The 62,869-nt window shown below is 55.7% G+C and overlaps 1 protein-coding gene across 7 annotated transcripts; it reads right to left on the bottom strand.

Moving 5' to 3' along the window:
* Positions 1-2,400: 2,400 nt before the first annotated feature.
* On the bottom strand, positions 2,401-53,084 carry CACNA1S (calcium voltage-gated channel subunit alpha1 S). 7 transcript variants are annotated; one of them, XM_068164699.1, is made up of 44 exons: positions 52,801-53,083; positions 49,874-49,979; positions 41,690-41,829; positions 40,872-41,005; positions 40,217-40,369; positions 39,739-39,944; positions 39,052-39,155; positions 33,792-33,940; positions 33,207-33,288; positions 32,548-32,708; positions 31,539-31,764; positions 30,855-31,062; positions 30,427-30,547; positions 29,824-29,938; positions 29,636-29,729; positions 28,325-28,394; positions 27,981-28,113; positions 27,606-27,735; positions 26,958-27,017; positions 26,296-26,402; positions 25,786-25,873; positions 25,435-25,542; positions 24,627-24,679; positions 24,236-24,382; positions 23,764-23,965; positions 22,409-22,567; positions 21,962-22,072; positions 21,399-21,482; positions 16,711-16,767; positions 14,857-14,985; positions 14,182-14,247; positions 13,652-13,743; positions 13,023-13,182; positions 12,401-12,528; positions 11,881-11,977; positions 10,629-10,731; positions 9,749-9,850; positions 9,519-9,643; positions 5,912-6,040; positions 5,091-5,290; positions 4,289-4,371; positions 3,715-3,818; positions 3,091-3,207; positions 2,401-2,849 (listed from the first exon to the last, which is right to left on the bottom strand). In XM_068164699.1, the coding sequence occupies exons 1-44, from the start codon at positions 52,959-52,961 to the stop codon at positions 2,673-2,675; spliced, it is 5,481 nt and encodes a 1,826-aa protein (XP_068020800.1). In that variant the 5' UTR covers positions 52,962-53,083; the 3' UTR covers positions 2,401-2,672. The 7 variants fall into 7 exon arrangements, with proteins under 7 accessions (XP_068020800.1, XP_068020801.1, XP_068020805.1 ...); XM_068164700.1 differs by having other exon boundaries at positions 4,289-4,353; XM_068164704.1 differs by lacking the exon at positions 3,715-3,818 and having other exon boundaries at positions 52,801-53,084.
* Between the last annotated feature and the right edge of the window lie 9,785 nt (positions 53,085-62,869).

Genomic DNA, 62,869 nt, shown 5'->3' with positions numbered 1-62,869 from the left:
GAGGAGCCCAGGCTGTGCTGCTTTAGGACAGTCAGGACATGCCAGCACTGGTAGCTGACAGCTGTTGAAGTCAGAGCCGTGCCCAGCATGGGGCATGGCACCTGTGCTCTGCTAGGGGCTCTTCCCTTCATCCTGCCTGCTTATGCTCCTCCTGAGGTTCCCAAGGGGCACATGAGGTTCTGTACCCTGTGGGAGCCAGCTTGGCATCTTCTGGCATAAGTTCCAGGCACCTCATGATGGTACAGCATCATGGCCATGAGCAGCAGATAGTCTGTGTCCTGGGCTGTCTCTCATTTTGTCTCCCAAGTACAACTGTGACCTCCCACCCTGAGCTGCTGTTATACCTGGGGCTGGACCCTTCCTCTCCAGAGCTCCAGATGGAAAGGGGCAGGGAGGTGTTGCTGACCTTAGTGTATGAGAACCAGGGTGGGCAGCAGGGACAGGAGGTGACCATCCTCCTGTGCCCAGCACTGGGGAGGCCACACCTCGAGTGCTGTGCTCAGCTCTGGGCCCTCCCTGCAGGAAGGACACTGAGGGGCTGGAGCCTGTCCAGAGCAGGGCAGCCAGGCTGGAGAGGGGCCTGGAGCCCCTGGGCTGTGAGGAGGGGCTGAGGGAGCTGGGGGTGTTCAGGCTGGAGAAGAGGAGGCTGAGGGAGACCTCCTTGCTCTCTACAGCTCCCTGAGGGGAGGTTGGAGTGAGGAGGGGGCAGCCTCTGCTCCTTGGTGGCAAGGGACAGGAGCAGAGGCAATGGTTCCAGGCTGCTCCAGGGGAGGCTCAGGCTGGATTTGAGGAGATATTTCTGCCCTGGAAGGGATCTCAGGCACTGGCAGAGGCTGCCCAGGGCAGTGCTGCAGTCACCAGCCCTGGGGGTGTTCAAGCAGCTGTGGTGCTTAGGGCCATGGTTTGGTGCTGAGCCTGCAGTGCTGGGTGGAGGGTTGGGCTGGGGGAGCTTGGAGGCCTCTTCCAACCAGGTGTTTTCTGTGATTCTATCTTCCTGCTCCCACTCTTCTGCTAGCAGTGTCACAAGACATATTTGCCACCCAGTTCAGCTAGGATTCAACCCAAGAAGGAGCCCTCAGATGCTAATTTGGGGCAAATCAGCCCCTGTTCAGCCCCAGACCCCAGCAGAGGGTGCAGAGGCACTGCCCCACTGCAGTACATCCCCACCCTAGTGCCACCCTTTGTGTTTGGAGTCCCTGGTGAGCCCTCACCTGCCCTGCAAAGTGCCTCATACAGTCTCACACCACACTGAAGGGACCAGGAAACATTCACCTCAGAGGGCATCCTACACATACCCCTGGCAGACCCTTCTTGCCAAGCACCCTGTGCCCCTTCCTCAGGAGCAGGGAGGTGTGTAAGGGGGGTGGGGCATGTCTATGCCCTGTCTCAGCAGAGCAGGAGTGAGGGAAGCAGCAGCTGCCCCCACACCATCCCTGCCAAGTGCTTGCATCCCCTCGGGGCAAAGCTGTCTGCAGCTCCTGCACAGGAGAGGCTGCCCAGTGCTCAGGCTGCAGCTGGGGCTCAGCAGCAGCCATTGCCTGTATCAAGTTAACAAATCAAAGCTCTGCTGGAGAGCAGACAAGCTCCATTGATTCAGCACCTCCCCTGGGCCCCATCACTTTGCTGTGTTTTAATACAGATTAGGTGAGGAAGAGCCCAGCCTAGCCCAGCTCACTGCATTGGAGGCCCTGTGGGGCAAGATCCAAGCATAGCCTGGGGAGATGTGGCTGCCTCAGCTCTCCTCTGGCACCCAGACCCTGCCTGTGGCACTGAACTCTCAAGTGAAACCCTTGGGTGGGCTCCTTCCAGGAGAGGAAAAGTCTCAGCAGCCACTTGATGCCAGGCAGCACTGGGCAGTACTGGCATGGGCCTGCAGCAAGTGCCGTGCTCTCTGCGCTCTCCTGGCTGTGGCACCTCTGGCTTGTTGCCTGCAGAGCAGAGGAGATGTCTGTGGGCTGGATGTGACCCTCCTGCAGGCCAGGCTGACCAATGGACACCCAAGAGAGGTAACAGCCATCACACCGCAGTGCCCAGCTCTCCCCTGGCACAGTGAGCCTGTGCCTGCCTCCTGCCCAGGCCAAAGCAGATCTGGTCTCCTCCCCACAGATGAGTCTTGGCTCCAAGGAGGAGGAATAGGCTCTAGCAAATACTGGGTCCAGCTGCTGGGATGCCAGGAGGTTCCTAGAGCTTGGCACCTCAGGATGGTTGGTCAAGGTGCGAGCACTTAGGAGCAAGGACAGAGCTCCCTCAGCACAGGGGCTGGAAGCTGCCACATGAATCACTGCCAGCTCTGGGTAAATGTGGTCTCACTTTCACAGCCTACTCCCTGGGCTGGGCTCCACAGCAAGCAGCCATGGGCACAGACTGTGCAGGCAGGAAGGCACAGGGGCATCCACAGGGTCACATAGCAGGAACGCTTTAATGACCTGTCCAGTGCTTGCAAGACTCTGCTGTCACAGCATTGTCCTGTCCTGCACCTGGAGACCAGCCCAAAGATCCTTCTGTAGCTGGACAGAGCCCACCAGGACCCCAGCAGAGAGGGGTAGCAGTGTAGCATTGCTCCAGCAACCCCTGCCAGCTCCTGAAGGGACAGTGCCCACTGGGCTGCCTCAGCAGGAGGCTCACAGGTGAGTGGCAGTGGTGGTCTTCTGGCAGGGGGCTGCTGAGGTGTCCTAGAGGGCAGAGCCAGTTTTTGTATCCTGCAGTGTTCTTCTTCCCTTCAGCAGCTCCAGGGCAGCTTTCTCCATCTCATGCACTTCCAGCTGGCTGCTGGCTGCCATCTCCTCCCTGGTCACCGTGACGAAGGATGGGTCGCGGGCCAGGACCGCAAGGCCCCCGGAGATCAGAGCCTGCAGCAGGGAGGAAGGGGTCAGAGCCCAGGCTCTGCCCAGCCTGCAGAGCTGTCCCTAACTGCAGGCAGCCCACCCCTGTCCCTGCAGCTCCCTGCACAGCACACACCTGCTGCTCGCTCTCATAGCTAAGCTTTTTCCTCCAACCTCACAGCTTGGCATGCACGTGGCATCTCTGCCAGCCCCTTTCACTCCAGGGCAGCCCTGCCTTTCCCTCTGCCAGGCTGTGCCCCCTCCTTACCTCCTGAATGAGGAAGGTGATGGCTGGGGTGGAGGATGTGCTCAGGTTGCCACTTTCGCCTTGCTGGTGCCCTGAGCTGGATGCTGTTCCCATCACAGTGCCATCCACTCCAGGCAGCTGGGCAAGAGGAGCAAAGGCTTAGGCAATGCTCATGGAAGATCTCTCCCATGTCAGTGTGGGGGCTGCAGGTACTCTCCCCAGGCTGGACAGGCAATTCCATCTTGCTGCAGCTACTGGGTCCAGGGCACCACTCACAATGGGACAAGCAGGACCACATGGGCAGGGAGCTAGGAACCAGCCCTTATCTCCTGCCCTGGCACTTGCCAGGTGATGAGGCACTGTGGCAAGCCAAGGGCAGCCAGGGGAGCCCTTCTGTCTGCCCTGTCCCTGGAGACAGCCAGGGAGACAAAGAGATGCTGCTTGAAGCCATCCCATGCCTGCTGCAGCAGAGCCAGGGCTGGGTTCTGAGCTGATCAGACAGGAAAGCTCCAGCAAAGCTGCATGCTGGGGAGCCTTGGAGGCTACCTCCTTCTCAGCATGGCTGTAACAGCCTTACCCAGGAGGGAGGGATGTTCACCCCTGTCCCCTGCACTGCTGTTTGTGGACACACACTGTCCCCTTTACCTCCTGGGATGGAAGCTGTGGCCCTGGCGTTGGGTGCCCCTTTGCCCCTCGCCTCCTGCCTGGCCTTGCTGGCAGCCTGTCCATGGGTAGAGGGTGGCTGTGCTCTGGGAGAGGGAGAGGTGGGAACATCAGATGGGCACAAGAGCAAAGACACCACTGCCACCCAGAGCTGGAAATGGGTTGGTTAGGGTGAGGGAAGCAAAGGGTTCTTAGGACTAACCAAAGTCCCAGCAGCTGCCCACTGCCCCATGCTGGCTTCTCACTTGTGGCTGGGAATTGCCTGCTCATGGAAATGAACAGGGTCTGGTGGCCCTGAAGGCCAGGGTTGGCCAATCCTCCCCCACCCCCAGGCACTAGCTCCATACTCTGTCACCCTGGAGGGTGGGAAAATGGGAAGAGGCTCTCCTGGAGCTCCCCAGACAGGTTCTGCTGTGCTCAGGGCTCTCAGCTAAACTCCAAGTTGTTGGGGTCTGCATGTCCTTTCCCCTGCCTGCCCCAATATCAGTTCCTTGCCTGTACCTTAGTCTGTAGGCTGGTCCTGATCCCCCAGAAGAGGAATAATGCTGAGACTCACCCTCTGGTGGATGCCTGCATGCTGCTGGCACTGTCTTCCTCATCACCTCATCTTCATATTCCATCCTGGCAAGGGCAGGCAACCTGGGTCAGCCCAAGCAGGGACCACACCAAGGTCAGCTCCACCCAGGGGTGCAGCCTTCCTCACCTCCTCTACCCTGGGGAATGCAGCTCAAAGGGGGTGCAGACCAGGAGGGGCACCTGGGATGGATGAGCAGGGTGGAGACCTCAAGGAGTAGGATTAAGTAGATCCTCTTCCATTGCTAAACCTTGTCCCTTGTACCTGGTACTGGACAGCTGCTGGTGGCCCCTACCTGGGCCTTGAAACTCAGAGATTGGCAGGGAGGGGTAACCCCTGCAATCCTTGGAGCCCTGCTGTCCACCTTGATCCTCACAGCACCAAGCTGAAGGATTGATGGGAAGGATAAGAAGCCGGGGGGGAAACCACAAGTGTAGCTGTGTGGAGCCACAGAGTAGCCCTGGATCTGCCCTGCATGTCCTGGGGACATCTCTGTGTCTGGGTTCCAGTGAGGGGTGTCTGTCCCCCCTGGCCCACACCCCAGGGGCTGAATTTCTGCAGGAAGCTCCTGTGTGCAGGGAGCCATCTGCACAGGCAGCACTCAACCTCCCCCTGGGTCTGCAGGGACCTCACTGCTGCAGCTTAGCCTCCAGACCTTACCCATCCAGGAAGAGTCTCTCGGCAAGAGTGAGGCACAGCCAGCCACCAGCACAGCCCTGCTGGGAGCTGCCAAGCACAGCCCAGCTCTGCCTTGCCAGCCCACACAGGGCTCCCCAACCCTTACCCCTCCAGCCAGCCTCTGCTGTTGGCATTGTTGACGTTGGTGTTGCCTTCCGGGGGGAAGTCATCAAGGAAGACAGGAGAGTCGAAGTCCTCACTGCCCACCTCTGTGAACTGCAGGGGTCTCTGGCTGGCCACCTGGGGCTGCAAGGGGCTGCCAGGCTCCAGGAAGCTGTCCACCTGGCCAAACAAGCCACCTGTCCTCTGCAACCAAGAGGGAGGGCATCAGGGGAGGCCTGGGGCTCTGGGCTGCTCTGGGACTGTTCCCATGGGAGACTTGGGGGGGTGCCCATGGGAACAGGGCGCTCTCTGCTTAGGCCTGGCAGACTACATGGCTTCAAAAGCCTCACTCTCCAGATGGGGAAACTGAGGCACTCAGGGGTAATGGTCATGCAGCAGCACTGGGATGGGAGTTAACCTTGTGACCTCTGTGGGATCACCTGAACCAGTGGCACCTTTGGACACAGCAGAAGGTGCAGGCCTGCAGCATCACAGCTGCCCAGGGCATCACAAAGGCTCCCAGGGAGCAGGACATGAATCTGTTCCTGCTCTGGCGATGATGAGACCTGAGCTGCCTTGCCTTAGCCTGGCAGAAGGTGTGAATGGAGCTCTCCCTAAGCACACCCCTCCCAGGGTGACTCCAGTGGGATATCCTCAGGGAGAGGACAGAAGTGCTGATCCAGACTTTTGCTTTGCACCACCCTCCATGCCCGAGCTCACCTCCATGAACTGCCCTCCAGCTGCTGGCAGTCATGCTGCCCCACCACCACCACATCAAACTGTGGAGACCAGCATCTCCTGGGGTGCCCTGAGGGCTGCACTCACTCTATATATCCCTTCCTCCATGGCTGCCTCTACCATTGCTCTTTCCAGCTCCTCCTCAGCAGTTAGGTCCCCAGAAATGGCTCGATGGATCTCAGGAGCAGCTTCTTCTTCAATGCTCCTCAGCCCAGCCTGGTGGAGACAAGAAGGCATGGCTGGATTAGTCTGGCCCCATGTGGTGAAGGCACATTATGCCCAAATATTGAATCTTGTCCCAGCATGTGAACAAGCCCCCCTCCTTCAGGAGGAAGACAAAAGCCAAGGCATTAGCCAGGCCAGCACATACCCAGCACATGCAGTGCTCGTGCGGACACCAAGTATGGCATAATTCTAGCTTCATGTTTTCTATAGGCTGAAGCCAGTTGTTTGTGAGAGTGCCCATTGGTCAAGCCCAGCCTCGAGGAATCTGTAAGTATCACCCCAGTTGGTAAACAAGTTGCCTCCTCTTTTACTTTGTCTCTGTACTTGCTCGAGAGAACAACTCTCGAGCTGCAGCCTCTGCCATTGAGCTCATTGTTGTTAGCTTCTGTCATACGTGCACCATACTGAAAGCCTCTGCATGGTGAGAAGCAATCGTGAGGATCATCTCCGGAGGGAGGACCTTTGCTGAGCCCGAGGAGCCCAGCGTCGCTACAGCCAGTCGTACCGACCGGGAGAGCCCACCGTGCCACCGGAGGACTGGGCCAGCCCCCGAGGGTAAGATCTGCCCAGCTGCCAGGGAGAAAGGACTTGATCGAGGCTGAGTCCACGTATGCCTAGCCCCGCCGTAGCGGGAGAGGAGCCTCCACGTGTGCCGCTCTGAGCCCTGTGAACCTCAGGGAAGATCCTAAAGCACCGTTCGTGCCTGTCTGTGCACCATACCTGGGACCGCTCCGAGAGTCCTGCTGTGCCTTTAAGCCGAGTAAACGAGAACCCGCCACTTAACGCAGCCGTGCCTCTTCTCCGAGGCTGTTTACATTGGCCCCGAGACGCGCCGTGGCCGGGCCGACCCCACAGCCCTGCCTGCTGCCGAGCCCGGTCGGAAACCTCCGAGCCTGCCTATCGAGAGCCATCGCCCTGCCCAGCCGTGCGAGCCGACTCCGAGGGCCGACCCTGTCCCAGGACCAGCCCTACCAGCCCTGCTGACCCCACGGGCTGACCCCGACCAGGACCGATCCCTGTTGTCTGGAGGGAATCGGCCAAGTCCTGAAGGGAGCCTGCTTCCGAGCTAAGCCCAGGTTCCCCATTCCCTCTCCACTGCTGTGAGGAGAGGAGACAGTAACCCAGCGCCGCCGTCCAACTCGACTAGGAACCTGTCCAGCGACAGTAGTCTGCCGGACCTCCACCTTATAGTTTCATAGTTTCATAGTTTCATTCAGGGTTGGAAGGGACCACAAGGATCATCTAGTTCCAACCCCCCTGCCATGGGCAGGGACACCCCACACTAGATCAGGCTGGACAGAGCCTCATCCAGCCTGCTCTTAAACACCCCCAGGGACGGGGCCTCGACCACCTCCCTGGACAACACATTCCAGGCTTTCACCACTCTCATGGTGAAGAACCTCCTCCTCACATCTAGCCTGAATCTTCCCACCTCCAGCTTCATTCCATTCCCCCTAGTCCTATCACTACCTGAGATCCTGAGAAGTCCTTCCCCAGCCTTCCTGTAGGCCCCCTTCAGATACTGGAAGGCCACAATGAGGTCACCTCGGAGCCTTCTCTTCTGCAGACTGAACAGTCCCAACTCCTTCAGTCTGTCCTCACAGGAGAGGTGCTCCAGCCCTCTGATCATCCCTGTGGCCCTTCTCTGGACACGTTCCAGCACCTCCACATCCCTCTTGTAATAGGGGCTCCAGAACTGGACACAGTACTCCACGTGGGGTCTCACCAGGGCTGAATAGAGGGGGAGGATCACCTCCCTCGACCTGCTGGCCACACTTCTCCTGCTGCAGCCCAGGATCTGATTGGCTTTGCGGGCTGCAAGAGCACATTGAGAGCTCATGTTGAGCTTTTTGTCCACCAGCACCCCCAAGTCTCTCTCCTCAGGGCTACTTTCCAGCCAGTCCCTGCCCAGCCTGTATTTGTGCCTGGGATTGCCTCGACCCAGATGCAGGACCCTGCACTTGCTCTTATTGAACTTCATGAGGTTGGCTTGTGCCCACCTCTCCAGCCTGTCAAGGTCCCTCTGGATGGCCTCCCTTCCCTCCAGCGTGTCTGCTGCACCACACAGCTTGGTGTCATCACCTTGCTACAAACAACAGCTAGAGAGTATCTCCCACGTGCTTTCCATCCACTAGCACTCAGTTCAAAGCATCCGCGTCCAGCAGAGTAAGCGCTGACGCATAGAAACCTTGTAATAGCGCTGTGTATAGCCGGGAGCAGCCCGCGCCCCGTCGAGTCGCCGTCTGGTGGCCAAGCGGCAGAACTGCACCCATCGTTGTATAGATACAGAATTCTGTCGATAGTTCAACTGAGCTCTAATCATAACACTGAGCCACGTATGGAATGTATTCCACGAACGTGCACTAGAGCATGGATATAAATTAGTGATTCATCGGTTATTAATCATTTTGATAATTAATAAAACTACTATTTTAATAGTTAATATTTCATATTCATAAATTTAATAACCTCTTCATCACACCCCATCACGCCTGGCTCTGGGGAGGGGAACCTGCTGGAACATTTTGATGTGGTGAGCCCTGGTCATCTGCTGAGCCATGATGCTCTGCAGGGCTCCTACCAGGAACAGGCCATGGCTCACCCTGCAGCTGTTTGCCTCTGTGCTTGCTGACAGCTTCTGGCTGCTGCTGCACTAAGGCTATGCTAAGGGCAACCCGAGGAAGGGTCAGGTTGATGATGCCCAAGGAGTAGCTGTGCCTTTGTCTCAGATCTGGGCACATCCAGTCTGCTGCCTGGCTCTTTCCCTTGTCCTGCACCTTTGGTGCCTGGTCTGTTGTCTCTGCAAATGATTTCTTCCCTGCAAGGTCAGGAGAGGCTGGGGACATCCCCACTGCTCTGGCCAGGTACACAAATTCTCTCCCATCCCACTCTGGTAGCATCCCTCAGGGCTGCTGTGCAGGCTTCTCCTACTGCTCAAGATCAGCCACACCAGCCCCTCTTCACCTGATGCTGCCCTCGTCAGTGAGAGATGGTGCAGAGAGAACCAGGGACACAGAATTGTCCACAACACTGTTGAGGAAAGGGCAAAGGCTCTGGGAATGGAGAATGGTGGATGAGGGCCTGAAAGAGCAGCATTTGGCCCAGACATTGTCTGTGGAGTGGGTTTCCAGGTCTTAACACTGCTTGGTGAGGTATCAGACCCTGCTGAGCCCTCTGCATGCAAAGGCAGTGAGGCAGTGAGCCACAAATCTTTGTTTTCAGTCATGTGCACCCTGGGGGGCACCTTCAGCAGCAGAGTGCTCATGGCCAGTTCAGCACTGGTCTACCTAGGGTGAGCCCACTTCAAGAGCTGAGGCACAGAGCTCCTTTCCTGTCCCTGCAGCTCAGGCTCTCACTTTGCTGAGCTGGAGAAAGCCTGCAGAGCTTTCCTGACCTGCAGAGCTCCTTCCCACATGCTGCCTACCCCTGGGAAGGGTGACCCTTCCAACACCACCCACATGCTACCAACCTGGATCTCCACAGGGTTCTTCTTGGGCCTGTACCCATAATACTCCTCCTGGCGCTTCATGAACTTCCTGAAGTGCTCTTGGATGAGGAAAGTTGCATAGAATTTCCCCACTGTCACCTCATCATCTGGAGGGGAGGAAACAACACAACCACACCACCTATCACAACAGCCTGAGCTGCCGGAGCAGCTGAGACCCTGAGCAGGCATCACTGCCCCTGTGGGAGACAGACCTCCAATGGGGGGGATGACCTGGTCCAGGAGCTTCATACTGGTTCGCTTCCAGATTTTCTTGATCACAGCTCTGAGCTCCTCGTTGGCCTGCTCGAAGTTACCTGTGAGAAAGGGGAGCAGGACAGTGGCTCAGTCCCACAGAACAGGAACACAAGTGAAGCTGAAGCCTGTGAAGACCTGGCCAGGCTCCTCCAGGGTGTGACAGCTCCTCTGCAGCCTCCACACACACCAAAAACGAGGCTTTGAGTTTAGAAAGGACAAGCACAGAGTGAAGCAGACCTAGTACAGGGGTGGAGTGGTTGTACCACCAGCTCCTCTGGTGATCAACACCAGATTTCAGCCTCCCCTTTGATGTTCTCACAATTTCCCTTTCCTGCACACCTACAGTCCCTTTGTCCCCATGCACTCTCTGACACCTCTTGTGCTCCACCCAGGGTGGAGAGAAGGTATCCCTGGCAGACAGCCCTAGAGGCTCACCAGTGCCCAACCTCACCTCTAGCTAGAGAGCTGCCTGCCCCAGCTCAGCCACAGAGCTGCTTGTGTGATGCTGCCTAGCCCACAGGTATGGAAACCAGCTGATGTGGCACCTCCCCAAAGCAAGGCTTTGCAAACCTTGATGCTGGCATGGAAGTGGATGAAAGCAGCTCCTCCCCAGCACAGCTACATTCAAAGAGCATCCATCCTACTCCATTCCAGACTGAGATGATAAATCCACAAACCAGAGCAGGCAGTGCCAGGGTGGGGGAGCTCAGGCTGCACACAACAGGGTGGGGAGGGAGGCTGGAGGCTGTGCATTGTGGCAGGGAGGGGAACCGGGTCAGAGCCACTCCTGAGCTGCTCAGGGTGAAGTTATGCAGCTGGCTGCTGAGCAGCACTCACCTTCTGTCTTGATCTTGAGGGCTGTCCGTACCAGTGCGAAGAGGGTGGCGTTGAAGGTGACAGTGCCATCGCTGTTCAGGGGCATGTTCATGCACACCAGGCGCTGCACAGCACACCACAGCCTGTCAGCCCAGCTGCCACAGCAGGCTGGCAGCTCTCCACACACACACAGCCTGGCCTGAGAGCCCTCTCAGCTCTACCTGCTCTGCATAGACCCCTGGAGCTCTGCACCCCTGCTTGGCAGCACATGGCCCAGGAGCAGTGGCATCGCTCATCCCAGTGTGCCAGCTGGACCAGACCAAGCTGCAGAGAGAGCCAGGTCATATGTGTGGAAATAACATCTGGGGCACCATGGGAGAAAAAGCAGAGTGGTTTAGGCTGGAAAAGACCCTGAAGGTTATCAAGCCCAACCATAAACCTGCCAAGTCCACCACTTCACCACCCCTCAGCACCATGGCTGTTAAATTCCAACTCCACCACCATGCTGGGCAGCCAACAACCCTTTCATGGAAAATGTTTTTCCTAAAGTCCAACCTAAGCCTTCTCCAGCACTACTTGAGGATGTTTCCTCTCAGCCTCAGTGTCACTTGTTACTTGGGAAAGGAGACTGAGCCCCACTCTGCTTCACCTTCTGTGTCATGTTGCACTCCAAAACATGACTCAGACTGCTGTGACTGATCTGGGGACCAAACTCTCTGAGTTTGCCCAAGACACAGGAGGGTTCACACAGTGCCTGAGTCCCTGCCCATGTGGTTTGCCTGTGACCTTGCACAGGCTTTGTGCAGAATGAACTGAGCAGGGAGGCTGCACTCCTGTCTCCAGGGATGCTGCCTGCAGCTCCCACAGTGCCAGCAGCCCTTGGGAACAAACTGCCACAGCCCGGCTGGCATGGCAGCTACTGCAGCCCAGCGCTGCCTTCCTGCACCAGATGCAGGGCATCCCAGCCTGGCCTGTGAGTCCCTCTGCACTGAGGGCTCTGGGCTGGGACCAGCCCACTGGTGCCTCCCCCTTGGTGTGGGGGCAAGCACAGGCAAGTCCTTAACTCCAGGAGCCTGAGGCACATCAGCTCTATGCAGGTGAAGGTCTCCTCTCCCTGTCCCCAGAATGCTCCTCTGTTAAATACCAGAGGTTTATAAACCTTGATCCTTGAGAGCTGGCTGGATTGTCACCCTCAGTATCCTTGGGGAGGATGCAGAGACAGCTTGAGGAGGGTGCCCCTGTGCCCACCCCCTGCCACCCCTTTGGCTCGTACCTTACAGGCCACGCGGTGTGGGCAGAACTTCCCGAAGCCCAGGGGGGGCTGAATGCGTCTCAGCAGGGTCACCACATCCAAGTGCTTGATTCTGCCCCTGCAGAGCCAACAGACTGCATCAGCAAGGTGCCAGCAGACATGAGGGACAGTTATTTGGGCAGGATGGGCTCAGCCTTGTGACCTGCCCTGTGCTCCTGCAGTGGACAAGGCCCTGCACTTCCCCTTGCTGCTCTTGGGAACAGCAGCTGCTCCCTGTGGCACTGGACAGGGGTGAGCACTGGCATGGGATAAGAGCTGGCAGCATCACCAGGGCTGGATGAAGAGGGGCCTGGACGTCTCCTGTCCCCAAACAGCCACCCAGACAGCTTGCATCGACCCTGGAATTTGCTGGCAAGTCCACACCTGCCTCGATCTAACTTTGAGACAGTGGCACAGGTCACACTGCCATGTGTCTCCAGGACAGCTCCCCCAGGCTCCACATGCACAATCCCCTTTGTACCGTTCATACCCTGCCACTCACTTGGCCTCAGGGTCATACTCAGCCCAGATCCGTTTGAACTCATCCAGATGATGGGGCCCAAGGATGGACCAGTCCCGTGTCAGGTAGTCAAAATTGTCCATGATGACAGCCACAAAGAGGTTAATGATCTGAGGGTGTGAAGGATGCAAGCTAGGACAGAGCCAAGCCCTCAGCAGGTCCCCAGGAAGAAGGAAAGCAACAGCCCTTGCAGCTGGCAGCACAGGGCAGGCCAGAGCTGGCCACAGCCACAGGCCAATGCAGACAGCACGCTGGGGAGCAGGGGCTTGGGGTCCCCAGCAGGCAGGGGATGCTGTGGGTCACCCCATGCAGGGATGGGCCTCCCACCCAGAGATCATGTGAGAGGCTGCAGCAGCCAGAGGTGTCTCTTCCCTTTCCACCATTGCAAGAGCTACCACAGCCACATCTGGCAGCAGCAGCTGGCAGCTGTGGGAAGCTAATGGAGTACCCACAGGCTGCAAGGAGTGCAGTGCCAGCTTTACAGCATGGCTGGGGGGATGGGCTGGGGATAATGCTGCTGTGGACTCAGCCTCATGAGATGCAAGAGGGACTCAGCACCAGGGGCTGCCCAGGGCCAGGACAGAGGTGCCCAGGGCAGCCTTACCAGGAAGGCACAGAGCATGTAGAAGCTGATGAAGTAGAAGTAGGCGAAGCCGGTGCCGCAGGTGTACTCCTCGCCCTCAGCAAAGTCAGACTCAGGGTCACAGAGTTTGCCATAGCTGCAGCCCAGGAGAATCTCCTGCCAGTCCTCACCGGTGGCACACCTGGGGAGACAGGATGCTGCCAGCTCCTGCCCGTGCTGGCCCTGAGCTGGGCACACAGGAGGGCTGTGGGCAGCCCAGTGCACAGGGAACTGGGGAAAGAGTGGCCAAGGACTTGCAGTGCTGTTGTGGGGAGTCTGCTATTTGAAAGCTCCAAAGTGAAGTGTTTGGAGTCAAGAAAAGCCTTGGACTGAGCTCCTGCTGCCCCTTGAGTTTCCTCACAATTCACAAATTAAAATCTAGTCTGAGAAGGAAGCATTCAGAACAGAACCCCCCCAGTGCCCTCCCCTCCTGCAGCCCAGCCGCGGCAGGCACACAGCTCCCACTCCCCAGCAGCTTTCACTGCTGCAAGAGATCCTTCTCTAGGGCAAAAAGCTCAGCTACAGAAATGCTGCCCCCTCCTCAGCCCAGGCTGTGGGCTCACACACTGACCCAGCTCCCTTCTGGAGCTGTTTGCCAAGGCAAGACTGACCTGAAGAGCAGCAGCACAGCCTGTGGGAAGGTTTGGAAGTTGTTGTTGCGGTTGATCTCCGTCCCATCCACCATGGCGATCTTCCCGAACATCTGCAAGCCACAGTCAGGTCCCCAGCACCCTTCTGCAGGCACCAACCATCCCCCAGAGCATCCCTGCCCCCGAGCCCCTCCTCTGGGTTACTTGGCTTTGGGTGTCTCCAGAAGAGACCGAGACTGAGACTGGGATGTGGCTGCTCTGCAGCTCTCGAGCTGCACCTCACCTGGGCCAGGGAGCCAAGGTCTGGTGGCTGTGTCTAGATTGTGTCCTTGACTCTTAAAGTGCTTCTTGCTGCAACGGCCCTGACTGCCCCAGCTGCAGCCTGGGGATGGGAGGAGGCTGCTGGGGCTGCAAGCATTCTTTGAGACCTGGATAACACAGACCCAGGGAGCACCTGGCACTGGACCCAGTTCCTCTCTGTCCTATCTCCCCAGGTGCTACCAAGCTCAGGGCAGCTGTTCAAGACTAAGTTCCACCCCTGTGCCTCTCACCTGCATCCCAATCACAGCATAGATGAAAAAAAGCATCACAATCAGCAGGGCTACGTAGGGCAATGCCTGTTAAAGAAGGAGCATGGCTTATGTGAGACACCAGCCTCACATCAAGGCAGGTCAGAGACAGCAGGCTGGGTCTGGAGCTCCTGCCTGAGGCCAACATTCTGCCTCCATGTGGGGAGGGGACAGCTTATTCTCTGCCTGTTCCTCTGACCAGCCTCCCACCAGCCCCACTCCCCAGTCCTCATGCATGGCAGGCTCACGCCAGCCCTCACAGCACAGCTGGGGCTCTGCAACTGGGACAAAGGCTGAGCACAACCCAGGGATGCTGAGGGAGCTGCCTAGCCTCAGGGGCTGTGTGCAGAGCTGCTGCAGTATGCCCTTGAGCTTGGTGCTGGCAGCAGGACTGATGACCTTGGCAGGCTCTTGTCTGTTCAGCTCAGCTCTGACACTTGGTGCCACCCAGCAAGACTTCCCCATCTCCCCACCCATTGAGGCAGTGCCCTCCTGCAGAGCACAGCCCCATGGCCAGGCTGGGGCCAGCACTGGAGCTTTCCTCCCATACCTGGTGGGGGCTGCCTGCTCACCCAGCCAGCCTTAGGGGCAGAGCTCTCTGCCAGGCCAGGCCAGGCCATGTGCTTGCTTGGGAGGGGAGCCCTGCTCCTCACCTACCTGGAAGGACTTGATGAAGGTCCACAGGAGGGTCCTGACCCCTTCCCCCCGGCTCAGCAGCTTCACCAGCCGCATCACCCGGAAGAGGCGGAAGAAGGTGATGGAGACTCTGGAGTTGTCATCCGAGTCCTGCGGGCACAGCAGGCTTGGAGGGAAGCTGCTGCTGCCAGGCTGGCAAGCACTGCTCACGTTTGGGGAGGTGGCAGGGGTGGGGGCAAGGGTGATGACATTCTTCCCCTCCAGGTGCCAGTCATGGTTCCCACAGCCCTTGTGCTGGCACTTTCCCTCCAGCCCTCCCAAAGAGTTCTTCTTCCCAGTCCCAGCAGCTCACACATCTACCCCCCCAGGCTGCTTGGGGTGTGAGAAGAATCCCATTGCTATGGGGCTGGGACACTGCAGGGGGAGGCATGCTGGACTGCAGGCTGGGACAGCTGTGCTTTTCACCACACATGGGATGGGGCAACTAGAAGACAGGGGCAGGTCTGCCCAGGCTCCTCTCAGCAGGTACCATGTGGGATGCTCCCACCTCAGGGCCCATTTGTAAGGTGAGATGTCAGCCAGGTGCCAGGTAAGGAAGGGTTAGTGAGGCTGACTAAGCACAGACAAGTTGGTTTGAGAACATCCTAGCAGGGCTTTCATAAACAAAGAAGGGACAGTAGGCAGGGTGACCTCGGGGCAGTGGTGCCCAGTGCCATCCCTACCTGTGGTGATGTCTAGACTCTGAGGTGGCTGCGGGCCCCCTGGCAAGAGTGAACAGACATGTCCCAGGGCTGGGGAACTCCTGGCTTCTGAGCAGAATGAGCAGGCAGGAGGGGAGCCAGCAGGCACAGATCATGGGCTCTAGCAGACAGATTTTGTCTGGGACATTGGCAGTTGGAGACTCAGCCACTTGCTCCCTTGGTTGCTCCAGCATGGCACAGCCTTAGCCCCAGCCTGTGACGCTGGGAACCATGACCAGACCCTCCTGGCCTCTGCCAGGCACTGTTCATCCTGATCCCATCACTGCTTGGGACGCCTTTCCCACTGTGCCCTTGGCCTCCCAGAGCTTTGCTGTTGCCACTGGCTCCCCCTCACTCCCATCAGGCAGCTGACCTGCTCCCAGCTATCTCAGGGCAGCAAACCCAGCTCTGCACACCCGTCCCAGCAGCTCCAGCTCCCCAGTCCTGAGCTCCCAGGGCTGCACTGGCCAACACCATCTCCTCTCCCCACTGCTTTCCTCTGCCTTTAACTCCTCCAGTGCCTAGAACTTGCCCAGCAAGCCTGGTGGTCAGGAACATCTCATTAGCTCCAAGGCACCATGTCCCCACTACTGGGTCCTGGGCAATGCCTAGCAAAGGCCAGCTTGCCCTGGGCCCCAGCTGCTTCCCATTTTCAGGGCTCCTATGGGGCACTGCCACCCCACTGCACCCCAACATGTCACTGTCACCAGCACAGGGCTTGGCCTGCTCAGCACCTTGGCAATCATGGGACACCACCAGCTCCCTGGGGGAAGACACAGTCAGCCCTCTCACCAGCTCAATGTCAGAGGCTGCTCTTGGGGATGCAGATCCCTTAAGGCCTTAAGCAGAGAAGCTGATGGTCAGAGAACCAAGGCCATGTCCTGCCCTTAACAGCCAGAGACACCTCTGGTAGAGGCTCCATCCAGGTCAGCTATGGTGGATGGGATGGTGGAGGGCCAGGCCCAGCACATCTCAGGGTGGGAAGGGGGTGTGCCACCCTGAGTCCCTCTCAGCTACACCCCAGAGGGAGCTGCTGGGTCTGGTGTGTCTCACTAACATGCAGGGCACATGCAGGTGCTGGCACAGCCGGGGTGAGCAGGGGGGCACACGGCAAGCACATGCAGCTGATATTTACAAGGCCATCACAGCCCCCACCGAGGCAGTACAGTCCACCACGGGATGCAAGAACTGTCTGTCGAGAGAACAGCAGAGTCAGAGCAGCAGGGTGGAGAGGAGAGAGGAGCAGAGGCAGGGGGAGGGAGGGAGGAGTGGTTGCAGAAGGCAACACAGACACAGAAGAAAGAGTAAGATGGAAATGGGGGACAAGAGGAGGAGCACGGGGGAAGCACAGGGGGAGATCCTTTGTAACCTGGGCCCAAGGGTGAGTTTTGAGGGACCCACTTCTGTGCCCCACTGCCTGGCACCCATTGTGACAACCACACCTGGGGCAGGGCTGCAGGGGCCAGGAAATCTGGGCCAAACCTCAGGACTGTTTAGTTCTGCTGCCTCCCACGGACAAGAGCAGGGCAGGACCAGGGCTGTGGCAGGGATCTTGAGGCACAGCGACCAGCTCAGGCCAGACCGTGGCTCTTCCACAGCAAGCCAGGCTGCCGCCAGCTCAGCTGCTTGGACACCAAGACAGAACTGGGGCAGGTTTGCTAAGACTGAGCACTGAGACTGGTAGGGCCCTGTGCCAGCAGGGGACAAATCACTGCCCAGCAGCCCTCACCCACTGACTGAGGGGCAGGAAGGGCTGTTCTGCAGGCAGGCTGGCACGGGCAGGGCACACACAAGGAGCCCACTCACCCCCACACCCCCTGCCAGCTGGAGACACTCTCCCTGCAGGGAGCCTAGGACGCTCTGGGGCAGGGGGACTTCTTCCCAGTGCACACACCAACACCTGACCCTCAGTGGGGTTAGTCCAGCACCAGCAGTGCCTGCACAGACCCAGGCTCATTGCTGGGGGCCTGGGCAGCAATCACAGGAGGCTCTGGGCAGGCTGGGAAGCTCAAACCCTTGTGATATGGGCTCAGACTCCAGGGCAGGCAGTAGCAGGAGTGTCACACAAGTGTGGACTGCCAGCTCCCTGGACTTCAGAGTCTGGGGTAGCACTGCCAGAGGGGACCCCACCTGTTGAGGAATGGCTTGAATTGCAGGGACATGGTTCTATGGAACAGCTGTTTGATCGGAGTGTGTAGGCCAGACTCCATCTCGTTGCTTACTGCTCACAGCTTAGCTGGTGTGCTGATGCAGCAAGGCCACCACAGCCCCGTGACTGTGCTTGCAGTTTCTCATAAGATAGCACCATGTGAAATAGTTACTTATAAGATAGTAGTGTGTGATACAAAGAATATGTGTGAAACAAAGAGCTACTGAGGAAGGAGGGTGTGGAGGTGCTCGTAGGCCCGGCCGCAAGCAGGCTGGATGTCGTGCTGTAACCCTGGACTAACAGCTAACAGAATAATGACACCTGTGCATATGCAGCTGAAGATACAACACAGGCTGTGCTTTCCAACAATAGAGTTGAAGCCTAATTACCAATCATATTGATTGTCTGGTCGAAGCTTCCCACCACAACACCCACCCCCACTTCCCTCCGGGGATCTCAGTGACTGGACAGCCAGGGTGGAGGTAGCTAGCAGAGGGCTCCTGACAGCACAACTCTTCCCATCACCTCACCCTGACAGCTGCACACAGAGACATGAGGGAGGCAAAAAGAGACAGAGTAGAAAGAGAGAGGAGGGCAGGACAGACCTTGCAACCCCTCAGGACCAGCGTGGCTGCTGTGGAGGTGCTGCCCTGCACCCCTGCACCATGGTGCTGCCTTGTTTGTGAAGGTCACCCTCCAGAAAGCACTGCAGCCCCCAGGCTCTGCCTGAGCTGCCAAGGGGATATCACAGTGTCACAGTATCACTAAGGTATGAAGAGACCTCAAAGATCATCGAGTTCAACCTGTCCCCACAGACCTCATGACTAGACCATGGCACCAAGTGCCACATCCAATCCCCTCTTAAACACCTCCAGGGATTGGGGACTCCACCACCTCCCCGGGCAGCACATCCCAATGACGAACGACTCTCTCAGTGAAGAACTTTCTCCTCACCTCCAGCCTAAACTTCCCCTGGCACAGCTTGAGACTGTGTCCTCTTGTTCTGGTGCTGGTTGCCTGGGAGAAGAGACCAACCCCTTCCTGGCTACAACCACCTTTCAGGTAGTTGCAGAGAGCAATGAGATTGCCCCTGAGCCTCCTCTTCTCCATGCTAAACAACCCCAGCTCCCTCAGCCTCTCCTCACAGGGCTGTGCTCAAGGCCTCTCCCCAGCTTTGTTGCCCTTCTCTGGACACCTTCAAGTCTCTCAATGTCCTTCCTAAACTGAGGGGCCCAGAGCTGGACACAGGACTCGAGGTGTGGCCTAACCAATGCAGAGTCCAGGGGCACAAAGACTTCCCTGCTCCTGTTGGCCACACTCTTCCTGCTGCAGGCCAGGATGCCCTTGGCCTTCTTGGCCACCTGGGCACACTGCTGGCTCATGTTTAGGTGGCTGCAATCAGCACCCCCAGCTCCCTCTCTGTTTGGCAGCTCTCAGCCACTCTGACCACAGCCTGCAGCTCTGCCTAGGGTTGCCATGGCCAAGGTGCAGCCCCTGGCACTTGGACTTGTTGAATGCCATCCCATTGGATTCTGCCCATCTGTCCAGTCAGTCAAGGGCCCTCTGCAGAGTCTTTCTACCCTCTAACTGACCAACATCTGCTCTTACCTTGGTGTCATCTGCAAACTTGCTGATGACTGACTCAATCCCCTCATCCAGATCATCAATGAAGATGTTAAAGAGCACAGGGCCCAGCACTGCTCCCTGGGGGATATGTGATATGTGATGGTGCAGTGGTTGCAAACAGCTCCTGAGGACCAGAGGCTGCAGATCCACCTTGCACTGACCTCTCAGCAGGAAGTAGACTTAGTGGAAGGGGAGGTGAGGTTGTGCCCCTGCCCCCTAATGCTAATCCCCTTGTACATCACCAGATGGCTGGGCAAAGCTTGGAAGTGCTGGGAGAGAGGTGGGCTGAATGGAGAGGAAAGCACATGGAGGAAGGGTGGGACAAGCCACAAGGGCATGTTCTCAGGAGGGGACACGGATAGTCACTAGGGCATGAGATCTGCCAGAGCAGGGCTGCCTGGAAGAGAGGTGCCTGAGGAGCTTGGGGCAGTGGGAGGGGAGATCAGGGGGTGATCAGCACCCAGATCTTGGAGAGAGGACCAGGGGGTCTCAGGCCAGGGGGTCTCAGGGCCATTCTTGAAATGCTGCCTTGAAATCCTGCCTGGCCTCCTGCACAGCCTTGACACTGCCAGTGGTGTTGCAGCACACAGCACAGAACCCAGGTCAGTGTCTGCCAGCTAAGCCCAGGGCACTGGAGTCCACCAGGTGCCTATGCCCTGTGGTCCTGGGCACCCCCACAAACCCATACTCAAGCACAGTGGTACTTTGTCACCTGTGTCAACTGACCTGGTCTCTCACACAGGGACTGAAAACCTCTGCCCAGTGCAGGGCCTCCAGCACCATCTGAATGTCCTTTCTGACAATGGGCAAGGAGGCAGCACGTGGCAAAAGATACACTACAGGCAATGGGAAACCAGGTCACAGGTGAAGAGAGCTGTGGGGCCAAGGATGGGTTCCTGAAGGATCTGGAGACAGATGAAAGCTGCATGGAACTGCCAGGAAATCTGGCAGCTTGTCAAGGCTGAGAAACCTGGAAGCCAGAGGGTGGCAGCATCGGTAAGCAGGGCTGGACAGGTGCTGTCCCAGGGGAGGAAGGGGACTGGGTTTGCTTAGCCCAGCTCTGTGAAGCCTGGACCAGATGCCAGAGAAGAAAGTGACCACCATCAAGGGCCCCTCTGGACACCCTCTTCTCTCTGACACAGAGAATGAGTGAAGGTCACTCTGTGCAGGGCAGACAGTGGCAGCAGACTTGCCAGACACAGCCCTGCAGTGCACCAGAGCTGGCAAGCCCTGCTCCTGAGAGGAGACAGTGTGCAAAGTCACTGAGGGTTAATCACTAACCCACCTGACTGCAGCTGCTCCTAGAGTTATCACCAGCTCTGCCACATGCAGCACACACCCCCTGAGCAGGCATTTTCAGTGCCCATGTCCCAGTGCCATGAGGGGCAGTGGCATGCTCTGAAAATGCTCCCCCAGAGTGCTGAGCACATAGACACTGCCTGCAGCCCCCAGCCACGGGGAGCTCCTGCAGCAGGCTGCAGGGTGTGCAGCTGCACAGCTCCACTCACTGTGTCTATGCCCAAGGGGACACATGCAAAGCCTTGAGACTGGATGTGTCTGATCCTCCCCTGGCAGGGGACAGCAATGTCCTTGAGTACAGGGAGCTGTGGCAACGCTTCTTCTTCCCACTGGCACTGTTCTGAGGCTGACACGAGGGTGACTGCATGTGGGAGACAGGCAGGGTGAGTGGGGCAGGGGCTGGCATGCATGGTGCTGCTCCTGGTGCAGTCTTGGACTGCTCTCCAGAGATCCCAGTGCCCCTGAACTCAGGGGATGAGCAGGGAGGGAGCAGGGGGACACGTTGGCCGGCTGGGACTGGCCCCCTGTGTTTGCACAGTGCTTTAGGGGCCACAGAGCCACAGCTGTGATCCCCACACACTCATGCTGGCTCTCAGAACCAAGCAGAGTAGAGAGAGAGGAGAGGACACCAGCACTCTGCAGAGCTCTCTGTGTCTGTCTCGCCCCAGGGCAGGTGCTGCAACAGAGCCTGGGGGTGGCAGCAGTGCTGCTCTGAGGGAACACCCTCAGGACCCTCACCCCACACTTACGTCGATCTCGCTGAGGATGACATCAATGATGCTGCCAATCACTATGAGGAAGTCAAAGACATTCCAGGGGTCCCCGAAGTAGCCCTGCCAGGAAAAAGCCAGGGAAGAGGAGTGATCATCCAAGGGTTAGGCCAAGGAGGTGCTGGAGCACAGAGGAAGAAGTGCCAGAAGGATCATCAATGACCTCTGGCATTGCAGGCAGAGCCAGAAGGGATGATGGTCAGACTCTGGACCCTGCAGTCAACTGCTTGGTCCTCACAGTGGTGTGAAATGAGGAGGGTGGATCATGGTGGCTTAGAGCTGTGACCCTGTCAGTGACAGATGACTCTGGAGATGGGAACTGTGTGCAGCTGGATGAGGTTGGATTTGGCTAGCAAACAGCAGCCCCTCCAGGAAGTCACAGGTCCTGCGTATGGGAGACCCCAAGGGATTCACAAGGAGTTCTCTGGAGTTGCAGGCCTGGGAGTGCTTCTCCTCAGGAGATGCCAAATGTAGGGTAAATGGATCACCCTGACTTGGCCTGAAGGCCCTCTCCTGCTCTCTGGACCATGCTCTCCTCTCACCTTCACTTTAAAGGCCATGAGCTTGAGGATCATCTCCAGGGTGAAGAGAACAGTGAAGGCTACATTAAGGATGTCTGAGATGTGGTTCATCTCTTCAGACTGGTTGTAATGCTGGAGAGAAGTCAGAAGGAGCCACATTAACCCAGAGCAGGTCCAGGCTCTGCTGTGAGCTCAGAGCTGTGTGCTGGATGCAGATCTCCCTGCTGCAGACCCATGGCTCAGCAGAGCTCACCAATAAAGCAAATGTATGCCCTGCAGCATCTTTCCTGGGCTCCCCACATGCAGCCAGCCCCATTTTGTTCCCACCCCCAGGGTGCTACCACGCATCCCAAACTTTGCTGTGTAGCCAAGTCCTCCTCCCCAGAAGCTCTCTTGGAGATGGCAGGGCTGGGCCGGCCCACCCGCTGCAGCACATGCCCTCCCCCACCTGGGCACCTTGGCCCTTACCTGCATGCCCAGGCAGATGGTGTTGAGCAGGATCAGGAAGAACATGAGGTACTCGAAGTAGGAGGAGGTGACCACATACCAGATGTGGTACTGGTAGGGGTTCTTGGGGATGTAGCGGCGCAGGGGCCGAGCCTTCAGCGCGTACTGCACACACTGCCGCTGCGGAGGGGAGGGCAGCTGAGAGCCCACAGCAGGGCAGAGGGCACTGCCAGGGGACAGGCACTGCCAGCACCCCTGGAAACACTCTGTGTCCCCACAGACACAAGTTGGATCCTCCCTTCTCTCCCACAGTGGGACCAAGCTCCCAAAGCCACCACCTTCCCCCGGTGGTTGTCCTGCTGCCCTTCACCCAAGCTCCTCGGTCCTGAGCCTGCCTGGCTCTCATGGCACTTCCCCAAGGCTTCTCAGGACTGGCCAAGAGCAGCCCACATGAACCAAGGGTGACCAGGGATGCTGACTTCCCTCTTTGCCCCTGGGGGTGATGAGCAGGCCCTTCCCTCCCCAGCCTGTTGGGTTCATGTGCCTCAGCACCCCCAGCTCCAGGTGGCCTTGCTGCCTCTGCAGGCTTGCCCAGCACAGGAGCACCACCAGCCATCCCTGTCCAGGTGTCCTCTGTCAACCTCGGTCTCCCTTCCAGTGCTCTCAGGCTTGATGTCCCCAGGCAGAATGCCAGAGTGGCAACAGCACAGAAGGGCTGGCAGTGGAAGGTGCCCCTGGAGATGGTTCAGTCAAAGATGCTGGTTCAAAGCAGTGGGTTTTGAATAACCCCCAAAGATGGAGCCTTCACATCCTCTGAGCAACCTGGTCCAGTGCCTGACCACCCACCCCACAAAAAGGAAGCTTTCTTCACATGGAATTGATTGGTTTCTCCAGCTTGTGCCCACTGCCTTGTGTGCTGTCCCTGGGCAAACTGAAGAGACCCTGGCTCCACCCTGGGTGTTTACACACAGAGGTAAGATCCCTGTGAACCTTCTCTTAATGCCAGACTCATCCCTCAGCATCTCCTCACACGACATGCTCCAGCCCCTCAGCCATCTCAGCAGCCCCTTGCTGGACTGGCACCACTAAGTCCATGCTGCTGTTTTACTAGGAGCCCAGAATTGGGCACAACCTTCTGCTCCAGCCCAGGCTGGGAACTCTACCTGCACCAGAAGGCCACTCTCTGCTTCTGGTCCACTCTGCCCTTTGGAAGCTTGTGCTGTGCCAGGCATGGCTCCAGCAGTACACTGAGCTGGGGCAGGTTCAACTCATCTGCACCAGCAGTGCCACCACTAAGGGCTGATCCAAAGCGGCCAGCCCCAGCAGTGCCAGATCTAGGGTTGGTCCACCTTGCCCTGTCCCAGCAGCCCCAGTACCTGGTTCTTGTCCAGCTCACAGTTCTTGTACTCGCTCTCCCCCTGCTCCTGGAAGGTGACAATGACAAAGCCCACAAAGATATTCATCATGAAGAAGGCAATGAGGATGATGTAGATGATGAAGAACATTGCAATCTCCACCCGGTAGTTGTAGATGGGGCCTGCATCTTCAGCATTGGTGTCGATGGCCATGTAGAGCAGCCTGCAGGAGGGAGAGCAGGGCAACAGAGATCCTAATTAGGTGAGGTCCCCAGCAGCTGTGTGTGGAGTGTCCCCAGCAGCTCTGGGGACACTCCAGATCTAATAGGGCTACCAGGATGACCTTGTCAGCTCCACAGCCACTGTCAGGGCAGCTATCCCTGCTCCTCAGCCTGGGCAGCTCTTCCTTCTGCCCCATGGCACAGCTCTGTGCAGCGACCTGCTTCCAGCACAGACCTGTCCCTTGCCAGGCCCCACGCAGAGCCAGACTCACTCTGGCCAGCCCTCGAAGGTGGAGACAGTGAAAAGTGACATCATGGCTGAGAAGACGTTGTCGAAGTGGAAGTTGCTGTGGTACCAGACGCGCTGCTGCAGCTCGATCTGCGTAGGGTCCCCGTCCACGTAGTTGATGAAGTAACCCCTGCAGGAGGGAGGCAAAGCTCAGCAGGTAGGGTGCCCTTCAAGCCCTCCTGCTGTGCTGCTGGCCCAGGGCTCTTTGGTGTCTGAGGGGGGAGGACAGCCCTGTGTTGGTCCTGATTTGCCCCAGGCTGAGGAGAGCCTAGGCTCCACTTCGGATGCAGCAACTCCATGCAGGAACACAAAGTGGCCCCTGCCACACACAGCCCTCCCAGCCCTGCTGGGGCTGAGCTGCAGAGAGCTCTTACCTGCACTCCTTCTCTGTCATCTTGGATGGGTCTGTGCACCTGTAGAATTTGCCCTGCATTTGACAGAGAGCAGAGGCTGTGGTTTGCTGTGGCTTCAGAAGCCTTTGGGAGTTTTGACTTTTTCCCAACCCAGCCTGGCCCCATTCTGCCTCCCTGCTGACTTCTGCCCCCTGCCTCATACAGCTGCTGCCTTCCCCACTCTGCATGCAAACACAACACAGGGGGTTTCAGAAGCCATGGCAGATCCTGGTGGGGACAAGCAAATGTGGCCTACTGATGGGAAGAAATCTTCCAGGGCCCTGAGCTGAGGCCTTCCCAGCTCATCCCATCTGGAGCCAACTATTTGGAACACAGAGAAGAGAGCAATAACCACAGAGTAAGCTACAAGTGCAGCTATGCTGACAGCCCTGCTCAGCCTGCAGGAAGCTGTCCCCATGCTGGAACTCCAGCAAAGCTGAGCTCAGCCACAGCAGCTCTGCCTTGAAGCAGCCAAGGCCCAGTGAGGTGATGTTGTCAAAAAGGGAATGTTGCATTCAAAGCACAGAGGGAGTCAGGAGCTCCTGGCCCCTTGGAAAGAGGAAAGTGAGGCACTAAGTGGTGCAAGGCAAAGGCAGCTCGTCCCTTTGAACAGAGCAGTGTCCTGCAAGTCCCCTGCTCTCCTCCCCTCTGCTTGCCTGTCTAGTGCAGACACAGATCATGACCTCTGCTGGTCTCAGCACCAGGGGAGACCATCCCCAAGGGCTATGACTAGAAGAGCCTGCCCAGGATGTGCCTAACACCTGCGCTGCCCACACCAGACACTTCTCACCTTGAAGAGCTGAACGCCAATGCAGGCAAACATGAACTGCAGCAAGGTTGTGACAACCACGATGTTCCCAATGGTCTTGATGGCCACAAACACACACTGGACCACGTGCTGCAGGGGCCAAGGATGTGCACAGTGAGCAGGCCTGGGGCAAGCCCCTGCTGCCTGTCCCACAGCCTCTCCCTGAAGGGATGGGCCCCAGGAGGAACCAGAGCCTGCTGAGAGCAGTAGGATGGGACAGACCCCTTCCACAGACAGGGAGCAGTTCTAGGCCTCCCAGACCTCACAGGGCAGATGCCTGCTACATAACCTCCCACGAGGTCCATGGCACAAGGACCCCCACCCCTGTTTTACCTTCAGCCCTTTTGCTCTGTTAATGGCTCGCAGAGGCCTCAGCACCCTCAGGACCCGGAGGATCTTCACCACTGAGATGGTGCTGGACCTGAGGAGGAAGACAGAGCTGAGATGAGCCAGCTCTGACCAGGCCAGCCTGGCATATCCACACCAAGCAGCCATGGAGGCCAAACTGGGACCAGAGGAGGTGAGGAGCAAGGGATGGCAGAGACATGCAGATGTCACTAAGCTGTTACCCCACCTAATGCTGAGGGAAACTGGCAGCTAGAAAAAGAAGCTCCAAAGTGAATTCCTACCCAGATCTTCACCTTTGGCACTCAGGGAGCGCCTCCCTTCCTCCCAGGTGTCCATGCCCTGTCCCCTAAGCATGACTGTGGGCACTAACACACAGACTAAGGCCCAGCCCTTGGGTCGGCTGCTCCTTGTCCACCCAGCAGAGGGCAGCAGCAGCCCAGCTGCTTTTCCAGGCAGAGCAGCCCTGCGCCCACCCCACACAGTGCAGGTCCTTACTCAGTGCCCATGGAAGTGAGTGAGACAGCGACCACCAGCAAGTCCAGGATGTTGAAGGAGTTCCTGCAGAAGGAGCCTTTATGCAGGAAAGCTCCATAGGCTGTCATCTGGGGAGCAAAGCAGTTAGCAGAGCCCAGCCACAGCCCTGGGGTGAGTAAGGCACAAAAGGGCTTCTCATAGCTCCACAGCTTGTGGCCCTATCCCTGCTCTGACTTCTCCCTCTGCAGCCAGGCATAAGCTGACTTCAGCTGCAGGTCCTCTGTGCTGCACTGTCTGGAGCCAAAATGCTCCCCAGGCATCCCACAAATTAAAGAGGAGAGCAAGGGGGCTTGGAGAGGCAGCAACATGCAGCAGCTGCTTCAGGTCCTGCTTTATTCCACAGCTCTCCACTGCTCTCTCAAAGCCCTGGGGCCATGTCCCATCTGTCCCTGTGCCACAGCACCACCCCCCTGGCTGCCTGACCTCAGTGGAGGCCACAGATGGCCTCTGGGGCAGGTCACACCTCCCCCCAGACTCACGGACCCTTGGGACAGGAGGAGCCAGCAGCTCCTCCTTACCAGGACCTGGAGCTTGTGTCCAACAATCACAAGTGCCCACGGCCAGAACAGTCCATCCCTGTGTACTGAGGATGGGCATGGCTGGGACCATAGAGCAGGACTCACCTTCAGGACAATCTCAACAGTGAAGACAGAGGTGAAACCAATGTCAAAGTATCTGAGAACCTGTAAACAGAAGCAGCAGAACTGGGTGAGATTTGGGTGACCTGGGAAATGCCTCAGTGTGCTCAGACACCCTGGCACTGTGGGTTTGCCCTTCCCCTGTGGACTGGGAAGCTCACAGCTGAGCAGAGCCTGCAGACTAGTGCCAGGAAGACTCTTCAGTTACCTTCAGCCTTGATGATTTTCCCCAGTGCATGATCCAACCTGCAGCCTGGCACCAAGCTCTCAGCTTCCAAGTGAGTGAGGCTTGACTTGATTCACCTGAAGGCACCTGACCTCCCAAAGCACTGAGTGCCCTGGGGAGCTGTCCCATGTGAGACCCCCCAGTTCCTGCATGGTTGTCTCTATCCCAGCTAAGCCACCACAGCCTCTCACACACCCTGTCAGGTCATGCACTGAGACATGGAGCAACAGAAACCTGTGCCAGCTGTGCCCTGAGTGGCCTCTGCTGCCAGGCCTTACTGCCCTCCCAGAGGCAGGGATGAAATCACAGCTACCTGCCTAGGCAGGACACCTGGCAGGAGCACTCTTGCTGGGGATCTCCATGAGGTCTCCCCCAGCCACCCCAGCCCTGCACAGCTGCACAGGCACCTGGTTGCGGAAGGACTCGGCCCGGATGGGATCCTCAGCCGCCAGCGAGATGCTGCTGAGCAGGATGAAGAGCAGGATGAAGTTGGTGAACCAGGTGGCATTGATGATTCTGTGGCACAGCATCCGAAACCTGCCAGGGACAGAAACAGTGCAAGGTGCTGCAAGAGGCTGGAGGGACAGCAGCCTGGCAGCCTGGAAGAAGGTTAAACCTTGAAGCCCTAAGCGTGAAGGGATGCCTGTGCCAGCCCTTCCACTGCTGTGCCCAGTGAGCTGTCTGCCTTCAGAGCTGTGACGCACAAGCAGGACCGCACTGGGAAGGGCTGGTGCCAAAGGGTCCTGGGCTCCCACAAGGCAGGGAGAGGGGTCAGTGCCTACTTGTTGGTTGGGCTGAAGATGAAGAAAGAGCTGGCTTCAGGCATGGGCACAGCCTTCTCTTTCAGCTGCAGCTCTGCCAGGGGCCGTGGCCGAGGGCTCAGGGGGATTTCAGGCTCATCCTCCTCATCATCACCTGCACGGTGGCAACATGAAGGGAAAAGAGTCACCCAGAGAGGGAGAGGAGAGGGAACATGACCTGATCAACAACCCTCTGATCCTGTGATTGTGCAAGCATGTTCTCAGTACCCCAAGGCTGGTACTCCTCACACAGCCAGGGCTCTGGCACCATCCCTCAGCAGTGCCTCCCCAGCTCTCCTGCTGCCCTGCCAGGGCCAAGTTTTTACCTGGGAAGTCTGCAGAAGGGTAGGGGTCTTTGATCTCATTGACATTGGACTCAAATTCATCCACTTTTAACTGAAACAAAAGAGAGAGAGGTGGACATGCAGCTGCCTGTGCCAGTACTGCTGCAGTTGTACCATGCTGGCCAGACCCTGCCAGCCTGCAAGCCATGTGGGGCACAAAGTGTTTCTGCATTCGTACTGCACAGCACCAAGAACATGGAGTCCTGGCCCAGGATGGAGCAGGATGATGGAAACACCTCAGAAGTGCTGCAGTCCAGGCAAAGAGCAGTACCAAGAGGATGAGACAGGGAAGTGTGTGCTGGACAAGAGCCTGGGGCCATGCACTTACACCATGGGTGGAATAAGGCAGGGGGTGACTCTGGGGTGAGTTCCCATAGGACACCTCTGCCAAGTGAGCAGAGAAGTAGCTGCTGGCCAGATGCCTCTGAGAGGCAGCTCAGCACAGAGACAGCAGAGCTGAACATAAGGTTTTGCACAGAGTGGGTGCTGGTGGACATAGAGGAGGGCTGGGGTGGTGCTGACCTACTCTGCTCCCCTCCACACTGGCATCCAGCCCATCTCAGCCACTGACAACTGGCTGCAGCCAAGGAAATGAACCACAAGCAATGGATCCCCAGCAAAGAGCCTGTTCACTAGGCAACCTGTCCTGCCTGGGCCCAGGGAGCCCCCAGCACCAGAGGATGCTACGGTGAACAGCACCTTTAGCCCAGAAGAGTCCAGACCCAGGCTGGCTCCAAACCTTTGCCAGTCCTGGCTGGTGGAAGGAATGGTAGGGGTTGGAAGGGATCTGTGGAGATCACCTGGTCCAACACACCTGCTAATGTAGGTTCACCTAGATCAGGTCACACAGAAATAGGTCCAGGTAGGTTTTGAAAGCCTCCAGAGAAGGATACTCCATAACCTCTCTGGGCAGCCTGCTCCAGGGCTCTGACACCCTCACAGAAAAACGTTTCTCCTCACATTTAAATGACACCTCCTGTGTTCTCCAGACTGAACAGCCCCAGGTCACTCAGCCTCTTCTCGTAAGAGAGATGCTCAAGTCCCCTCATCATCCTTGTGACCCTTGGTTAGACTCTTTCCAGTAGTTCCCTGTCTCTGGGAGCTGGGGATCCCAGAACTGGACACAATACTCCGTGTGTGGCCTTGCTAGGACAGAGTAGAGGGGAAGAACATCCCTTGACCTGCTGGCCAGACTCTTCTTAATGCACCCCAGAATACCCTTGGTCTTCTTGGCCATGAGGTCACTGCTGGCTCACCATGAGCTCCCCCAGGCCCAGCCCCACCAGCACTGACCTTGGCTGTTGTAGGAATCCCTTCTCCCTTCACTTTCTGCTCAAGCTTCTTTGCCAACATCTGCTTCTCATCCTCAGACTTCTCTGGGTAACCTCTGAGAGGAGAGGAGAGCAGAAGCTGAGCTCTGGGCAGGAGTATGGGCAATGCCATTCTGTGCCCTCACACCAAAGCTCCTGTGCCAGGCTCACCTGGACATCTTCCGGCGCTTGCGTTCCTCTGCTTTGGCCTTTTGGGCCAGGGTCAGGCTCTCAGCCTCCGCCAGGTTATCCACTGCGATGGCCAGGAAGACGTTGAGGAGGATATCTGGGGGGCAGCACTAAGGACATGAACTATTTCCTGTGTGGAGGATGTGGCCAGAGCTGTCCATGGTGTCCAGGGTGCCCTGAGAAATCTTCCTGGAACTGAGCTCTTTAGAGACCTCTGGGTGGGGATCTCTAACCCTGCTCTCATTCTTGTGGGTGCTGAGCTCTGGGCTGGCTGCCCCTTCTCTTCCTTGGCTGGGTCTATCCAGTTCAGTTTTGTTCCTGCACTGACCCATGGAGGAACCTTTGTCAGTCACCCAAACCTGCCCGGAGCTATGCTCTGCTCCAGACCCCAGACCCCAGCCACCAACAAAGCAGTCCCTGAAGCCTGTGGTTTGTTCCCCTGCTCTTCAGAAATTAAACACTTAAGAAAGCCTTTCCCACATCACAGCCCTGTGTAGCTGACTCTCCCCACGTCACAGCCCTGTGTAGCTGAAGGTGTGGGCTGGGTACAGGGAGCCTGGGCTTGGCTTCCCAGGCAGAGGATACAGTTCCCACAAACGAAGAGGATGATGAAGTAGATGCAAACCAGCATGCCAGGAAAGGAAGGGCCCCCATAGGCCATGATCCCATCATACATGATTGCATTCCAGTCTTCTCCAGTTAGAATCTGAGAGCAGAGCAGAAAGAGGGATTCAGGAGCCCTCACAGCAGAACACAGCAGAACTCCACAGCTCAATCCTGCCCTCCGGGCTCCAGCCCCAAGCCCTTGCAGCCCCTTCAGCCCCGCAGCCAAACCTCAGCCATGTCCTTGCACTTCTGCCCATGCTTCCATTGCATTTCTCTGCTCCTGCCTCCAAACCACATCACATCTCACAAACCCCCACCTCTCTGAGTCCCAGCTCTTGCCAGGAGACCTGGCATAACTCTTAGCACTCTGTCCTCCAGCCCTCTGCCCACCTCCCTTGGTCTCATACCTGGAAGACACTGATGAGGGCCTGGGGGAAGTTGTCAAATGTGCTGCGCCGCACCTCCATGTCCTCAAAGTCAAACTTGCCCCCAAAGAGCTGCATGCCCAGCAGTGCAAAGACAATGATGAAGAGGAAGAGGAGGAGGAGCAGAGAGGCAATGGAGCGGACAGAATTGAGCAGGGAGGCCACCAGGTTGCTCAGTGATGTCCAGTACCTGGGCAGAGGAGACACAGGAGCATGTGGGCAGGGAAGGCTGTGGGCAGGACCAGGTGGCACAGGGAAGAGACCACCCAGCCCAGGGGATGTGGCAGCAGCCCAGTAATGGGGGGGGCTCTGAACCAGCACCATGCACAGGCTGGGCACTGGAACTGCTCCAGCCAGGCCTCAGAAGGTCAAAATGAAGCTCCAGGCATGGTGTGACACCCTGCTGCCTGCACGGGGGACCAGCAGGCAAGATGGGGAAGAGGGATGGACACACACTCCCATTTACAGTACCCCAGAACCCAGAGCAAGCAAGGGACCCCAGGAGACTTGCAGCAAGATCTGGTCTGTCCTCCCCACCACTCCTAGACCCAACTTCTCTTTGTGCCTCCATTCAGGAGCTGCCAGCTCTGCTCACGGTGCAGCCCTCCCCAGGCACAAGGCCTGGGGACCATGAGCCCCAGGCACCCCCAGGCCTCCCTCCCTAACCTGGTGATCTTGAAGATGCGGAGGAGCCGGATGCAGCGCAGCACGGAGATGCCCAGGGGTGACAAGGTGCCAAGCTCCACCAGGATGGTCTCCAGGATCCCTGAGCACACCACGAAGCAGTCGAAGCGATTGAAGAGGGACAGGAAGTACTGGCGCAGCCCCAGGGCATACATCTTCAGCAGCATCTCGGCCACAAAGAGTGCCAGCAGCACCCGGTTGGCATTGTCTGGGACAGGACACCCAACCCATCACAGCAAGAACCTCTTGACCCCAGCAGGAGGGCAGCACTGCTCACTTCCCTCCTCTGCCCACCAAGCAGGGGACTCAGGTGGCTCAGTTGGTTACACATCAGACCCTTAATGGGAAGGTCATGAGTTCCAGCTTGCAGTGGGCAGTAGTGTCCTCCCTACTTTAGTCATGAGGTTTGTGGTGACAGGTTGGACTCGATGATCTTTGAGGTCTCTTCCAACCTTAGGAATACTGAAGCCCTGAGCTTGCAGCTACAACAAATGCTGCTTTCCAGGGAGCACACAGGAGAGGAAGAGGATAAGGGCAATGTGCAGCTTTGTGCTTGTGAGTGAGAGACCAGCGGTGCTGTGCATGGGAATCCATGCAGGGTGTGCCCTGCACAGGGTTGTGCTATGTGTGGAGGTGTGTGTGTGTAAGCTGTGTGCATGCCTGCAGAGCTGTGTGCTTATGTGCAGAGCTGTGTGCATGCCTGCAGAGCTGTGTGCATGCCTGCAGAGCTGCACTTCACAAGTCTGCATGTGCCTGCTGCACAGCTGTGTGAGCACAGGTGTAAGGGCAAACATTCCATGTGTGCCACCACGCAAACCTGCACCCCCAGGGACACACATGCTGTGCCCCTATAGCTGCATTCCCCATTCATGTTTCGTGTGCAGGAGGGGTATGCAGGCTGCTTGTGTGCACCAGCAAGTCCCCACGTGTCTGGCAGCCCCTGTGCCAGAGTGGCTGTACACAGCAGGTGTCCCCCAGAGTCTTTGCTCACCTTGAATCACTGTCAGCCACTCTGGCTGGAAGTGGTGCTCAGAGGCGATGGAGAGGGTGTTCAGCGCCACCATCAGGATCACAAGCCAGTAGAAGAACTTGGACTTCACCACGTCCCTGCACTTCCTACGGAACATACGGTTCCAGCGCCTCCACTGCCGGCTGCGGAGATGACCAAAGGGTCAGCAGGGCCAACTCCTGCCCAGCTCCTGCCCAGCCCAGGGCCTGAGACTGCACACCAATGTCATCCCTGCTCCCTTCTCCAGGTGCCTTCCCTGAAAAGGGCTGAGGAAAAATGCCCCTGGCACTGGTTGCCTTTACTCAGACCTTGCAGGTCATCCACACGAACATCTCCCAGCTCTTTTTCAGCCTACAGTCAGCTCTGGTTGGCTGCTACAGGCACAGCTGCTGAATCCCAAGACAGGAGCCTGCCTGGAGGCTGGTCTCAAAGGGAGGAGGCTTTTCAGCCTGAAGCACCTTTTTCCCAGTCCCAGAGCAGAATCTTCTGCTTGCTGCCCACAGTGTTTGCATCTCCTGAGAACCCAGCATGTGGCTCTTCCTCACAAACTGGTGGCCAACAGAAAGTCTGGCCCAGGCAGGATAGAAAGGAGAGACTGTGACAGACCACCAGCAGAGATGGTCCCACCAGTGCGTACTTACAAGTAGAGAATCCACTTGTTCATGCCCTCAATTTCATACAAGCTCTCTGTCTCTGACCCTCCTTCATCCAACGGCATCATACCTAAGGAGGCAATGACATCCCTGGCTTTCCTTGGAGCCCCTGGGAAACATGGGAGGGAAACTCCCAGGAGCACACCAGGAAGAGCTTCCCCATCAGGATTGAAATAAAGAAATGTCAGAGGGCAGTGAGAGGTTGGGCAGGAGGCACCAGGACCACCTGCCCTGCAGGAAGGGCAGTGCAGAGAGGCAGCCTGCAGAGGCAGCAGGGTGTGCACAGGGTGACTGGGATCAGTTCTGAGCTAAGGTTTGTGAGAGTACTGGCCACAAATGTGGCATCTCTCCCACTGTTTCCCAAGGTGTTTTGCTCTCATGCATTACCCAGCCTGAGGCCTCTGAAGTTATTTTACTCAGCAGGGTGGCACAGGAGATGCAGCAGCTCAGTGGCACAGCTCCCCAGGCTTGCTGAGCCTCTGGCCAGGTGTCTCCTGCCCTGAGTCACTTCTAATGCCAGTGTTAGGAATCCAGCCCTTGTGCCAAGGGTCCTTGGCCAAGCAGAGTTGGTACCTTCACCCCTGGCCCGATCACTGTCCATGACTTCAGCATGAGTGATCCAATCCATGTAGCCCTTCAGATCCTCCTCCAGCTGCTGCTTCTCCCTCAGCTTCTGAAACGTGCCTCGGGACTTGGCCTTCTCACGCTCTTTGGTGAACTCCCTGGCACAAGACAAGCAGCAGAGACGGACTCAGGAGGTCAGGTACCACAGCCTTCTGTCCCTGTGGAAAGTCTGAAATACCCTACTGCCTGGAGCTTCCACTGGCATGCTCCAGTGACTTTCCTCCTGGCCCTCTTCCAAGATTCCAGCCCATGGGGCATCATCCCCTGACACCTGATGGCAGGCAACATTTCTTTGCCCCCACTGGCTGCTTCCTGGGAGATGTTGTCTTGGACAAGGCAATAAATGCTACTTGGAGGCTGTAGGACTTCTCCAGGCCTGCCAAGGATTAGAGCAAGTGGGGTCTCACCTATCTGGGTGGCAGAAAGCTGCCCCAAACTCTCCACGTGGGGAAGGTGAGCTTATCCCATGACAAGTGACCAGGCCACAGGGAAAAGCCACGCAGGGAGCTTCATTCTTCGATTTTTCAGTTCCTGGTTTTGCTGTCCTCGTATCTAGCAGGGCTGCAGAGCTGCTGCCCAGCCAGCCTCACGTTGCTTGTGTTAGTAACAGGTCTCAGACATGGTAACGGTAATTAGGCACAAGAAGCCTCAGGACTTGCCAGGTCTTGGAAAGGACTTCCCTGGTCTCAAGCACATTTTAGCTATGTTTGCAAAACCACTTCAGGAATTTCTGCTGTGCCTGCAGCTTCCTCAAGGATGACTCTTGTCAGCTTCAGGCAATGCTCAGGTGCCTGTGAGCTGTCTTGGGGTCCTGAGCTTTTTAAGTGGGGGCAAGCTGGAGCATAGAAGGTTCTGTGTGAACATAAGGAAAAAGTTTGTCACTGTGAGGGTGCTGGAGCCTGGAGCAGGCTGCCCAGAGAGGTTGTGGAGTCTCCTTCTCTGGAGACTTTCCAAACCCACCTGGATGTGTTCTGTGTGACCTGCCCTGGGCGACCCTGCTCTGGCAGGGTGCTGGATGGAACAGGAGAACCCACACCACCAACAATTGGCTCAGGGGATGGTGCCAGCATCAGAACTTTGGTTTCTTTGATCATGGGGCAATTTTTACTGCACCCGACCTGCTGGGTCCTGCTGGGGTGCATTTATCTAGAAAGGGTAAGAGAGTCCTGGCACTGGAATTGGCAGGGCTCATTAGGAGGGCTTTAAACTAGGTCAGAAGGGGGTGGGTGAGGAAATCGGTCCCTCTGCAGAGGTAAGAGTAGGGCACAAATTAGGGGCAATGGAGAAGTCGGGAGCCCAGCTGCAGTGCAGGTAGACCAACGCACACAGCCTGGGCAACAAGCAAGAGGAGCTGGAGGTCCTGGTCTACCAGGGTGACTATGATGTAGTCACCATCTCAGAAACATGGTGGGACAACATGCACGATTGGAGTGCTGCACTGGGGGGTTACAGGCTCTGTAGGAGAGACAGGTGAGGGAGAAGAAGGGGAGGGGTGGCTTTGTATACTAGGGAGTCACTCTCTGCCACACAACTTGAGGTGGAGAAAGAAGGGATTGAGAGCCTGTGGGTTAAAATCAGAGGACAGCCTAACAAATCTGACATCCTGGTTGGAGTCTGTTACAGAGCACCCAGCCAGGATGAGGAGGCTGATGAATTATTCTACAAGCAACTGGAGGCTGTCTCAAGGTCATCACATCTTGTCCTTGTGGGCAACTTTAACCTGCCAGATATCTGCTGGGAACTTAATTCAGCAGAGAGGAGGCAGTCCAGAAGATTCATGGAGTGCATGGAGGACTGCTTCCTGAGGCAGCTGTTAAGCGAGCCTACCAGGGGACAGGCTCTGCTTGACCTGCTGTTCTGCAATAGGGAAGGGCTGGTGGGAGAGGTGATGGTGGGAGGCTGCCTAGGGTGCAGTGACCACGAGATAGTGAAGGTTTCAATATGCAGGGAGCTAGGGAGGAGCACCAACAGAACCTTCACCTTGGACTGCAGGAGGGCAAACTGCAGCCTGTTTAAGAAACTTATTTGTAAAGTTCCCTGGGTAGCAGCCCTCATGAACCAAGGGGTCCAGGCTGGTTGGACCTACTTCAAAGAGGAGCTCTTGAAGGCACAGGAACTGGCAGTTCCCACGTGCCGGAAGGCAAACCGGCGGGGAAGGCGACCAGCCTGGATGAGCAAGCAGCTCCTGGAGGAGTTAAGGGGGAAGAAGAGGCTGTATCACCTTTGGAAGGAGGGGAAGGCTTCTCCAGGTATGTGCAAGGAAGCTGTTAGATTATGTAGGAATAAAATTAGGGAGGCAAAGGCCCAGCTGGAACTGAAGCTGAACACCTCTGTGAAAGGCAATAAACAGCATTGTTACAAATACATCAACACTAAGAAGAAGGGCAGGAAGAACCTGTACTCCTTATTGGACCTGGAGGGGAACACTGTGACTGAAGATAAGGAAAAGGCTGAGGTCCTGAACACCTTCTTTGCTTCAATGTTTAACAGCAAGGCAGGAGTTCAGGACAAGTGGCTTCCTGAGCTGGGTGATGGGGTCAGGGAGCAGTGTAGTGCCCTGGTAATCCACTCTCCATCATTTTCCTCCAGTCCTAGCTCACTGGAGAGGTCCCAGGTGACTGGAAACTGGCCAATGTGGTCCCCATCCACAAGAAGGGTTGGATGGAGGAACCTGGAAACTCCAGGCCAGTCAGCCTGACCTCAGTGCCAGGCAAGATCATGGAACAGGTCATCCTGAGTGCAATCACACAGCACTTACAGGATGGCCAAGGGCTCAGGTCCAGCCAACATGGATTTAGGAAGGGCAGGTCCTGCCTCTCCAACCTGATCTCCTTCTATGATCAGGTGACCCGCCTGATGGATGTGGGGAGGCCTGTGGATGTAGTCTACCTGGACCTCAGCAAGGCCTTTGACACTGTCCCCCATAGCAAACTCCTGGCCAAGCTGTCAGCCCATGTCTTGGATGGGATCACACTGCACTGGGTTAGGAACTGTCTGGAGGGCCGGGCCCAGGGAGTGCTGGTGAATGGTGCCACATCCAGCTGGAGGCCAGTTACCAGTGGTGTCCCCCAGGGATCAGTGCTGGGCCCTGTGCTCTTTAACATCTTCATTGATGATCTGGATGAGGGGATTGAGTCAGTCATCAGCAAATTTGCAGATGACACAAAGTTAGGGGCAGATGTTGGTCAGTTAGAGGGTAGAAAGGCTCTGCAGAGGGACCTCGACCGACTGCACAGATGGGCAGAGTCCAATGGGATGGCATTCAACAAGTCCAAGTGCCAGGGGCTGCACTTTGGCTATGGCAATCCTCTGGGGTCAGAGTGGCTGAGAGCTGCCAAACAGAGAGGGACCTGGGGGTGCTGATTGACAGCCACCTAAACATGAGCCAGCAGTGTGCCCAGGTGGCCAAGAGGGCCAATGGCATCCTGGCCTGCAGCAGGAAGAGTGTGGCCAGCAGGAGCAGGGAAGTCATTGTGCCCCTGGACTCTGCATTGGTTAGGCCACACCTCGAGTCCTGTGTCCAGCTCTGGGCCCCTCAGATTAGGAAGGACATTGAGAGACTTGAATGTGTCCAGAGAAGGGCAACAAGGCTGGGGAGAGGCCTTGAGCACAGCCCTGTGAGGAGAGGCTGAGGGAGCTGGGGTTGTTTAGCCAGAAGAAGAGGAGGCTCAGGGGCAATCTCATTGCTCTCTGCAACTACCTGAAAGGTGGTTGTAGCCAGGAAGGGGTTGGTCTCTTCTCCCAGGCAGCCAGCACCAGAACAAGAGGACACAGTCTCAAGCTGCGCCAGGGGAAGTTTAGACTCGAGGTGAGGAGAAAGTTCTTCACTGAGTCGTTCGTCATTGGGATGTGCTGCCCAGGGAGGTGGTGGAGTCCCCATCCCTGGAGGTGTTCAAGAGGAGATTGGATGTGGCACTTGGTGCCATGGTCTGGTCATGAGGTCTGTGGTGACAGGTTGGACTCGATGATCCTCAAGGTCTCTTCCAGCCTTAGCGATACGGTGATACTGTGGACTGGATGATCTCTATGGTCCCTCTTCCAGCTCCTAACCTCCTGTGACTGTGAGTCTATTAATGCCCAATTCATTATAACCCTGTGCCCTTGTGTGGCTCTTGCCATAGCAGAGGACTAACAAACTCAAGTACAACTAACCCTGTGAACTAACAGAGGTGATGATGGTCCACAGGCAGACTCAGAGTTGAAACACATGAGAAAGACCACAAGCCTACACAGAACTGAGAAGAAAAGCCACCCCCCATCCCCACACCCCCCTCACTCCAATACACACTTCCCAGCAGCAAAACTAGAATTGCTGACTTCTCTCCACAGCAATGTGTGGTAGGTTGAGAGTTGCACCAGAGATGTTTTGTGCACAGCAGCTTGAATTGCACCTTGGCATTTAGCACTAATTGAGCCATTGGGCACAGAGGTGTTACCATCATTTTAAGTTCTTTACCAGGAGGGTGGTGGAACACTGGAACAGGTTGCCCAGGGAGGAGGTTGAGGCCCCATCCCTGGAGGTACTCAAAGTGAGGCTGGACAGGGCTCTGGGCAGCCTGAGCTAGTTGGGGATGCCCCTGCTGACTGCAGAGGGAGTTGGACTGGTTGACCATTGGGGGTCCCTTCCAGCCCAGACCATTCTGTGATTCTGTAACTAGGCTGAGAGTAGCTCCTTGGTGGGTTTGGATGAGAGCACTGAAGAATTAATTAGACTAACAGTAACTCCCCCATTGGTATCACAGGTGCTTCCCTTGGGCTGGCCATGAGGAGACTGTGTGCCCACGAGAGCAGGGCAGCACTGTGGGTACCAGTGGCAATGAGTCTTTGACTCATGGCCATGAGGCAGGGACTGCTGCCTTGGGATATCTGCTCAGCTCCTCTTGCTGTGGGTTCTGGCAGACCACACTACAACCACCTATAATGAGCTCCATGGCTGTGTTTGCTGCCAGCTGCTTGTGCTGCAGGGGAAGCATTGCTGTGTTTGGTGTTAAGCTAAAACTTCTGGCAGCCATAGACACTGGCAACAAAAGTAACTCGGGGCTCTGGGTTTCTAAGCACCCAAAAAAAAACAATCAGGGAGAGGAATGGAAGAGGAAAAGGAACAGATCCTTCTACAGGCTTTCTCCTTGAATGGTTAAACCCATCCAGTGTCCACACTGCTCACACTCACTGACCTGCTGGCAAAGAGAAAGGCCAGAGTAGCACCTACCCACTGAGCACCCCCAGCACCAGGTTGAGAACGAAGAAGGAGCCAAGCAAGATAAGGCTGACAAAGTAGATCCAGGGCCATTCATTCCCAATGGCATCATTTACCTGGCAAGAAGAGAGGCAGGTGAAGCATTCTGAACACTGTCTGCTGTCTGTCCCTGTCCCTGAACAGCCTCTGGGAGTTTTCTGCGCTCTAAAGCGAATGATTGGGATGGTAGCAGATCAGCCTAACTCTGAGCCCTGCCTCCTGATGAATTTCTATGTGGTTTTAGTGGAGGTAAAGCCAGACCCAAACATTTAGGGACCAAATTCAAACATCACCCTCATGCTGATGCCTAAGGCTCAGCAAGACAGCCTCCAAGTGACTGCAGCACATGGGGTCCACCAGCCAGGCACTGCTGTACCTGTCCTGTACCTTCACACAAAGGTGGGAGCTGGAGCATCCTCCTGTCTGTCTGGAGAGCAAACACAGCTCAGGCAGTGCCTGCAGAGATGTGGGAGAGATGCCTCATGCACTCTGGGATGTGCATCACATTAGGAAGCTTGGTGAGGTCAGGATGTTGTTCACTGGTGGAGATACCTAACCCTGCTGTGGGTCCTGTGTCCTGGAGGACCCCCCCTGCTCCAAGGCAGGACCAGCCATCCCCTCTGCCTAGCTGGGAACCAAGCCCACACTGCTGGAGCCTACCCAGTAGAGGACTTCTGTCCAGCCCTCCATGGTGATGCACTGGTAGACAGTCAGCATGGCAAAACCAAAGTTGTCAAAGTGAGTGATGCCATTGTTGGGTCCTGGCCAGCCGCTTCGGCACTCAGTGCCATTGATGGTGCAGTGTCGCCCGTGGCCAGAGCTGGTGCATGGGGCTGGCTTCTCTGATGCCACTGTGGCAATCACATCTAAGGGGGAAAGCCATGGTGTGAGCCCAAGACCAAGCTCAGAAGGTTCTAGCACCTCCCAGCCTCCTGCAGAAGCTTTCAAAAGGGTCCCCTCTCCCCACCTCCTCACTCCATGCACCATCACCAAGCTGGGTGCTGTACCCCACTCCTGGCACACTCCCAGGCCTGCAAGGAGCAAGAGCAGACTTTCTGCTACCCACAGAATCTCTGCATTCCCCACAGCAGCCACACAGAAACATTCCTGCCACATCATTCCCCTGGCACAGCCCCACCTGTCCCGAGGTAGTAGCAGGTCTTGTGCATCTTGCCCTTGAAGAGCTCTTGCCCAACAATGGCATAGATGATGATCATGAAGAGGACCAACAGGGCAATATGGAGCAGGGGTACCATGGCCTTGATGATGGAGTTCAGGACGACCTGAAGGCCTGCACCAAAGAGAAGGGAGAGAAGGTCAACCACTTCCTAAACAGCTTTGGGTGCACCTTGCATTCCTGCCAGCCCCCCTGAGAAGCAGCCTCTGAAATGCCTCATGCCAAGGGGAGAGGGCCACAGGGAGGCTGGAACTGAAATCGCTGAAGCAAATCTTTTCTCTGCCTGCCATGCAAACACTTAGCAGAGCCAGGCACCAGGCAGTGTTGAAGACTGCTTCCCATTCTGTTGCTGTCTTCCTGGCTGCATTCATATGACCTGAGAAACCAGAGGCAGACCCTGGCCCCTTTCACAGTGGCCACCCAAAGGTGCTGACACTGAGCCACAGAGGGAGCTCTGTGTGTGCTGTCAACTGCAAGCTGCAAGGGTAAGCAAGAACCTGTGGCTCCTCCACACCCACTTTGTGGCTGGGCTTGACCCAGCAGCAAGAAACCTGCCCCACAGCCCCCCGACCCGGCCAGACCCAGGGCTCAGTGTCCCCTGCAGCCCCTCACGCACTCGGCACTCCAGACACCAGGCGCAGAGGTCTCAGCACACGGAACGCTCGCAGAGCCTTCACGTCAAAGCCGCCCTTGCCCCCCGGCGTCCCACTCTGCTTGGCATTGACCTGTTCCAGAGTCATGGTGACAAGCCTGTAAGAGTTGGGGCAAACAGCAAGGAAGGGGGAGAAGGAGGAGAAGAAAGAAGGAGAAGGAGAAGAAAGAAGGAGAAAAAAGAAAGAAGGAGAAGGAGAAGGAGAAGGAGAAGGAGAAGGAGAAGGAGAAGGAGAAGGAGAAGGAGAAGGAGAAGGAGAAGGAGAAGGAGAAGGAGAAGGAGAAGGAGAAGGAGAAGGAGAAGGAGAAGGAGAAGGAGAAGGAGAAGGAGAAGGAGAAGGAGAAGGAGAAGGAGAAGGAGAAAGAGGGCATAAGGATGGAAACCAAGAAATCTGTGCTAAGAGTTTAGAGCTCTGCAGGCAGGAAAGCAAGGGACAGGACTCTGCTGAGCACCCCTCTGCTGGATTCCACCTTCGCTGCTGAGCAGCCCAGGGCCCTCCCATCCCCTGAGACCAGTGCAATCTCTAGAGGGTCCTGTACAATTCCCATTCTCCAGGGCAAGAACACCACAGAGGTGTTAAAGAATCAGAAACAGGAGTCAGAGAGGATCCCAGGGGATGTTAGGGCACAAAAAAGGGGGCCCAGAGGAGAAGGCCATGAACTGAGTCTATGAGAGCTGCCCCCAGACCCCACTGCTGTCACCAGAAAAACTGATGTAGCTGATGGATTATGGCCCAGGCCTGGCAGAAGCTGAGCAGCAGCAGCTTTGCCTCTCTGCATTACCCCAGGGACACGATGGAGAAGTCCAGCACGTTCCAGCCGTTCCGCAGGTAGGCATCCGTGTGGAACAGGAACCCATAGGCAATGATCTTCAGCATGGCCTCGATGGCAAAGAAGATGAGGAAGGCATACTCTATCTTCTCCTGGGCAAGCAGGGAAGGACACTGTCAGAACAGGCTGCCAGATCCCTTGTGTGGATGCTCCCCATGGGTCAGCCCTGCTGGCAGCATCCCATGCACACCATGAGCACTGTGCCTACCCTGGGCACCACATGCCACTGTATGACCCCCTGCATCCCTTCAGTGGTGCACTGGCAGGACCATGTCCCTAGCTCTTGCAAACTATGCCAGTAAAGCCACCACTTCCCAACCCAGCATCCATTCTGCCCTGGGATCCCAGGGAAGCGAAGCCTTGGGCTCAAGTCCTGCCTAATGCCAGATGTCTGTCTGGCAGAGTGAGCTGCTAGGAACTGGCCTGGGGGCTCTGCATTGCACCCCCTCCCAGGAAGGACCTGGCACCCCACTGCAGGGCTCAGCACAGCCCTATGGGCACAGGGCCTAGACCAGCTAATCTTTGCCCAGAGCACAGCCAAGAGTTGCTTGAGCCCACCTGGCTCTGCTTGTCACAGCAATCAGTGTCCTTGCTGCTGCTGGCCCCTTCCAGACTGGGATTAATCTCCCTGCAGCAGACAGATGGATAGTGCTATTTATACTTCTGGTTTTCCATGGCCCCTCTCCTCCATCTGCTCCCCATGAAGGGGAAGGAGCACCCCTGCAGGGGCTCTGCAGGGAACTGCACTCAGGAAGGCAGAAATGGCTCTGCCATGGAGCTGGGAGTGGGTGAGCACTGGGCAGGCTGCAGTGCTGTGAGCACAGCTTCCTTCCAGGGCCCCTCTGCCTTTGCCAGGTGAAAACTGCTGCTCGTTTAGGAAACCAGAGCCAGGACTCAGACAGCTTTGCTTGCTCCATTACCACATCCAAAGGCAGTGGCTGTGCCAAGTACCCCTGTATGTCACCCATACCAGTGCCAGTTCCTTGTTGGATCTGAGGGCAAGAATAGTAGGAACAGAGGCCTAAGCATTGCAGTCAGTGGTGTAAGCAGGGCTCTGTCCTCACAGCTTTAGCTGAGGCAACTCAATGCCATTTGCCCCCTCTTGCTCTGCTCCCCAAAGCCTGTCCTTGCAACCCCTGACAAGTGAATTCAAGCGTTGTGAGGCTCAGATCAGGTACCAAGGGACTGCAGAGCCATACCAGAAGGCAGAGGTCTGCAGGGGTATCTCCTGTGCAGTAAATGCAGGAGCATGGTGGAGCCCACTGCAAGCACCAGCAGCCCTGCAGCTGCCAAGGCCCAGGCTGTTAAGTGCCAGGATCTAGCCTGGAGCTTCAGCATCACAAAAGTTAATTCCTTTCCCTACTTCATCCAGCAGGACAGAATCAGGCTCCAAGGTTTCTGACTAGCAGGAATCTCCCCCTCAAACCCTCTTGCCCAGGAACAAAAGCTACCTTGCTATGCCTGGAGATCCCTTTGTGAAGTCCAAACCAGCTCCACTGCCCACCCTGTACAGCCAGTGAGCAGCAAGGATCAAAGCTAGGCCAAGGGACAGCCAGCAGCAGCTCCCTGTGACCTTGCTCCATTCCCTACACCCTGGAGTTGTGAATTTCCTTGCAGTCCCAGCTGACTGCTGTGCTGTGCTGTGCTCTCAGCCACAGGATCAGCCTGGTCGGGATCTGCCCTGCTAGTGTAGCACCCCTAGGACAAAACAAAGCCTTGGCACAGCCAGCATGAAGGTTCTGTGCAATGATCCGTCAGTGCTGACCAGGGGCATGCTCCACCTCCTGTCCTGCAGCTCTGGGTGCAGCTACCCATCCCATCAGGCTGTAGGCTGTGGGTGAGTTCTGATGTTAGCAGAGCAAGACCCCTGACTGTGGGACACCTCCCAGGGACCTTTGTTAGTGAGCCTTTTGGTGGAGAAAGTCCTGGCAAAGCCTCTCTGGGCTCTCCAAGTGGTGTAGCTGCACAATACAGACTGGCAACATCCTGAGCCAGGACAAACTTCCTGGCACGTGCAGACAGCAGCAGCAGGAGGCCCAAGGCCATCCTGTCCTGGCAGCTTCACAGCAGGGTAGGTACTGGGTGTCCTGCATGAGATACAGACCCCGCTTCATGTGCCCAGGGTGAGCCACGCAGACATCAGTCAGGCACTCCCCCAGCTCTGGTGCTGCCCATGAGTGGAGATGTTGCACTCACAACGCCAGCAGCCACCTTGTGTCTGTGCCATGAAGGAGTTATGCAGACCCTAGAAGCAAGGCACACACTGGCCATGGGCACAGCTCCAACCCCACTGACCTTACTGAAGCCCTGGCCATGCCCTAGCACCTGAGGACCCTCTCTGTGCCACCACCCCTCATCAGCCCCAGAATTCACAGCTGGCTACTCATGGTGGAAGGCTGCTCAGGGAAGGGTGGCAGAGCTGCCTGGCAGAGCTGGGAGTGGATATCTGAAGAGGCCAAGCTTCCAAAGGCCACAATAGGCTGCAGGTCCCTGTCACCCCCTGCGCTGCCACACACCTGTGCACCACCAACACAGTGACCCAGCCCCAGCCTGCTCAGCAGCTCCCAGACCCTCCCTGAAGCTCTCCAGAGTGTGTCCCCACTCCATGTTCCTGGTGACTCTTCCCAGGGAACAGGGGGAGCAAGGGCTTGGGCTAAAGCCTCTCAGTTGGCCAAAGCGATGCACAGCTGGTGAGGGGCAGGGTGACCAGAACACAGCCAGAGCTACTCCTACTTCCCAGCAGAAGAAACTTGCTGTGGCAGGACTCACAGCACTCACCCTCCTCCCTGGATTCCTCCAAACTATTCCCAGCCTCCTGTCCCACTCCATGCTCTCTTTTCCTTCTTCTGCACCATCAGCCACTGCACCTCCCCTAGAGACTCTGTCCCAGTCAGGCCCTGCTCCCTCTGACTGCTCTAGCAGCAGCCACCGCCTGGTCTGTCTCTCCAGGCTTTGGGAGCAGAGATGATGATGTCTGGATCTAAGCTAAAGGAGCCTACAGAAGAGCATCACCCTCAAAGATCTGGGGCAGAGATGCCAGGGCACCCTTGAGTTACCTGTCATAGAACCACAGAATGGCTTGGGCTGGAAGGGACCTTCAAGATTATCCAGCTCCAAACCCCTACCATAGGCAGGGACACCTCCCACTAGCCCAGGTTGCTCAAGGCCTCATCCAGCCTGGGCTTAAACACTTCCAAGGAGAAGGCATCCAGAACTTCTCTCCTGCAGCTCCAGCACCTTCATGTCTCACAGCACCCTTTGCTCTAGGCTGAGGGGTGCCCCTTTGCTATGGCTGTGGCAGTTGTCACAGGTCAGAGGTTTTTGGCTGGCAGGTATCTCTGGAGATCATCTAGGCCACTGCCTAAAGAAGGGACAGCTCAGAAATTTGTCTATGTATGTTCTGAATGTCTCCAAGGGCTCCACACCTCAGGTTTGGCTCAGTGCTACCACCTCAACCAGCAAAACAATGGACAAGAGAATGTTTTGGACACAGTGTGGAAAAGGGCTCAGCTGGTGCCTGTCAGAACCAGGCTGTGGAGGTCACAACTAAAAGAAGAGAATTCCAGAGGAACTGCAGCTAATTCTTCACAGAAGGGTCTGGGTTGGAAGGGACCTGCAAAGCTCATCCAGTCCAACACCCTGCAGCCAGCAGGGACATCCTCCACTGGATCAGGTTGCCCAGAGCCCTGTCCAGCCTCACCTGGAATATCTCCAGGGATGGAGCCTCAACCACCAAGGCTTCTTCCAGGACAGCAAGGTCTCTTCAGTGGAAGCCTTGCTGTGGAGCTAGGGCCCATGGGACATCCTGCCTGATGGAGCAGTGCTATATCCCCCAAGCTCCAGGGTAAAAGGGTAACAGCTTTCTGAAGCCCCCTGCCCTGAGCCTGCACATGAAGGTCTGCAGGCCTGTGGTCTGTTCTCATGACTGTTAAGAGGACTCCAGGAGACCAAGGGTGACCCCAGGCCCTAGGAAAGCCACATCTCATCAGGACTTTCTTGAAGTGAGTGACCCATGCCAGCCTCCAGGGACAGACACCCAACAGCAGGTGGCCACTCCTCCAAACCAGCACTGGACCAGCACTGCTCAGGGACTGCTGGACACAGGGAGCTGCTCTCAGCAATCCTGGAGGTGCCCTGGGCTACAGGGAACCAGTCTAGGGTGGCAGAGTTACACAGGACCCCCAAGCAAGTTGCTCCTCCAGAGCAGATGGAGGCCTGGGACACCTGAAGCAGCATTGAATGCCCACAGTCCTGTCACTGAACTGTGCCTGGGGCTGTGCTCAGGCTTTAAAACCCTAGGACCAACCAAGCATTGATCACCTCCATGAAGACTTCCAAGCTTTGACCACCTCACTGAAAGCCCCCAGGCATTGAGCACCTTGCTGCTGGCTTGATCCCAACATCAAGTAGTGGCTCTGGTCCATGATATCTCCATGGATATTGTCTCCAAGATGTTGTCTCCAATTTCTAGAGAGAAATGCCCCAGATGGTGGCACCTCCAGAAGATGATGACTCCAGGTGTAAACACCTCCAGTTACTGGTGTCTAGAAGATGAGTCTGGCACCTCCAGAGCTTGGTATCTCCAGAGCTTGGTATCTCCAGATGTTTGCACCTCCAGATGTTGGTCCCCCGACCACTGTGGCTGAGACACAATTCAATGCAGCCCCAAATGGTTGGAGTTTTGGTATAGTATTCCTTTACTATTAACCACTCCCATGATTAAAGAGGTTCTGTGGGGCACCAGCAGAACGCCTGCACACAGGCCGTGACCTGTGTTATAGAGTGTCCTCTGTGCAGCCTGAGCTCCAGCTCTGTCCCCCCTCCCCAGGCCTCCTGATGTGCTTCCAAAGTGCATGGGACTCAGCCCAGCTGCCTGGAGGTGCTCTGAGAGGGTGGCTTCCCTGTGACCTTGGGTCCCACTAGTGGGCAAAACCAGGTACTTGAGTGTGTGCACCATGCAAACACCAAGGTGCAGCAGGAGACCAACTACCCCAGGAGACAAATCCTGCTCTGAATTTGCCTTTACTTCTCTGTTGCCCATTCCCAGAGCCCAGGCACAGCTCAGCTGCAGCCATCTCCACTGCCTCAGGTGAGTGTCCCTGGGGAACTGCCTTGCTGAACACGTACTGCAATTCCCTGCTGCTGGGGAATGCCAAGCAGTGCCAGCTCACTGCAGGGCTGCAGACTCGGGGCAAAGTGACGATAAATGCTGCTAGTTTCTGACTGAGGTGAAAAGCCAAAACCATTTCTTGGGAGTCAAAGAAAATATTTTGATTTCATAAGAATTAGACAAAATAGACAAACCCAGCATGAGCAAGGAGTATTCTGGACCAAAAGAAATCTAATCACAAAATGAGATCTGCTGAGCTGTAGTTCTTCCAGGAGAAAGTGAAACACATTCACAGGAGATGCATGGGATATTAAACAGCATTTTTTTCACCCCCCAAAATGAGTTCTGGTTAACAGAGCTCTCAGAAGACCAACTCCAGACCTGGTGTAAGCCCTGGGTGCAGACCTGCCCTGGCTGGTCCTGGCAAGGCAGAGTCACAAGTATAGCTACTCTCCAGGCCTTCCACTTTGTGGGAGGAAAGTGGAAGCAGAGGTCACACAGGGGATTGTCCCTTCCCAAGACTCCCCTTGCTTGAGAGCCGAGTGACCTTCAGAGCTCAGTGAGAGCTGCCTGGGATGCAGGAGGCTTCTCAGAAGGAATTTGGGCAGGACAGGCTCCTGCACACCCTTTAGCAGTGAGCTCCAAGGGGAGCAGGGTTTGATCCCGCTTCCACAAACACTGTGGGGCAATGTCCCCATGGCTGTGACTGGGGTCACTCTCACACCTTCTGTGTCCTCAACAAGACTAAGGTCTTTAGGTAAGCTCAGACCTCTGCAGAAAGAGCTGAGCAATGAAGAGAGACAATTTCAAAGGTGACAGGGAGAGATTAAACACATGGCAGCATCTCTGCTGCAGGAAGATATGACCACACCAAGTCTTTGTTGCTTCTAGCTGTGGGCCCCATGAACCCCCATCAGAGGAGGAGGACAGAGATGTGCAAAGAACTGAACCTGGGGCTGGCAGGCTGCTGACAGAGGGCTGCAAGGCCATGGGCTGAAAACTGCCTCAGCAGGACACAGCAGAAGTGATCTAACACATCACACAGGAACAGAGGACACTTCACCTCCTCCTGCCTGGCTCCCACCCACGGCAAAGGCTGCTGAGTCTTCTTGGGCAGCACCAGCCCCTGCCCAGGGAGACTGTGAGCTGGGCTGCTGCCAAGCTGTCCCCCCTCATGTCACACACTGCCCCCACTCCCACTGTGCCCACCGCCTGCTCTCCGCTCACCCTGCCCCAGCTTTGCTTTGCCACCCCCTGAGGCACCTGCACCTCTCACACCCTCCTGTGCCCCTTCAGCCAGGGAAGATACCAAAGGCAATGCCTTGAGTGGAGCTCTGTCCTGAGCTCAGAGGGATTTGAGGAGCTGGTCTGGCTGCTCTGGGGAGCTGAATGAGCACCCCAGGAATTAACTCTCTGTGGGTTTAATTCCTCTCCTCTATGATTTTTCTTGGGTTTATTTTTAGAACACGTAACACATTGCCAGCAGGGACTCATTTCCTTCTTTTTCCAAGGAAATGAGAAGCAAACACAATCTCCACTGCCACTAAAAGCCTGTTTAAGAGGGAAAGAGACAAAAGTAGCTCAAGGAACTAAAAATGGCACAAGGAAAACCTTAGTTTGTGTTTTACATCTTTGACTGCTTTCATATTTTCCCCTGCAGAGGCTCTAAGGAACAGGAGGCAAAAACTAGAAGAGTTTTTTTTAAGTCACAAGCTTCCAGCAACATCTGCACACAACAGCCCTGACCCCAGCATGGAGGAGCCCTGAAATCAGCAGAGCAGAACACTTCATTCAGGCCATCTTCAGGGGCTCGATGGGAATTAATGCAGAGTGAACCATGCTGGGGATGTGAAGAGGGGAAAGCAAGGACAGGCTAAAACCAGTGCAAACTACAGGTTTGGATCCCATCTAAACAACTTACTGCAGGCAAAATGACTGGGAGGAAAGGGGGAAAAAAAGAACTAACTGGTTAGTATGGAGCAACCTCTCTGCTTCACCAAGATGGTTTAGGTATTTTCCCTTTTTATTTAAGAACCGACATGAAAATCCAGTTTTGAAAGGAAAGGTCAGAAAATGTGACTCCAAAACCAATGGACTGCAAGGCCTGGGGCAGGAGGCTTCCTTTTGGAAGTCTCTTTTCCCCTGCACTTCAGTTGCCAGTCTGCTGCCTTTGATCGCCACCTAAAGGTGGTTCCAGGCCCCCTGCAAACCTCTTTTGCAGAGGTTTCTGCCCCACTGCCTCCTGCATTGGCAGCGTTTCCCATCTGACATCTGCAGATCTGCTCTCTGCAGCCCGGTCACGGCAGGATGCTGCCGGTCAAACATCTCTAAAGTAACATCGATTATAACCTTGAATAGGCTGCAACGAGCCTGCCTTGGGGGTGCTGGCACCCATTTATAGCTGGTGATGCTCTTCAGCATCCACACAACTGCAGGTAGAGCCAATCTGAAATGCTGAGTGATTGGAATTCACTCCTGTAGCTGGGACACCTCTGCCATGAGCACAGGCTGAGGGAGCTGGGGGTGTTCAGCCTGGAGAAGGCTCCAGGGGACCTCAGAGCTGCCTTTCAGTACCCAAAGGGATCCTACAGGAAGGCTGCAGAGAGGCTTTTCCTGAGGCTGTCTGGAGACAGGACAAGGGGGAATGGTGTGAAGCTGAGGCAGAGCAGGGTTAGAGTGGAGCTGAGGAAGAAGCTCTTCAGTGTGAGGCTGCTGAGGCTCTGGCACAGGCTGCCCAGGGAGGCTGTGGCTGCCTCCTGCCTGGGGGTGTTCCAGGCCTTGAGCAAATGAGCCTAGCTGAGAGGTGTCCCTGCCCATGGGGGGTGGGGTTGTTGCAGTAGATGATCTCTGAGGTCCTTTCCAACCTGAGCCACCCTGATTCTGTGATTCTATGACTGGGCAGCAGCAGATGCTCCCACCACAAGCATCACCATCTTGCACCCACGCCACACTGAACAGCCAGCTCCACAGAGCCCTGGAGATGGGCAGCTGGCTGCCAGCACACAGCAGGAAGGACTGGACCTTACCAGGCTGGAGTTGGCAATGTTGGTGTCATCCTCAGGCATTGGCAGGTAGATGGCCAGTGCAACACAGTTGGCAAAGATGGTCAGGAGGATGATGATCTCAAAGGGTCTGAGAGGAAGTGTTAAGGAGTGCAGACAAGAATGAAACAGCAGCTACAGCCTTGCCCTGTCCTGCCTGGGTATGTGGGGGAAAATCCCTCTGGCTTTGGGGAAACACTACCAGAGTGAGCAGTCAGAATCCTCTGCATACCCTCAGCTGCTGTCCCTTTCTTGTTTCCCCACAGAGGGAGGGAATGGCTCAGGAGGAGATACAGGGCCTGGACACTCAGCATCTGGCTGCTTGAAAATGGCAGCTTTGGCAGAGGACATAGGGGAGAAGGCACCATTCAAAAAGCTGCAGTGGAGGAGGAACAAGGGGACAGAGTTTCCTCCTGATGATCCCTCAGGAAATCACCCTTAGGGGTCAGCACCCTCTAGCACAATGCAGGCACTTAAAGCATCACCCTCCAGAGTGTGTTGGCCCTGCTTCCCGATGTCCTCAGTATTCCCTAACACTCTGCTCACAAAGCCTGGCAAGAAGGCATCCAGGGACAAGGCAGCTCAGCCAAGGTCTCCTCTAACAGAATATTCAGCTGCTGATCTCCCCAGCCCCAGTGCAGGCAGTGCTCCTGTGACTGCCCCAGGAATGCCACAGGCTGGGAGCCACCAGTAACCTCTCTGCTGCCTCTTCCAGGGCTGTCCCAGGCAATGGGGCAGAGCCCAGGGGTCAGAGGCTTCCCTGCTTTCTTGAAGATGAGATGAGCAGCCCCTCCCTGAAGGGTGACCTATATGGCAACTGGAGCTGGGGTCAGCTTGCTGCTTGCAAGCTTGTCTGCCACTAGTATGAGGTAGCAATGTAGTGGGCCAGAGTGAGCCAAAAAAAGCATTTAGTGTCCCCCAGCAGTGTCCCTGCCTCTTGCCACTGCACCGGAGCCTCAACATCTCCTCACCTCCTTGTCCTGCAGTCTCACTTCTTTCTTTCCAGCAGCCTCTTGCCGCACAGCATCCAAGGGTCCCAACCTGTGCCTTGCAGTGACACCCACACTATCCAGTCACCTGAAAGAGACCCTGTCCCCATTCTGTGGCCCAGCCTTGTGCTCTGACAGCAGAAGCTAAACAGCAGAGATGTGCCCAAGGAACAGGAGTGGTGCCATGCTGAAGTCAGATGCCACATATCCTCACAGAAAATGTCACAGCTAATCTCCCCTTGGCAGCTTGGCTTGCCCTGAAGACTATAAGAGCCTTCAGGAACTGGAACGACCCTGCTAGGCCCTGCCAAGCCTGATCTCAGAACAGGACCTGCCAGGTGTCCCTGGATATAAATACAGCCAGGCACAAGAGAGCTGCTGCAGAAACCTGATGCCGTGCATTGTTTGTCTTGCACAGGTCAGAGCCACCTGCACCCTGCAGCCTTCCTGGTGCACATCCACCTCCCCCCTCCACGCTCCCCTTCCGAGGCAGCAGTGTGGGAAAGCCCACACTGTGCTGTGCATGCCCAGGGCAGGAGCAGGAATGTGTTTGAGCATGTTGGAAGACATAAATCCTATTTCTAGCTCTTCCCCTGCCACCAAGCTCTATGCATAAGTTCCTTCCATGCCCAGAGCCTATTTCAGACACAGACACAGCTCCCTTCCATGTGCTTGCAGAGAACCCAGTCCCCATGCCAGAGAATCCCCCAGTTTCTGCTTTGCTCCCCCTCCTCAAAGGACAGAGCATGTATGCAGGGACAGAAAGGTTGAAAATCCATGGCAAGCACAGCACCACCAGAGGTGTGAGCATGCCCTGAGTGCCTACAAATGGGCAGCCTGGACTTTGAACTCTATGGCATCTCCAGCAGTGCAGGGCCACGGCTGTACTGGCCTTGTGGCACTAAGCGTAGAGCGGCACAGCCAGCCTAAGGCAGCCAAGCCACCTCTAAGAGAAGTAAAGTCTGGACAGGGCTGGGGTGATCCTGACACCATCAGAAAAGTGCAGATAGGTTCAGTGACTGAAATGGGAAATGTTGGAGCAGACAAAATAGACTTGCTGGAAATATCCCTAAATTCCACCCCTTTTGTTTGAGCCCAAATGTTTTGCTGAAGCCCAAGTGAAATGTTTCATCTCCTGTTCCTTTCCCTTCCATAAAGCAGAAGTGAACAAAGCCTAGAACAGCTCCTGGCTGGGTGGCAGAATCAGGACATGTTGCTATTTCTGAGCTGTAAGGGCCCAGTGAAAAGATGGCAAATCAACGAGCAACCTCCCAACACTGATCCCTAAATTGAGTCAGAGGCAGAAGAGAATCTGTCCCTTTGAACAGCAGCACTCACAGAAGTCTTCACTTGTGTCAGCAGCCTTGGGGAGGGATGGAAACGGGAAGCTGAGAGGACAACAGTGTCAACAAGGATTCTGGGGATACTGACTAGCCTCCACTACCAGGGCAGGGGGCAGCTGAGGGATCAAGCAAGTGGTGACACACACACAGCCACCCCAAGCAGCTCACCATGCTCTTGCTATCCACCCCTAAACCTCTCTCCCGGGGCATCCTGTTGTCCCCAGCTCCATCCTCAGCTCCCATTCCCCCAACCTGCCCTTCCTCCTCTGCCTGGCCACCAGCACACCCCAGGCCCCTCCTCACCCAGCAGGCTGTCCTGTTTCTCCCCAAGCCCCTTGCCATCCAGCCTCCCCCCGGCCTGTCCCACACCAGCCTACCCAAGGTCCTCACAAGCCTTCTCCTGTTTCAGTTTGCACAGCCACTGCCTTTGCCACTCATCTTACCAGGGCTCTCTGAACTTGAATGGTGCTGACAGCTCTCCTTCCAGCCACCCAGGGATCCTGCTCCCCAGCCCCCCTGCTCACAGGCGCTCACAGGCACTCACAGGGGTGCTCCCAAACCCCTGCAGCCAGAAGGATACTTCCACTCCACGATGCTGATGCAAGCCTTCCGCAGCGGGTTCTGAAGGGTTAAACAGAACAGAGCCCTGGCTGGCCGGGGGGCTGCTGGTGGCAGCGGCTTCTTGGACTTCTCCTTCTGTTGCCTCCTCCTCATGTCATCCTGGGGAGAAGCAGGCTCCATGATGTTTCCCTCCTAGTTGTGTCTCCTTCCACAGCCCCCTGGGTCAGCTGGAGCTCCTCTGGCTCTCCCTGCGCATGGAGCCTGTCTGCTCAGCACACCAGAGGCCAGCAGGGAATGGGGGCTGGAGCCTGTAAAAACACACAGCATGAGGTTAAATTTAGATCATGGCCTGGCTCCTGGATGCTGTCACAGCTCCTGAGGCAGCAAAAGGGCCCCTGCAGCTGTTGCTTCTTTAACGACACATTGGTAGGCAGGCAGGTGCCTCACATGCCAATGGCCAGTGGGGGTGGAAGAGGCTGCCCAGCAAGGGGCCCACTGCTCCCAGCTCAGTTCTCTCCCCGGCTGCTGCAGCCTCCTTGGCTCTCCTTGGCCCAGACTGGAAAGCCAGGCTAGCTGGGGCCATGCATGCAGCCCCACCTGCTGAATCCCAACATCCAGGGCAAGATGGAGAACCCAGCTCTGGACTGCTCCCAAAGCAGTTTACCACCCAGACTTATCAGTGTCCTTTTTCTCCACGATTTAGTCTTCATCTGATGAAAATTGCTCAGCTGAGCCCTGGATGCTGTGATGCTTGGGCTGCAAGACTCTGGGGCCAGCTCACTGACAGAGGCTTTGACACCAACCTTAGTTTCTGGGAATCTTATTAAGTCTAAAAAGTGCTCTGGCATGCTTTTCTGAAGGAGCAGAGGAAACCCAGGCTGGCCCCAGGCAATGGCCTGCTCAGCTTCACCTCCCCACTCCTGCTTGCAGGGTATGGAGAATGCCTGTGGGTGCAGGAACCCAACAAGCCTGCGCTGGATTGTGTCCTGGGAAAGCCCAGCTGGATGAATGGGATGAGCAGTTCCAGTAGCTCCTGAGCTGGAAGGCAGGCAGGGAGAGAGGCATCTCCCCAGGACAGGAGAAACTGAGACACCAGAAGGGGCTGCTCGTGGGTTTGTCTTGGGGTTTCCTGCACTAAGTCAGCAAAATAATTATAGCAATCACATTAGCTACAGATGAGATCCACAGTAAATGGCATCCCTGTAGGACAGGGATGTTGGATGTTACAGCCTAATGCCAACTGACCACCTGTGCACTGTGCATCCCCAGGAGCTGCTCTACACACTGCACCACACTGCCTTGTTCCAAGCTTGCTATCCTCTCCTTTGCAGGGCTGGTCCACCATGGAGGGAAAGGACTTTGCAGTTGTGCAGCTAGACCAGGAAGGACACAGTGCTGAAGGGACCAGCCACTCCCTGCCCATGGCACAGAGACAGATGTGGGAGCAACTCCTGCAGCTGCTCCATGGAGCCAGCACTGATGCACTCTGGGGGCCCTTGATGGTGAAGCAGTTAATTTAGTAACCTGCCCCTTCCTACCACACTCTGCTGCATTTCGTGAAAATCAGAGTCACACCCTGCTCAGTTTCCACATCAGGCAGGTTCAAGTATGTTCCCTTTTCTCATTCAGTCTTTTTTCCTCCTAAACCCTGGTGGAAGCCAGGAGCCATACTTCTGCTGCTGCCTGCACAGGAGAGCCTGTCATGGGAAAAGCCAGGACCTGGGGGCCATCTAGTGGGAAATCCACGGAGAACCATCTGCACTTTGCCAGCCTGGAGAAGTCCCAGAGGCCCAGGGCAGAGTGAGTGAGCTGGGTCTGGGCAGCCTGCTCTAGGCCCCGGGCCTGTAGAGAGGATGCTCAAATCTTCTCTGACTCTCTGTCCAGCTGCTGGGCACACACACCTTGCTATGCTCTGTTTTACACAGGGCTTGCTGGCAGCCACCAACCTGACACACTGCAGTGCTCTGTGTGTTCCTCCCTGCCTGGCAGAGAGACTCCTTCCTCAAGAGACCTCTTCAGATCCATCCTCATCTTCTTACACTTCCTTGACCTCCCATGTTCATCTGCTCTGTTGCTGCTCTCAAAAGCGGCCCCAAATGCAGCGAGCCCATGGTGGAGTCCTGCCACTCCAGGTGGGCTTCTCCTGCTGCTGTGAATAGCAGGGATGGAAATGCCTCCTGCACTGTCCAGCAGTGCCCATACCAACGAACGCCCTCACACCTGCTGGCACCCACATGTGTGTGTTCGTGCAGCTTCCAGACGCCTCCCAGCGCAGGTACCTCCCTGCTTCGCAGCGCGGCTCCCACAGGACCTCTTGGGGCTGCCTGAGCTGAATGGCTTCTGGCCGACCACGGTGCCTGTGTCCCGAACATGCCAGCCAAAGGCTGTGACTGCCCACGGGAACCTCCAGCCGGACCGAGTCCCAGCAGCTGCTCCTCCCATGCCTGGACCAGGCCGAGGCAGCCTGGAAACTTCCTGGCCTGGGCTCTTCCCCCAGCGGCCCTGCAGAGCCAAGCCCATCTGAGCCGAGATGCCCACATCGGAGCAAAGCCGAAGTGAGCTGAACTGAGCTGAGCCAGAGCTGAGCCGAACCGGGCAGAACCCAAGCGACCTGGAGCAGAGCCAAACAGAGGGTAAAGGAGAGGAAGGGAGTCGAGGGGAGGGGAGGGAAGCCGAGGGGAGAGGAGGGGAGGGGAGGGGAAGGGAGGGGAGGGGAAGGGAGGGAAGGGGAGGGAAGGGGAGATGAGGGGAGAGGAAGGGAGGGGAGGGGGAGGGGGAGGGGAGGGGAGGGGGAGGGAAGGGGAGATGAGGGGAGAGGAAGGGAGGGGAGGGGAGGGGAGGGGAGGGGAGGGGAGGGGAGGGGAGGGGAGGGGAGGGGAAGGGAGGGGAGGGGAGAGGAAGGGAGGGGAGGGAAGGGGAGATGAGGGGAGAGGAAGGGAGGGGAGGGGAGGGGAGGGGGAGGGGAGAGGAAGGGAGGGGAGGGAAGGGGAGGGAAGGGGAGATGAGGGGAGAGGAAGGGATGGGAGGGGAGGGGAGGGGAGGGGAGGGGAGAGGAAGGGAGAGGAAGGGAGGGGAGGTGAGAGGAGAGGAAGGGAGGGGAGGGGAGGGAAGGGGAGGTGAGGGGAGGGGGAGGGGGAGGGAAGGGGAGGGGAGGTGAGGGGAGTCCAGGGGAGAGGAGGGGAGGGGAGGGGAGATGAGGGGAGAGGAAGGGAGGGGAAGGGAGGGGAGGGGAGGCGAGGGGAGGGGAACCGAGCCGAGCCGAGCCGGAGCAGAGCCAGGCAACAGCGGGAAGGAGAAGCTGTCCCGAGGTCGCATCCGCCTCCCGCCCAGCTCCCGGCCCGGTTCCCCGCCCCCGCTTCCGGCATCGCGACCCCACTGGGCGCTGCTGCATGCCCGGAGATCCGCTGGCACACCCCGGCCGCGGGAGCGGCTCCCAGGCCCCTGCGAGGTGAGGTCAGCGGCGCGGCCGCACGAGGCGCTGCTGCCCGGGCGCGGCAGTTCGTGCGGGTAGCCGAGGGCCGGGCACACGCAGGGCTGTGTGAGTGTAGTCTCTGCCAGCCTGCAGTGGAGCTGTGGTGTTGGGGGGTGCCGTTGTATAGGGATAGCGGTAGGGATAAGGTGACGGTCTGTGCGACAAGAATCAAACACAAGCAGAGTATATAGAAGGCCAAAAAGCAAGAGATTTATTGCAGCACACAACTCATGTATTGTGTGTATTAGTGTGGCTGCCTGCAATTGGTTAATGAACTCTTTTCAACATTTATTTCCTTCCTCCCTTCCTTCCTCCCTCCCTCCCTCCCTCCCTCCCTTCCTCCCTTCCTCCCTTCCTCCCTTCCTCCCTTCCTCCCTTCCTCCCTTCCTCCCTTCCTCCCTTCCTTCCTTCCTTCCTTCCTTCCTTCCTTCCTTCCTTCCTTCCTTCCTTCCTTCCTTCCTTCCTTCCTTCCTTCCTTCCTTCCTTCCTTCCTTCCTTCCTTCCTTCCTTCCTTCCTTCCTTCCCTCCTTCCTTCCCTCCTTCCCTCCTTCCTTCCCCCCCTCCCCCCCCCGTCGCCTCCCCATCCACGGCCAACAACTCCAGCTCCATCACTCCCCACCCTCCCTGTCTCTGCCAATCCATTAGTTTCTCTTTCCCCATCCACACTGATTTCTGTTTCCCAGAGCCAGGCTCTGTCTCATCCTTGCCCTGGCTCTGGGCACAGGTGGTTCCCCCTTGCTCTGGTTCCCCGGCTGCAGGCAGCCGGGGGCGCTGGCGCAGCCGCCCCAGGGGCAGGAGGAGCTGAGCAGAGCGGGAAGGGTCCCCCTGGGGGAGGTGTCCCCAGCCGGCAGCTTGGCAGCGCCGCAGCATTGCAGGGTGCCGGGAGCGGCCCCGGGCCCTGCTGCCCCCCCCCCCCCGGGCTGCCCCTTGGAGCGGGCACGCAGGCTGCGGGGGGCTGTGGGCTGAGGGGGCTGCTGCAGGGGAGCTGAGCTGGGGCCGGGGGTGCCCCCCGGGCGCTCGTTAGCCGCGGCCCAGCCCCCTGCCGCCCCAGCCGCTGCCGGAGCCGCTCCGAGCCGGGCGGGAGCGCAGCGCAGCGCTGCCAGCCCCGCGGCAACGGGCAGCGGGACGGCGGCGGCGGCGGCAGGGCGGCAGGGGCAGGGCGGCGGCGGCGGGACGGCAGCGGCAGCGGCACCGGAGCCCTCGCCGGCCTTGGGCAGCGGCAGGGCCCGGGCCGGCTGCTCCCCGCCCTGCAGGAGGCTGCCCGCAACGGGGGCGAGGAGGAGGTTCCGGGCTGGGCGTTGGGGTGCCCGGGCTGCCGTCCGTCCTGCCGGGGCCGGACCCTGCGTCTCTGCGGGGCGGCAGCCGCGGAGCCGGCCGTGCCCCCACGCCGCCCCCTGCCCCGGCACCGCGGCTCCCTCCGGCTCTCTTAAGCGCTGCTGCTGCAAGGCTAAGCCTGGCCAGAAGCTAAAGACCAAGAGCTGCTTTCGTTGGCGGTAAGGCAAGAGAAGAGTCTCGATCTTGTGTTTGCCGAGCAGGCTTCATTCTAAAGCCTGAGCGAGGCCAAGCCCCGCGGCACGGAGCCCTTAGACAGGCAAGGCTGCGAGCAGCTGCAGTGCAGATCGGTGCTGAACCCGGCTGCTTTCATCCAGTGAAGTCTGGCAGCCAGGCAGCTCCAGGGTGCCAGGGAGCCTCAGCACTTCAGGTGTAGCACCTGCTGACAGCTGGTGGCAGGGCTGTGACTGCTGTGCTTTTCCACATCCTGCTTCCCCTGCCCAGTTTCATCATCAGAGCAGCCACCAGAAATAGTGATGATTGCACAAAGTCTTCCTGCTGAAGCTATCCCCAAGGGCAAGGGCAGAGGATGTTTGGTGGCGTTTGCTGGATGTGTTGTCTTGCTTTTTGTCATCAGATCCTGCTGTCTGCAGCTGCACTGGAGAGGATTCCCAGGGATGCAGACCAGTTGATTCCTGCTGTTTCCCAGGGTGCAGGCTTCCAGCCAGGGGAGAGATCACCCAGCAGAGGCATGGGAAGGAGCTGGCCTCTTTACCGAGGGATTATTTAGCTGCTGGCAAGTCTCATCTCCAAAGAGCTGCATTGTTACTCTGAACATGCAGGGCCTGCTCTGCCCAGTGCACAAAATGTTTGACCCTGGGCAAGGGCTGGGGGTTGTTGTGCCAGGGGTTGGTGCTGGTGAATCTTGGGAGGTTGCCTGACACTCCTGTGAGTAAAACAGTGAGCAGTGGTAAGGTAAGAGTCCTGGGGTTTCTCTTTTGTTGCACGCTTGAGTTTGGTCACAGGAAAGTCGTGTTTCCCTCACCCAAGCTCACTCCTGCAGCTGGCCTCAAATTTTTACCCATTTTGCATCCTTTGCCCCCTTGGTTTTTGCCTTGCCCCCACAGGACAGAGAGTGCAATCTGTGACACTCTGGAACTGTGACACTCTGCATTGTGACACTCTGGCATTGCACACTCTGGCACTTTAACACTCTGGTATTGTGGCACTCTGCATTCTGACACTGTGGAATGCTGACACTGTTTTTAAAATCTCTTAAAATCTCTTTTGGTCTATGAAAGATAAAAAAGATAAAAAAATAAATATATACTCAAAATACCAGATGTGCTTGATAAATGACCTCAGTTTTCACTGGCAACCCCTCTCCTCATGTCTCTTGTGTTGATGCACCACAAGTGGGAGACCAGGGTGACAAAGTCCCTCCCACTCTATGTGAAGTGCATGACCAGTTGAGGAACCTGAAGATATACACTTCCATGGAACCTGGTGAAATACATCCAAGAGTCCTGAAGGAACTAAGTGACGTAGTTGCCTGTGTCTTAGGCTGTGCCTTTAAGAAAAGACAGCTGCAGAATACTCTACCTGAATGTTTTGATGTAAAAAGGAAAACAGATAATTCTAAACGAATTTCATTGGTAGATCAGTAGAATGTAACTTTAAGGATTTTAGTTTCAGTTGTCTGTTTGGTTTTTTATGCGCTGTGCAGGATTTTTTTCTCTCTTCTCTTCTTGCTGGAGCTGACCTTGGACTAATGAGACAAGACAACTAACTTTTTTTCCCTTAACAACTACTTTGAGCTAACGAAATTACCCTTAATATCCATTTTCTCTATAATCCTTTTTGGGAAAAAGGGAGGAAGGAGGAAAAGGGTTTTTGGGGAGAACTCAGAGGGGGATTCTCCTCCAGAGGGAGTTTTCTGTGTTACGTTCTTTCCTGTATATTTTTGCATATTCTGTAAATACTGTATATTTTATATATATTAATTGCATTTCATTCTGCTTGTAAAAATATAGCCTTTTCCATTTGCTTCTCTGACTGAGTTAGCTGTGGTTTGTGTGTGTGGGGAGAATTTAACTTTCTCACTACCACATTGCCAAACCACTCTCCATGATATTTCAAATAGCAGTATGATGATAAGTAATGATATTAAGTGTCCTTTCTTATTAAACATTTACATGCATAAACTTTCACTAAAACAGAGAGATCAACTACAGCTGGGAAACCAGGATATTTTGGAAATTGCCAGGTTTTAAATCACTCTACACAGAAATATTTTTTAAAATTGTACAGAACAATTTCTGTAACCTGCAAAAGTTTTAAGAAATCTTTTAAAGATTTAAGAAATGTGAATCTCATATGTTATAACATTTGAAGTTCCCTGTGCTGTCACCTGAGGTCATTTATCAAGCACATCTGTTATCTTGAGCATATGTTTATCTTTCATAAGCCAAAGGAGTGTTTAAAAAACAAGGTTAGTCAGGCAGGATCTGCCCCTAGTAAAGCCATGCTTGCTGTCACAAATCATCTCTGTGTCCTCTATGTGCCTCAGCATGGCATCTATTCCATGATCTTCTTAGGCATGATGGTGAGGTTAACAGGTCAGTAGCTCTCAGGGTTCTCCTTTCTACCCTTTTTTAATATGGGTGTGATGTTTCCTTTCTTCCAGTTCCCAGGGACTTCACCTGACTGCCATGACTTTTCAAATACTGATGTTTGCCAAACAGATCTTATATTCTTTTCAAACAGATACATTTGAGGGTATTTGCATGCACATATGCAAATATGTGCAGTAGTCACATAAGCATGTTGCACTGAAATTACTTTTGCATGTAATTTCAAAGGTGAAATTGACTCCGTTGGATGCATTCAAAATGAATGTTTAAGGTACAAAAAAAATGGGGAAATTATTTATCTGACCAGCAGGGACCCTTCCTCCTAGATTGAAAGAGCATCTGTATGTTATGTCACTTACAGATAAAATTGTATATCTGAAACCTGATTTTTTTTCTTAGTTCTGATTTTTGAACCTGTTAAATACTTCTCTACACTCCAATACAACTGTTTTATTTATGAGTGACCCTTTCTTTCTCTGAATTGAATCAGATTCACACTATTAAGATTTTTTCTATTCCATATGTTTTTTTTTTCTTAGTCCTTGTTCCAAGTTATAGTACTCTGGGCATCATTATATTGTTGCCTTCCTGATAGTTATAAATTGAAAAGCAGCATGATGCTGAAAATTGAAAAGATTTTTGACATTTTCTATTCTGTGAAAGAATGTGTGCACCTTGTGAGAGTTTATTTATGCCTAAATTCTGGAAAGTGAAAAACGGTATCTAAAACATTGCGACCAGCCATATTGTGCTTTTAAAGGAAAAAAAAAGATTAGATTTGCTACTTATATGAGAGCACAAAATGCTTCTAACCATAAAAGCAAAAGGAGATATTTTCTACTTGAACTAAGGGAGAGTCTCCTAATATAGTCATCGATATGATCTCTCCTCAGTCTTCTTTCCTCCAAGTTAAAGAGGCCCAGGTTTCATTCTCTCCTTGTAAGAGAAATTTTCCAGACCGCTAATCATCTTTGTAGTCCTCCACTGGACTCTCCAGTAGGTCCTTGTCTCTCTTGAGCTGGGGAGCTCTGAACACAACACTCCAGATGTGGTCCCACCAGTGCAGAGTAGAGGGGGAGAAGAACCTCCTTCCACCTGCTGGCTATACTCTTCTTAATGCACCCTGAAATGCCATTGACATTGGCCAGAAGAGCACACAGCTGCTTCATGGTTAACTTCTTATCCACGAGGACTCCCAGGTGGATTTCCACAGACCTGCTTTCCACCATGTCAACCCCTAATCTGTACTGATGCATAGGATTATTCCTTCCTAGGTGCAGGACAATACACTGAAGTCGTTAAACTTCCTGAGGTTCAGCTCAGCTCAGCTCTCTACCCTGTCCAGATCTTGCTGAATGGCAGCACAATCTTCGGGTGTCTCAGTCTCTCCTTCCAGTTTTATGTCATCAGTAAACTTGCTGTTGATTACACTATCCCTTCACCCAGGTCATTGATGAATATGTTGAACAAGATTGGACCTGGTACTAACCCCTGGGGATCAGTACTATCCACAGGCCTGCAGACAGACTCTCATCTGCTGATCATAACCCTCTGAATTCTGCCTATTAGCCAATTCTCAATCTGCTTCACTGTGCAGTCATCTTACCCACACTGTCAAATCCTCACTATGAGGATGTTATGAGTGACAGTGTCAAAGCCTTGCTGAAGTGAAGGTCAACAACATTCTCTGCTGTCCTATCAGCTGCCTAGCTAGTCATACCATTATAGAAAGCTATCAGACTGGCCAAGCATGAGTTCCCATTGGTGAATCCGTCTTGACCGCTTCCAGTAACTTTCTTTTCCTCCACATTCCTAGAGATGACATCCAGGATGAGCTGTTGCATTACCTTTCAAAGTATGGAGGTGAAGCTGACTGGTTTGTAGATACCTGAATCCTTCTTCACATCCTTTTTGAAGTCTGGAGTGACACTGGCATTCCTTCAGTCACAGAATCATAGTCATAGAGTTGTTTTGGTTGGAAAAGATTTATGAGATCATTGAGTTCAATCATAGACCTAATACCACCATGGCCATTAAACCATGTATCAAACTGCAATGTCTACACATTTTTGAACACCTGCAGGGATGTAATTTTTTTTTCATATTCCTATGGCTTTTATCAATGCAGAGTCACAATGGGGAGGATGTGAATTTTGTGATAGTTATGAGGGATGTGAAATAAACCAGTTGATTTTTGTCAGTTCCTTTAAAAGACTTCTAATTTCCTCCCATTTTAATATCTATCCCGTCATTTCAGACAATAAAATAGAGTATTCACTCTTGGAAGAACTGACATCTGACTGAGGACTTTGCAAACATAGGCCTGAAAATACCTTTTGTTCAGTGCCTTCATGAGGAGATTGCTACCTACCACTCTGATCCTGTGCTTGGAAGATTTTCACGGTAGACTCCGTAGAGCTGTCCCAAACTCTTATTTAGTTACTATTCCATATTTTTCATAGATTATCTCTGAATAAATTTTCACATCTTCATAATATATTTAATACAGTGATCTTAATCCAATTTATGTTTAATGTATGGAATTTAATAGAAAGTTTAGAAAACCACTCTTTTCTCCCATAATTGTTTTGCAAAACTTATTCTGTATCTTCTTTCCAACTGCTATTTAGGACTTAAAGTGAGGCTAATTTTTCAAAGTGCTTTGTTTTCACATACTACTTTTTGAATTGCAAATAAAAGGTTTCTTTGAA

This window comes from Melanerpes formicivorus, unplaced genomic scaffold (genome assembly GCF_026170545.1).
Source record: "Melanerpes formicivorus ecotype bairdi unplaced genomic scaffold, bMelFor1.0.p_v2 SCAF_82, whole genome shotgun sequence".
Classification (NCBI taxonomy): domain Eukaryota; kingdom Metazoa; phylum Chordata; class Aves; order Piciformes; family Picidae; genus Melanerpes; species Melanerpes formicivorus.
The sequence above is the reverse complement of the archived record's forward strand: the minus strand, read 5'-3'. Positions and strand labels throughout refer to the sequence as shown.

Bases quoted from the DNA above. Each gene is read 5' to 3' on its own strand.
- CACNA1S (XM_068164699.1), bottom strand. From the start codon at position 52,961: ATGGAGCCTGCTTCTCCCCAGGATGACATGAGGAGGAGGCAACAGAAG. The intron at 33,941-39,051 runs GTAGGTGCTACT...GTCTTGTGCCAG, and splicing joins GTGCTGGGGGTGCTCAGTGG to GGAGTTCACCAAAGAGCGTG. The intron at 9,851-10,628 runs GTGAGTGCTGCT...CCTTTCTCACAG, and splicing joins CCTCAAGATCAAGACAGAAG to GTAACTTCGAGCAGGCCAAC.